Source organism: Arachis ipaensis, chromosome B10 (genome assembly GCF_059453495.1).
Source record: "Arachis ipaensis isolate K30076 ecotype BB chromosome B10, ASM5945349v1, whole genome shotgun sequence".
Classification (NCBI taxonomy): domain Eukaryota; kingdom Viridiplantae; phylum Streptophyta; class Magnoliopsida; order Fabales; family Fabaceae; genus Arachis; species Arachis ipaensis.
The window spans coordinates 64937407-65009495 of NC_142435.1; the positions used below are offsets into that span (position 1 = coordinate 64937407).

The window sequence follows — 72089 nt, forward strand, 5'->3', positions numbered from 1 at the left end:
TTACAGAACCACCAGAAACACCTACCCCAAGGCCATTACCGCCTAACACAAGCTTCAAGTGGGTACAATGCTTAACCTTTAACTTTACTTATTCACTTGAATATGGTTTACTTGAAACAGATGGCCAGCTTAGAGCTCTCTGTGGCTTTAAGAGTAAGAGGGAAATGGCTCGCACTCAGAGCTGGTGCACAAGGTTCAATAATGCTCCACGCTTCAACTCGAAGTGCACGGATTGGTATCATGCTCAATTGAATGGATCTCGGAAAATGTTTGGTCACTATGGTGAGAATCTAATTTCTAAACCGCCCGGATGGAAAAATATAGATCAAGACAGAGGCGGATTTAAACGTAAGGCTTGGGATCATGGATTCTATTCTGACATTCGCCACCCCGGGAGCTTGACAATCTGTTTGAAGCTGCTCAGAAGCTTTACATGCCTAGTTTGGGACCCCGGAGGCTATTGGCATTCCAAGCATTGGTGGAGATTTTTGGATGAATTTAAGCATAAGCCGCCATAACAGGAAGCTCCTCCAATGTCCAACTTAAGGACTTTAACTAAAAGTGCTAGGTGGGAGACAACCCACCATGGTATGATCGTTTCTTTTTAATTTTTATTTAGTTTTATTTGTTTTCAAGTTTTATTTTATTTTATTATATTGAACCTAGAATTTTGCATCTCACTCATATTAATCATTGCATTCTGCACTTTCATGCATATGTATATAAAAAAAAAATGGTGCGCGACGCGACCGCATCACTCATGCGATCGCGTCATATTGCGAAAAACACTACCCACGCAATCGCGTCACCCATGCGGCCGCGTGATATGGAAATCGGCGTAAGGATCCAACGTCCAAAAAGTTGGGCTGGAATCGTGCGGCCACTGTGCGTCTAGCACAAAATGGCCCACGTGATCGCATGCCCCATGCGATCGCATCACATGCACACAACCAATCCGCCGCAACCACGTGAGCGACGCGATCGCGTCGCATGGATTGCAGAAATCCCAAAAGGAGACAGAGAGTTGCGCTGAAACAACGCTGGAATCGTGCATTTAGCACAATTTCCAGCGACGCGTTCGCATGCCCCATGCGATCGCGTCATCCCCTCTCTTACCCCTCCATGCGATCGTGTGACCCACGCGATCGCGTCAACCCCATTTTCACCACAACCACGCGATCGCGTGCCCCATGCGATCGCGTGGATTCAAAATTATAACCCCCCCATTCATGCGAACGCTACCAGTCGCGCAGCCCCCCCAAACCCTCTCCTTCCTCTCTTCCTCTCCCACCACCAACCACCGCCAGCCACCGTTCGACCGCCGACCACCCAGACCCCGCTGACCACCCAGAACCAAACCCCGCCGACCACCCAGACCCCCCCTCTTTTTCCCTTCTCTTCCTTCTTCCTCCACCCACAACCACCCTTCCGACCCCCAAAACCCCCATTACCCCCCTTTCCCCCTACCTACCTCTGAACCGCATCACTGCTGCCGTGCCACCACCAGCCACCGCGCCGGACGCCACTGCCCCATCATCCCCATCCACCTCTCTACCCCAACCTCCTTCATTCGCCTCCCAGGTTCCGCAAAACGTCACCCTTTTATTCATTCGTAGTTAGTTCTTAATTTTTTTCTGTTTATGTTCATATTTAGGCTAGTTAGATATGCATGTTGTAGTGGATTTTAGGTTGTTAGGTAGCCTAGGCTGTGGTTAGTGGATTTAGGTCTGTTTATTTGCGCTGTTCATGTTTATTGCTTTATGTTTTCGCAATCCTGCTGCTGTTGTAATGTTAGTTCATATGCTGTACTCTCTTATATATTGCTGCTCTTTACATTGATTTTTCATGATTATATTCCTTATATGTAACTGCAAGCTTTAATTTTAATTCATATGAACTATTTGATTGCTGTTTATTTTTCGGGACAATCCAATTTTAGCCGGAATGCTGCCCAAATTTCTGTAAAATGTTTTCATTCATGTTTTGGTTTTGGTATTTTGAACTCCGTTTTCCTCTGCTTTATCCAAACCATTTCATGAATGCTAGGGCATGCTTTCTATCCTTTTTGATTTCTTGGTTCATAAACTGCATTTGTGATGTTTTGATTCTAATTTTTTCTTTCTCTATATCTATTTGAATCAGCATCAACCTGTTTTCCTTATGTGGTTATGAGTTACCTATAGTTTCTAACTGTGAATACTTGTTACTTGGAATATTTTCATTATGCCATTTACTTTAACCCACTTTCTACTAACTCACTAATGTTAACTTTCTAAACTCTTTTTTTCACTTCTAACCAAACTAACCTTTTAAAATCTTTCTCCTGGTTTTTCACTTTCTTTTAACCTTCTAACCATGGCATAATGTTAATTTTTCTATTTAACATGAGTTCAATTATATTTTGGATTGTAAATTCTTCTTTTTGAACTTTTAACTCCTACACAATCTTTAATGCACATTTACTTAACTCATTTTCCTTATCCTATTGCTCCTTTGCCACTTTGTGTTTTCTTTGATTATTTGCCTATTTGCTTTCCTATTTTTATATATCCTGGTTTTTCACTTTTCAGGATGTCTACCAGTCAGAGGAAAGGAAAAGGCAAGGCTACTACTGGCAAACGTAAAAGGGGAGAATCATCCATGTCCATCATTGATCTCAAGCATGATTCCTCCTGGCGGGAGAAAAATTTTACCCAGCAGGAGAAGGCCGACCAGCTGCTCCCTGCTAATGATCCAGTAAAATTTGCAAACCGATACTGTGAGATGAAGTATCCGGTGTTTGCAACCTCCAGAAACCTATACCTGGAGAGGACTCTCAAGATCCCAGGAGAACTCTAGCAGTACACCACTGATCAAATCAAGCAAAGAGGCTGGTTATTTCTGGAGAGAAATCTGACAGAGGTCAATGCATCTTGGGTAAGGGAATTTTACTGCAATTACATCACTACCCTAGATGAAGTGAACCTCAGAGGAAAGCAGATTCTGGTCACTGAAGAGGCCATAGAAGACATTTAGAAGCTTTTGCCTAAATCTGATCAGCCAGACGGTTATCAGAAAGCTGAGGAGGATATGCGCTATATGCGATTTGACTGGGATGCAGTCAAGGCGAGGATCGCCCTTGACCCGACAGTTCCTTGGATCATGGGTCAGAACACTACCTTGCCCAAGGGAATCAAGCGGGCATACTTGAATGATGAGGCTCAACTTTGGCATCAGATACTTAGCAACTTGTACTCACGAGACTGAGATACCAGCCGCTATGATCACCCTCCTTTGGTGTGTGATGGAGGGTAAGGACCTGTACTTGCCACGCTTTATCCGGCACTATATGGCCAAGGTCCACGTCCGAGGCACTCTCCCCTTTCCTTATTTGGTTACCCAGCTGGGCCGTCGAGCTAACGTGCCTTGGGAGGATGCTGATGAGAGGCCACCTGCTGTAGAATGCAAGAAGAATATCCTGCATAGCAGGAACTTTCTGGCCTTGGGTTACAGACCTCCAGCCCTCCCTGGTAACACTGCCACACCATCTGCCGGCCCCTCTTCCTCTACAGCTACACCTTCCACCACCACTGCACCTCCACCTACCCCAGAGCCCATCTATCATCTAGTGCACCTCCTGTTTCGACGGCTTGACCAGATGGAGCGTCGCAACAAGCGACGCTGTGAGCACCTGAAGCTGATGATACGCTCTGGCGACATCCCCTCCGAGCCTGACACACCATCCGAGGCATCCGAGGAGGAGGCGGATGATCCCGAGGCTGAGACCCATCCCCAGGAAGAGACAAAGCAGGCAGGCACAGAGCAGGCTGCACCACAGGCAGAGGTTCCACATCAGATTCAGGCTGCAGATCCTGAGATCCCTATCCAGACAGCACCTCCTCTATAGCAGCCAGATCCTCAGCCCACCACCACAGAGACTTCAGCTACCATTCCTTCCAGTGATGACACCCCTTCACACCTTGCTTGATTGAGCATCAGGGACGATGCTTCATTTTATGTGTGGGGAGGTCACCATCTCTGGCGTATTATCTTGGTGAACCACTACAGACTCTTTTTCTTTTATTTTGGATATTTTTCTGTATTTTTCTCTCTATTTTTATTTTTATTTTTTGAGTATTTATACATTGCTACTTTTATGTATTTTTACTCTATTCCTGCATTTTGCATTTTTAGTTCATATTTTAGTTATTTAGTTTAGTTTGCAATTCTAACTTATTAGTGGATTAATTAGTATAGTTTACCCTTTTTAGCATAAGATAGCTTAGTTTAAATTGGAAAATATAAAAAGGAAGTAAGCTAGGACCTTGAACATAACAAAATCAAATCCATAAACCTTGTATATGTAGCATTACATCATGCAGTTAAACTAACAACATTTCATCAAGGAGAAACATTAAAACCTTAAAGGCCACCCTAAATAATTTTTTTATGAGAATAATGGGAATTTTTAACTAAACCTGCATAACATATATGAATGATATATGATGTTTGAGTTAGAGAACACACAGCCTGTGAGTCTTGAGCTTAATTGTATGGTTGCATTCAAACCATAATTTCATCCCTGTGTGTTTCGCTTCTTTTTATTCTGATGTTCTTTACTTTGTTTTAATCTATATGTCTAGTTGTAGAATATAGATACATACCAAGAAAGTGATTGAGGCCATTATTTGATTTTAACCCACTTGTCCCAAAAATAGCCTACCTTTTACATCACCTTTGTTAGCCCCTTTGAGCCTTTAAATCCCCCTTTTTTTAATAACCACATTACTAGCCTTAAGCAGAAAAATAAAATAAAAATCCCAAGTTGAATCCTTGGTTAGCTTAAGATAGAAATTGTTTATTGTTTAAGTGTGAGGAAACCTATTGGGAACATAGAAAGAAAGGGTAGGAAGTTGAAAGAAATAAAATTAATCAAAATGAAATTTTTGGAAAACATGCTCATGTGAGATTAAAATAATTAATTTACCATGTGCATTAAAAAAAATATAATAAAATAATTTATTATAATATTTTAGTTTCCAGCATTTGAATAAAGGGGATACAAAAGAATTCCCCAAAATGCAAAATAAAAACAATGCACATGGGATAAAAATAAAGATCAAGACATGAGCATGTAACATCAAAAGTGAAAAAAAATGGGAAAAGAGGTGAAGAAGCTCTAATTTAGAAAGTATGTATGTTAGGTGAAATCTTAGACTAATCAAGGATTCACTTAATTAGCTCACTTAGCCTTATACATATACCCTTACCTTTACCTTGGCCCCATTACAACCTTACTTAAGACCTCATGATTTTTGGTATGACTATATTCTATAATTGTTGATTGGTTAGATGAAGAACAAAGTTATAGAAAGTAAGAATAAAAAGAAGAATAGAGTGATTAACCCAATAAACACTGAGTGACTAGAGAGTAAACACAAAATCCAGTGAAGGTTCAATAACTCATCAACATATATCTATGCTTAATTTACTAATTGTTTTGCAAGTTTGTAAAATATTTTTCTTTCCCATCTCATTTGCAAAGATGCTTTATTATTTAAGGGTTGGCTATGTATATATATGATTCCTTGAGAATGTGAATTAATTTAACTACATGTAAGCTTTATATATGAGTGAATAAATTAGAATTGCATGACTCATTTAGGTAGTTGCATTTAGAATAGGTTGCATTGCATAACATTCCACCACTTTAATCTTACCTTACTCTTTACCTTGGATTTAGCATGAGGACATGCTATTGTTTAAGTGTGGGGAGGTTGATAAACCCATATTTTATGATATATTTTGTGCTTAATTTGAGTGATTTATTCAATCTTTCACCCACTTATTCATATTAATTGCATGGTTTTACTTCTCCTTCCTTATTATGTGACGTATGTGAAAAACATGTTTCCTATGCTTTAAAATTAATTATTTTAATTACCTTTATTTCCATTCGATGTCGTGATTAGTGTGTTGAGTAGTTTCAGATCTTCTAAGGCAGGAATGACTCAAAGGATGGAAAGAAAACATACAAAAATGGAAGGAAAGTACAAAACGGAGTCCTTGAAGAAACTGGCATCCACGTAATCGCATGGACGACGCGATCGCATGCCAAGCGCGAAGAAGCGGCGACGTGGCCGCATGACTGACGCGACCGTGCACCTTAAGCATAACACATATGACGCGGCCGCATGACTGACGCGACCACGTGACAAGAAAAGCTCCGAATGACGCGGCCGTGTGACCCACGCGGACGCGTGACAGAGGTCACACACCAGAAATTGCAGAAAATGCTCATAGCAAATTCTGAAGCCTTTTTGGCCCAAATCCAAGTCCAGAAGGCATAGGCCAGAGGTTATGAAGTGAGGGAATGCATCCATTCAAGGGGCTCTCGCCAATTTTTACTTCCCATGAATTAGAATTAGTTTTGAGGGGGGCTCTCTCCTCTCTCTTTAGAATTAGGATTTAGACTTAGGATTTTTATTCGCTTTCAGGATTAACTCTTTTGATCAGGTTCAATATTCCTTTTATTTACTTTATGAATCCTTTTGATGACAGGTCATCTTAGCCTAGTTTCACTAGCCTTTTTCTTTGATTTTATTAGGTTTTATGCACTTTCTTGCATTCTAAGTAAGTAATTTGGATTAAAAAAGCATGACTTCTTTGAATCAAACAACCACCATTTATTTGATGCTAAATCATGAGGTTGAAGCCAAATTTAATTGATTTTTAATGATTTATAAGCCTTGTGAATTTGGTGATACTTTGATTGGTTGTTTTGATTACTTGTAGGTGAAGAAAGAAGAAAAGAAGAAAAGCGTGGCATAAGGGACGTTCCAAAGGAAGCAAAAAGCGTGCCCAATGGAAGCAAAAGCGTGGCAACATTTAGGAAGAAAGAAGGCTAAGTTAAGAAAGTAAACTGAGCTTCACAAGGACAACTGGGAGAAAGTAAGGCACCAAACTAAGTTCAAATAGTTAACTGAGCACTAAAGAAAGCAAGGAAATGGCATGAAGCTCAGTTCACTAAGTGAGCTTTATCGGGGACCTCTCATAATTAATTCAAGATGAAATTCCAAGGGATGAAGCCAACAAGATTCGAACCAAGGACCAAGGGGAGGCAAGGAACGCTCCTTGCAAGGAAAATGAGAAGAAAATAGCCAAAATGCCTCCTCCATGGTTCGAACTTGGAACCACTCACTAACAAGCTTGCAAGGAAAATAACACAAGATGCATTGGCCAAGGTTTGAACCTGGGAACTCTTGGAACCAAGGAGGAGCGCCACCTTTAATACAAAGAAAATGAGCCAAGATGGCTCTCCCAAGGTTCGAACCAAGAAGCTCCATGAAAGGGGAAGGAGGAGCGCCCACTCATCCAAGGAAATTAGCTTCAAGATTTCCTCCACCAAGTGTCGAACCTGGAACCTTGAGGACAAGAGCAAGGTGCCACCAAGGAAAGCTCAGTTGGTTTTTCCAACTGAGCACTACCTCCCCAATCTTCCCCCACACTTTGACACGGCCAAGCAACATTTTGGCGCAACAAAGGGTGTAATGATGCGCACCTTGACACGCCAAGGAGCAACAAGAAGCGCGCACTTGACACGGCCTAGAGCTCAGTTTAAAAATCCAACTGAGCTCTATTGTCACGCATTCAACCCAGGCTCGACGCACCACACTTGACACGGGCAGCAACATTTGGACGCTCAGTTTGGTTTTCCTACTGAGCTTGCCCCTGGGAGGTGCAATACTGGGCTAAAAATTGAATTAAAAATCCAACTTAATTCATTTCTTCACCAAATCAAAAGCCCATCCAAATTCCAAAATTCAAGAATAGAAAGTGTATAAATAGGAGCTAGTTTGATGTAATTAGGACCTCTAGACTTTACTTTTAATTTTCCTTTTAACTTTCATTTTCATTTTGAGTTTTCACTTTTGAATTTAGATCTTAGAGAATTGGGAAGGAGAATTGATCTTTCTTCTTCCTTGTTCTTTCTTGAGCACTCTTTACTTTTCTTGCTTTGGATCTTGGGTGAAGAATTGAAGAACTTCTGTTTCAATCTCACCTTGAGATCTTTTTTTAATCTTCTGCATAATTGAATTTCAGTTTCTATTTACTGCTTCAGTCTTCTACTCTTCTGCAATTTATTTCTGCAATTTAATTTCCTTTATTTCTTTTGCAATTGTTCTTGTTGGATCAAGGAAGGATTTGAGTTCTAGACTTGTTATCTAGTCTCTTCCACTCCTGAGATCTTCAACCACTTTTAAATTGCTGCATATTAAGCATTGCTCATTTTCTGTTTTTAAATTTTCTCAAGCATTTCTACTTTTCTGTTTAGATCTACTTCAATTCAATTACTCCTCTACTCTTCTGTTTATTGTAATTTACCTTTGCTTGTTTAAATTCTGCAATCCCAATTCCCAATTCCTTTTACAATTCAAGTAATTTACATTTCTTGCACTTTAAGATTTAGTCATTTACATTTCTTACAATCTAAGTTTCTACAATTTACATTACTTGTTCTTTAAGATTCAGCACATTTACTTTCTTTGCTCTTTCATTTACTGCAATTTCCCCTCTCCCTTTACATTTCAAGCAATTTAGTTTCTGTCAAATACAAACCACTCAACCAATACTTGATTCGCTTGACTAAATCAACCACTAAATTAAAATTGCTCAATCCTTCAATCCCTGTGGGATCGACCTCACTCATGTGAGTTATTATTACTTGATGCGACCCGGTACACTTGCCGGTGAGTTTTGTGTTGGATCGTTTTTCAAACATCAAGTTTTTGGTGCCATTGCCGGGGATTGAATTAGATTGACAATGATTAAGTGAAGTAGAGATCTAGATCAAGCACTTTTTATTTTCTGTTTCTTTAATTTTTGACTAACACACTAACTGTTTGAATTTTTGCTTAAGCCAACTAACATTTCACTTCAGCAATGGATTGAAGTGTTGTTACCTTTCTGGTGTTGTGTGATTCTTATGCTTTGGTTGTATGTCAGGTACAAGGAGAGTTATACCCACTTTTTGTGAACAAGAAGAAAGAACCCTCAGAAGATTAAGAAGAGCTGAAAGAGGAAAAAACATTGTTAGAGAAGAGGAGTCAGAAGAAGAGTTCCATGATATGGAGGAACACTTAACAAATCCACCAAATCCACCAGAAGGAGTAGCCAATAACAACAATAATCCACCACAAAGAAGAGTTTTGGCTTCCTACAAATGTGCAGATCCTAGACATTGTGGGAGTAGCATTCTCACCCCAAATGTTAATGCAAATAACTTCAAACTAAAGCCACAACTTATCACCTTGGTTCAAAACAATTGTTCTTATGGAGGAGGACCACTTGAAGACCCTAACCAACACTTATCCACCTTCTTGAGGATTTGTGACACTGTCAAAACCAATGGTGTACACCCTGACAGTTACAAGTTACTGCTATTTCCATTTTATCTCAGAGACAAAGCCACTCAATGGTTGGAATCCTTCCCAAGAGACAGTATCAACAATTGGGATGATCTAGTAACCAAGTTCCTTGCCAAGTTTTACCCACCTCAAAGAGTTATTAGATTGAAGACTGAAGTGCAAACATGCACACAAATGGATGCTGAACCCTTGTATGAGGCATGGAAACGATACAAAGCTCTAATCAGGAAGTGTCCACCAGGAATGTTCAGGGAGTGGGACAGATTGCAGAATTTCTATGAAGGCTTGACACTGAAATCTCAAGAGGCTTTGGATTATTCAGCAGGAGGCTCTTTACAACTAATGAAAACGGCAGAGGAAGCCCAAAATATCATTGATATGGTGGCCAACAATCAATATTTCTTTGCTCACCAAAGGCAACGCCAACCATCACAAAGGAAAGGAGTGATGGAGTTGGAAGGAGTGGACTCAATCCTAGCTTAAAACAAAATGATGCAGCAGCAAATTCAACAACAATTTGAGCAAATGGCCAAGAGGATTGATAGCCTCCAAGTTGCAGCAGTTAACACTAGCCAACCATCATCCATATGGGGGCAAAATGAAGAAACTCAAGAGGAGCAACAATAAGAACAAGTCCAGTACATGAAAAACCAAAATTCTGGGCCAAATGAAGTCTATGGTGATACTTACAACCCTTCATGGAATAACCATCCCAACCTCAGATGGGGAGACAACCACAATCAAACTCAACAGCCATGGCAGAGAAACTCAAACCAAAATAATTGGAAGAACACAAACCAAAACAACCAACAGAACAATAGCCAAGCCACATACAGAAAATCACAAAACACCTACCCCAATTCTAACCATCATCCGTCCAATAATCAAGCCTCAAATTAAAATACTTACCCTCAACCCTCAACACCCCACAATCAACCAATCTCACAAGACTCTCAGAGGATTAACAACTTGGAGCTCTTAATGGAAAAGATGATGAAGCACCAAGAGATGACATTAAGGAACCAGGAAGCCTCCATGAAAAATATGGAAAGGAAAATTGGACAACTCTCCAAGCGAATTACCGTTGAAAGGCCATCAAGCTCACTACCAAGTGACACCATTCCTAATCCAAAAGAGAAGTGCAAGGCAATACAACTAAGGAGTGGAAAAATCCTGGTGAAAAATGAAGAAGCAACCAAGAAGCCAAAGAAAAGTGATAAGAAACAAGCTGAAGAAGAGGCAACCAATGACAAGGGGGAGACGGCAAGCAAGCAGACCTCAGAAGAGCTCAAAGAAAGGGAAGATCAGCCACAAAAATCAAGAAAAGAGAAGGAAGCAATGAAAGAGCCAACCAAGAAACAAAGGCAGGGAGTGAACTTCACACCACCTTTGTCATATCCTCAAAGGTTCAACAAAGAGACTAAGGACCAACACTTCCTAAAATTTCTTGAAATCTTCAAGAAGTTGGAGATCAATATTCCCTTAGCTGAAGCACTTGAGCAAATGCCCCTGTATGCAAAGTTCTTAAAAGAACTCATCAACAAGAAGAGGAGTTGGCAAGTTAATGAAACTGTACTGCTTACTGAGGAATGCAGAGCACTAATCCAGAAGGGACTTCCTCCTAAACTCGAAGACCCTGGGAGTTTCTTTCTACCCTGCGCCATTGGCAGTATGACCATCAACAAGGCGATGTGTGACTTAGGAGCTAGTATCAATCTAATGCCTGCCTCTCTAGTGAAAAAGCTAAGCATAAAAGAGGTGAAACCAGTACAAATATCTCTAGAATTGGTGGACAAGTCAGTGATATGCCCCAGGGGTATGATTGAGAACCTTCTAGTTAAGGTAGACAGATTCATCTTCCCTGCAGATTTTGTGATCTTAGATTCAGATCAAGATGAGAGCGACTCCATTATACTGGGAAGACCGTTCTTGGCCACTGCTAGGGCCATCATAGACATAGAGCAAGGAGAATTAACCCTCAGGATGCATGATGAAAGTGTCACTCTGAGTGTACTGCCAGAAATACAGATCAATAATGGAAAAAAGGATGGTACAGAAACGGACAAAGAGAACCTGCAGTGGAAGGAGGGAATCAACAAGACAAACAACAACTGCCCTCCCAAGCAAGAGATAGATGATACAGCAGGTCAAAAAGAGAAAGAGACTGTGCAAACTAATGAAGATGCTCAAGAGGACATTGTAGTATTAGCAACTAAGAAAAGAAATCTCAAGAGGAAGCCTGTTGTCAAAGAAGAAGGGTCAACAAAAGGAGGGAAGAAAGATAAAAACAGAGTCAAAAAGGGTTGGAAGAACAAAAAAATTCCAACAGAAAGGCTTTCCAAAGGTGACAAAGTGCAATTGGTCTATCAACAACTGGGAGCAAGCCAACAGACTGATGATTACTATACTGTGAGCAAAATACTCTCACTAGAACATGCTGAAATAGAGCACCAAGGAACAAAGAAGAAGCTCACGATCAGAGGGGACAAGTTGAGGCACTACAGTCATCAACCACCATAAAAGAGGGGGTCAATGTCAAGCTAATGACAATAAAAGAGCGCTTCATGGGAGACAACCCATGATTTATGATTCCTGCTTGCTTTTGAATTCAATAAAGTGTGATCACTTTTGCATGATTTTGAATTTTTCTTGACATCCTTGACAGATGCATACACTGCTTTGAAATACATGCCAGACTTCTAAGTTTGGTGTGCTTGACAGCACACAAAAGTTAACATTTCAAGCATTCTTAGATCATATGCTTAGTCATTTTGGTGAAATATATGACCAAACATTAAGTTTGGTGTCTGCATGTGTACGAATTCTGAGAAAAAAATCAACTTTTTTTCAGAAAATCAAAATCATGCAAAGATGGATCGTGCATTGTTTTGTTTTAGAAATTTATGCTAAGAGAAAAATTGGCACTTATGGTGAAAGTATCAATTGTGACAAGTGTTTATTCTAATCACTAAGCAAGAAACAAGTTTGGTGTTCACCAAAACCTTGGTTTAGGGACACAATTGATCTTTCACAACTAAGGACCATAATATAACATGAAAGCATTCACCACTTGACCACCATACTTCAAATAAGTTCTGAAACATTTCATTTTGATTTAATTAGAAAAGAAGGTTTGAGGAAAAGACAAGAGGAAGGAACGGTTATGACAAGTCAAGAGAAGGATCACATGTGCCTAGAGAGGTGTGCCAATCTTGGAAAGCAAAATCTGCATGCATGCACCATTGGACACCGAAGAAGCATGCAGCCAATAGGAAGAGAATCCTCATCAAGCTTCAACAATACATGCAGACCATTCATTTCATGAGTTTCTATAGTATTCAACTCAATCCTCACCCTTCATCATCATAACCGAATTCACTCCTCTCCTGTGATATTGTTGGGAAACTTGGAAACCTTGTCCATAAATAGCCTCCAACACATCATAAAGAACATTTTCATACAGGCCACTCTCACTCAAAGCACACAATTTCTTTCTTCTCTTCACAATAAAACCGGACATCACTCCAAATACAACCCTACTTATCTCTTCTTTACACACATATTCAATGGCTCCTTCAAGTTCAAGAAGAAGACCAGGAAAAGAACCAATAGTGACAGAACCTCCGTCCTATGACACAAAGAGGTTCAAATCCCAATTTCATGAAGCAAGATACAATAGACTCATGAAAACAAAGATTGTCATCCCTGAAATGGGGTTCGAACTGAGGGAGGGAGAATATCCCATTATGCGACAAATCACCAAGGAAAGAAGATGGGATCTTCTATGCCGTCGTCTCACTGATATTAGTGCTGTGATGATAAGGGAGTTTTACGCCAATGCAGTTAAGGAGAATGAAAACAACCCATCGTACAAAAGTTATGTCAGAGGTGTTGAAGTGGACTTTAGTCCACCATCAATCACAAGAGCTCTAAAGCTGAGAACCATAACTTATGATGAGCTTAGCTATGAAGACAGACTGCGTGGTGATAATGACCCTGATGAAATATTGGAGGGGTTATGTATTGAAGGAAGAGACTGGGAAAGAGACTCATAGGGAACCCCGAGTTGTCTGAAGAGACTTGATCTCAGACCTGAGGCAAAGGGGTGGTATGAGGTGGTAAGGGGATCAATACTCCCCACTGCGAATACCTCATCAGTCATAATCAAGAGAGCTCTCCTGACATATTGCATCCTACATGGTGGGGAAATCGACCTTGCTCAACTCATAGCAGATAGTATCCAGGAGATGGCCGAAGACACAAACAAATCGGGTAGGCTTGGGCACACAAGCACGATCCTGAGATTGTGTAACAAAGCTGGAGTGCTCTTCGAGGATGAAGATACAGAGAAGGTGAAAGGAACCAGAGGAATTACAAAGAGTGAAATGGAAGGCCTTAATGAAGAGGAGGAGGAAGATCAAGAAGAAGAAAGAACTCACAGAAGAAGAAGGTCACACAGGAGGGACGAACAAGCTCAGGGTATCATAGATATGAGTCAATTGTAGGAAGTTCTTGATGAAATATCACAACAGAATGTGAGAGCACAAGAGCAGTATTCAAGGCAACAGGAACTCTATCTGCAACAACAAGAGCAATATCTAGAGCACCGGGAACAATATTCGAAGGACAGGGAGCAAAATGAAGCTTGGCAACACAGAATGGAGGAAAGATTGGAGAGCTGGCAGCAACAATCAATGGCCCAACAACAAGAATTCCAAGCCAATATTCTTGAAGGGCAGAAGGAACAAACAGCAAATCTTAAGGAATCATATGACAAAATGTTCCTAACTCAAGCCAAGTATGGGGAATATACTCACAACCTGTACCAGTGGAAGAATATTCATCACACCATTGGAGAGGTTAGACATGTACAACAATCAGATTGTAATGAGGATGTACAAGGAAGGTTGGAGTATTTAACCCACTACATGCCAGTACTAAATCCACAAATCAAATCATTTGATCAATGCCAAGAACTTAGAGACCGCCAGGCAGCAAAGTCTCAGCTTAATACCTAGGTAGCATTCCAAAGATTAGAGGCAGTTGGGCTCTCAGGTCTCACAGATCCTGTTTGGGAAAGAAGATGTCCTCGTGAAGAAGCTCAAGATTATACACAGACGAGGAAGAAGAGGAAGGGAGAATCCAGCAAATCCAAAAGAATGGAAATGCTTGACAAATAAAGGTGGTGAAGCTCCTTTTCTTACTTTTACTTAAATAAGGAAGATGCATGTTTGAAACATGACATGCCTCCAATTGCTTCATGTTTTACTATTTCTTTTGTTTACATTAGTAGTTAGTTAAGAATAAAATATCTGCATAATAAGTGTCATCACTCATAAGCTTGAACACTTTGTCTTGTCTCCCTTGCTGTTTGAATAAAAGAAAGATGTTTGATTTAGAAAAGTAATTGTTCAATGTTTCAAAGTTAGAATGAAAGTTAGTGGTGGTGTGTGTTTGATTCAACTATTAGCTCATGGAATAAATGTTGCAGAATGACTTGTTTCTTGAAGCTTAAGCTAGTTTGCTGCTATGATCCTTCAATTAATGAAAGCCCCTTGAAAATAAACCAAAACAGAAAGAAAAAGAAAGAAGAAAAGCTAAAAGTTGGCAAAGGAACAAACAATAAGGCTAGACATCAATAGCTTGGACCCTAGGACATATGCCTGTGGTGTTTATGTACTAGGATATGCTTGGACAAGTAGGTTCTAAGGAGTATTTTAAAACTTGGCAACTTAGATCAACTGATTTGGGATTGCCAACTGAAAGTCCACAATAAAGAGCAACCTAGCTACAAAATATTTAGTGATCCAAAGAGATGCTGGGCATCAATGATCCTAGGAAGAAAAAGGTGAGCCATGTGTCTGTGGTGAAAAAAATGTTAAGTGAAAATAAGCCAAAGGCCACTGCAACATTTGCCACCAAGCCTTTAATAAGTAATAAGCTCTGAAATGCAAAAGAAAGAAGAAAAAGCTAACAAGGGAAATAAGCAAAAAGGTAAGGAATTATAGCAGCAACCTTGGTGAACCCTTAAGAAAATATAGTTTGTTTTGACAGCAAGTAATAAATGAGTTACTTTTGATCTGCATAAAATCCCATAACCCAAATTTAACTATTTGCCTAATAAGGACATGCATACTTATCTATTTTATTCTATCTTCTCTTATGTTTAAGTGCTTGCTTGGGGACAAACAAGTTTTAAGTTTGGTGTTGTGATGACAAGTCATCTTAGCCTAGTTTCACTAGCCTTTTTCTTTGATTTTATTAGGTTTTATGCACTTTCTTGCATTCTAAGTAAGTAATTTGGATTAAAAATGCACGACTTCTTTGAATCAAACAACCACCATTTATTTGATGCTAAATCATGAGGTTGAAGAAAATTTTAATTGATTTTTAATGATTTATAAGCCTTGTGAATTTGGTGATACTTTGATTGGTTGTTTTGATTACTTGTAGTTGAAGAAAGAAGAAAAGAAGAAAAGCGTGGCATAAGGGACGTTCCAAAGGAAGCAAAAAGCGTGCCCAAGGGAAGCAAAAGCGTGGCAATATTTAGGAAGAAAGAAGGCTAAGTTAAGAAAGTAAACTGAGCTTCACAAGGACAACTGGGAGAAAGTAAGGCACCAAACTAAGTTCAAATAGTTAACTGAGCACTAAAGAAAGCAAGGAAATGGCATGAAGCTCAGTTCACTAAGTGAGCTTTATCGGGGACCTCTCAAAATTAATTCAAGATGAAATTCCAAGGGATGAAGCCAACAAGATTCGAACCAAGGACCAAGGGGAGGCAAGGAACGCTCCTTGCAAGGAAAATGAGAAGAAAATAGCCAAAATGCCTCCTCCATGGTTCGAACTTGGAACCACTCACTACCAAGCTTGCAAGGAAAATAACACAAGATGCATTGGCCAAGGTTTGAACCTGGGAACTCTTGGAACATAAGGAGGAGCGCCACCTTTAATACAAAGAAAATGAGCCAAGATGGCTCTCCCAAGGTTCGAACCAAGAAGCTCCATGAAAGGGGAAGGAGGAGCGCCCACTCATCCAAGGAAATTAGCTTCAAGATTTCCTCCACCAAGTGTCGAACCTGGAACCTTGAGGACAAGAGCAAGGCGCCACCAAGGAAAGCTCAGTTGGTTTTTCCCACTGAGCACTACCTCCCCAATCTTTCCCCACACTTTGACACGGCCAAGCAACATTTTGGCGCAACAAAGGGTGTAATGATGCGCACCTTGACACGCCAAGGAGCAACAAGAAGCGCGCACTTGACACGGCCTAGAGCTCAGTTTAAAAATCCAACTAAGCTCTAGTGTCACGCATTCAACCAAGGCTGGACGCACCACACTTGACACGAGCAGCAACATTTGGGCGCTCAGTTTGGTTTTCCAACTGAGCTTGCCCCTGGGAGGTGCAATACTGGGCTGAAAATTGAATTAAAAATCCAACTTAATTCATTTCTTCACCAAATCAAAAGCCCATCTAAATTCCAAAATTCAAGAATAGAAAGTGTATAAATATGAGCTAGTTTGATGTAATTAGGACCTCTAGACTTTACTTTTAATTTTCCTTTTAACTTTCATTTTCATTTTGAGTTTTCACTTTTGAATTTAGATCTTAGAGAATTGGGAAGGAGAATTGATCTCTCTTCTTCCTTGTTCTTGCTTCAGCACTCTTTACTTTTCTTGCTTTGGATCTTGGGTGAAGAATTGAAGAACCTCTGTTTCAATCTCACCTTGAGATCTTGTTTTAATCTTCTGCATAATTGAATTTCAGTTTCTATTTACTACTTCAGTCTTCTACTCTTCTGCAATTTATTTTTGCAATTTAATTTCCTTTATTTCTTTTGCAATTGTTCTTGTTGGATCAAGGAAGGATTTGAGATCTAGACTTGTTATCTAGTCTCTTTCACTCCTGAGATCTTCAACCACTTTTAAATTGCTGCAAATTAAGCATTGCTCATTTTCTATTTTTAAATTTTCTCAAGCATTTCTACTTTTCTGTTTAGATCTACTTTAATTCAATTACTCCTCTACTCTTCTGTTTATTGCAATTTACCTTTGCTTGTTTAAATTCTGCAATCCCAATTCCCAATTCCTTTTACAATTCAAGTAATTTACATTTCTTGCACTTTAAGATTTAGTCATTTACATTTCTTGCAATCTAAGTTTCTGCAATTTACATTACTTGTCCTTTAAGATTCAGCACATTTACTTTCTTTGCTCTTTCATTTACTGCAATTTCCCCTCTCCCTTTACATTTCAAGAAATTTAGTTTCTGTCAAATACAAACCTCTCAACCAATACTTGATTCGCTTGACTAAATCAACCACTAAATTAAAATTTCTCAATCCTTCAATCCCTGTGGGATCGACCTCACTCATGTGAGTTATTATTACTTGATGCGACCCGGTACACTTGCCGGTGAGTTTTGTGTTGGATCATTTTCCACACATGACCTTTCATGTTACGGATTACTCTTTTATTAATGTTATTTGAGGTATTTCAGTTTAATATTGATTTCTTTTATTTATGCTATTATTGTTTTTACTCTGAAGACATTTTATTCGAGTAGATTTACTTTTCCTTTTGATTTTGGTTAAGAAATCAGTAACTCTGGAGTTATCAAACTCAAACATGATTGATAATTGTTATCTTTGTTAATTGAATTGAACTTCAATAATCCCAATCTTTTCTTAGGAAACAAATAGGATCCGAAGATCAACCCAATTAATCTCTTGACCTTCCTTTATATTAGTAAAGGCTAACGAAGTGGAATTAATATTCAATTATTATCATCATTGATAAGGATAGCCAGGATAGGACCTCTAATTTCTCATACCTTGCCAAAAGTTTATTTTACAGTTATTTATTTATTTTTAATTACCATTTAAATTATTTGTCATATTCGTTCCTCATTCTTGAAACCCCAAATCTACAATCTCCATAACAAATAATAAGAACATACTTCCCTGCAGTTCCTTGAGAAGATGACCCGAGGTTTGAATACTTCGGTTATCAATTTATTTAAGGGGCTTGTTACTTGTGACAACCAAAACGTTTGTATGAAAGGACTTTTGAAGGTTTAGAGACTATACTTGCAACGAGGATTTATCCGCAAATTTCTAGACCACGCAAAAGTTTCTCTCGTCAAAATGGCGCCGTTGCCGGGGAACTGCTAACGTGTGCCTTATTATTGGTTATTGTAAATATTTTTCTTTTACTTGTTTATTTATTTTTGTTTTCCCTTTTAAATTTTATTTGCTACTATGAACTCTCACCCCTCTTGCTTTGAGTTTGGTTCTAACTTTGTTGAAGGAAATAGAAGTTACAGCAGGAATATGCATCAAGGTCAGACTAATCAAGGATGGATGGAGCCAAGAGGATCTAATCAACCCTTTAGGCAACAATACCCTCCAAGATATCACGGACAACGACCATTCTACAATGCATACCCAGCTGAAAGATATGATGGACAACCTTGTGACTACCAACAAGCCCACCCCGTGCCTATAGACCAACCTCTCAACATAACCTCGAACCACCACACTCACAAGCTTCTCTTCACCATTCGCCACCGTATGATCCTTTCCTACCCCAGTTCCAATCCAATCACCCCCAAGCACCACCACTTCCCTATGTTTCATGTCCAAATCCATCACCCCGAGAATCATAGGTTCGCCTCAACGCAACAGTAAATAAACTTCAAACAACCATTCGACAACTGGAGCAAGCAGTAATTCAATTAGCTTCTAGACGCGCGAACATTCAAGGACCAACCACAGCCCTATGTGGACAATCTAATGAAGAGCGTAGCATGAAGGAGACACTAGAAACTCCAGTGGACAAGATAGAGCATGAATTCGTACTAGAACAAGTAGAAGAAGTTGTCATTGTACAAGAAGAATAGTTGGTTGAAGATCTAGGAGACGCTGAACCTCCATGGGAATCCAGAGTTGAGGAGAACTCCGTCAAGGACGTTACAGTTGATGCTAAGGAGGATATTGCACAATCCCCAAGGCAAGTCGTTTATGAAGAACTAGACGGAATAACCCAGGACACAAATTCCCTTAATGATGATAGTCACAAGTCTAGCTCTCTTAGTAATGAACTTGCATCCGCAAGTGAATTCTCTGAGATCGAAGAATCTTCCCCAAGTGAATACGAAGATGACGAGGAGGTAGATTTCTCTCAACCTCCAATCTATGACTCAAGTGATGAGGAAGACATAGAAGACTTTGACTAGGACTCAGATGCATTTGAAGAACCTTACAAGGAAGTGGAGGAATTCACAGAAGAGCACAAGGGAGAAGAACTTACAGAACCACTAGAAACACCTACCCCAAGGCCATTACCGCCTAATACAAGCTTCAAGTGGGTACAATCCTTAACCTTTAACTTTACTTATTCACTTGAATATGGTTTACTTGAAACAGATGGCCAGCTTAGAGCTCTCTGCGGCTTTAAGAGTAAGAGGGAATGGCTCGCACTCAGAGCTGGTGCACAAGGTTCAATAATGCTCCACGCTTCAACTCGAAGTGCACAGATTGGTATCATGCTCAATTGAATGGATCTCGGAAAACGTTTGGTCACTATGGTGAGAATCTACTTTCTAACCCGCCCGGATGAAAAAATATAGATCAAGACAGAGGCGGATTTAAACGCAAGGCTTGGGATCATGGATTCTATTCTGACATTCATCACCCCGGGAGCTTGACAATCTGTTTGAAGCTGCTCAGAAGCTTTACATGCCTAGTTTGGGACCCCGGAGGCTATTGGTATTCCAAGCATTGGTGGAGATTTTTGGATAAATTTAAGCATAAGCCGCCATAACAGGAAGCTCCTCCAATGTCCAACTTAAGGACTTTAACTAAAAGTGCTAGGTGGGAGACAACCCACCATGGTATGATCGTTTCTTTTTAATTTTTATTTACTTTTATTTGTTTTCAAGTTTTATTTTATTTTATTATATTGAACCTAGAATTTTGCATCTCACTCATATTAATCATTGCATTCTGCACTTTTCATGCATATGTATAAAAAAAATGGGTGCGCGACGGGACTGCATCAGTCATGCGATCGCGTCATATTGCGAAAAACACTACCCATGCGATCGCGTCACCCACGCGGCCGCGTGATATGGAAATCGGCATAAGGATCCAACGTCCAGAAAGTTGGGCTGGAATCGTGCGGCCACTGTGCGTCTAGCACAAAATGGCCCACGCGATCGCATGCCCCATGCGATCGTGTCACATGCACACAACCAATCCCACGCGACCGCGTGAGTGACGCGATCGCGTCGTATGGATTGCACAAATCCCAGAAGGAGACAGAGAGTTGCACTGAAACGACGCTGGAATCGTGCATTTAGCACAATTTCCAACAACGCGTTCGCATGCCCCATGCGATCGCGTCATCCCCTCTCTTACCCCTCCATGCGATCGCGCGACCCACGCGATCGCGTCAACCCCATCGCATGACATGTGCAATCTGCAAGATTCGCTGGGGGCGATTTTGGACCCTATTTTGACCCAGTTTTCGGCTCAGAACAGCAGACTAGAGCCAGAGAACATGCAGAAACCAAAGAGAACATTCATTCTACACAAGTTTTAATTTTAGATCTAGTTTTTACTCCTCCTCTAGGTTTTCTCTCTAGACATTCATAGTTCTTAGGATTTAATTTGCGATTGCTCTTTGCATTGGAACACTGAGAAGAGTTATTATCTCATCAAGACTTCGTCATTCTAGTTCGTTTTCTTTACTTGGTTTACTCTTCCATGTTCTCTGCTTTATTTAATTTTACCATTGGAATATTCTTAGGATTATTTAATACAAGGATCACTTTTATTTTTAATTGACTATTTTAATTTTTATTTACAATGTCTTTCTTTAATTCCTTTTCATATGCTATGAATTTTACCTTTACAATGAGTGAGTAGTTCCCTAACTTGATGGGGAGTTGATTGAAAGGAACCCTTGAGTTTGAAGGTTCCAGAGAAAGATTGTTGGTTTGCTCTCTAATTCCTGACACCAATCCTCCCCAAAGTAGATTGGGACTTGTGGATAGAACAGCATTCCAACTTGTTTTACCTTCCCTTACTTATTAAAGGATAACTAAACGAAATAACTCTCAATTGTCAATTAATCTTAGAGTATTCCATCAAGAATAGGGCTTCCATGTAATCAACTCCCAATCAAGGCTTTTATTTACATTATTCAATTTCATCAATTTAATTTCCTGTTTACTCAACTCAAACTTTTTCGAAAACATCTGATTAATAAAATAGCTCCCTTTCCTACAACTCGTTGGGAGACGACCTGGGATTCATACTCCTAGTATTTTAAATTTCAATTTTCTGTGACACCTTTCTAAATTGAGCGGTGGATTTCTGGCGAGTTAAGAACTATACTTGCAACGTATATATTCTAATAATTTTTAATTTACCAATTTCTACCCGCATCAGGGGTTCATCCTCCCAAGTCTCAGTACCAAATAACTTGGCATTCAGCTTCATGATTGCTCCTAGATACTTAGCAACTTGCTCTTCAATGGTGTCTTCATCCTCTTCAGAGGAAGAATAGTCATCAGAGCTCATGAATGGCAGAAGGAGGTTCAATGGAATCTCTATGGTCCCTGTATGAGCCTCAGATTCCTGTGGTTCCTCAAAGGGAAACTCCTTTTTGTCCAGAGGACATCCCATGAGGCTTTTCTCACTGGGAATCATGTCCTCCTCACTCTCTCAAGGTTCGGCCATGTTGGTCATGGTTATGGCCTTGCACTCTCTCTTGCGATTTTCTTCTGTATTGCTTGGGAGAGTATTGGGAGGAGTTTCAGTAATCTTCTTACTCAGCTGACCCACCTGTGCCTCCAAATTTCTAATGGAGGACCTTGTTTCATTCATAAAACTTAGTGTGGTCTTGGATAGATCAGAGACTATGGTTGCCAGGCCAGAATGGCTCTGTTCAGAATTCTCTGTCTGTTGCTGAGAAGATGATGGAAAAGGTTTGCTATTGCTAAACCTATTTCTTCCACATTATTATTGAAGCCTTGTTGAGGCTTCTGTTGGTCCTTCCATGAGAGATTTGGATGATTTCTCCATGAAGGATTATAGGTGTTTCCATAGAGTTCTCCCATGTAATTCACCTTTGCCATTGCAGGATTCTCAGGATCATAAGCTTCTTCTTCAGAAGATGCTTCTTTAGTACTGTTGGATGCAGCTTGCAATCCATTCAGACTCTGAGAAATCATATTGACTTGCTGAGTCAATATTTTGTTCTGAGCCAATATGGAATTCAGAGTTTCAATTTCAAGAACTCCTTTCTTCTGAGGCGTCCCATTGTTCACAGGATTCCTCTCAGAGGTGTACATGAACTGGTTATTTGCAACCATTTCAATGAGTTCCTGAGCTTCTGTAGGGGTTTTTAGATGAAGAGATCCTCCTGCAGAATGGTCCAATGACATTTTTGACAACTCAGACAAACCATCATAGAAGATACATATGATGCTCCATTTTGGAAGCATGTCAGTAGGGCACCTTTTGATCAATTTCTTATATCTTTCCCAAGCTTCATAGAGGGACTCTCCTTCCTTCTGTCTGAAGGTTTGGATTTCCACTCTAAGCTTGCTCATCTTTTGAGGTGGAAAGAATTTGGCCAAAAAAGCACTGACCAGCTTATCCCAAGAGTTCAGGCTTTCCTTAGGTTGTGAATCCAACCATGTTCTAGCTCTGTCTCTTACAGCAAAAGGGAAAAGCATAAGCCTGTAGACCTCGTGATCAACTCCATTGGTCTTGACAGTGTCACAGATTTGCAAGAATTCAGCTAAAAACTGATGCGGATCTTCCATTGGAAGTCCATGAAACTTGCAATTCTGCTGCATTAGAGAAACTAATTGAGGCTTAAGCTCAAAGTTGTTTGCTCCAATTGTAGGAATTGAGATGCTTCTTCCATAGAAGTTAGAAGAGGGTGCAATAAAGTCACCAAGCATCTTCCTTGCTTCTCCACCATTGTTATTAGGTTCGGCCATGTCTCCTTCTTTTTCGAAAATTTCTGTCAGATCCTCTCCAGAGGGTTGTGTCTTAGCTTCCCTTAGCTTCCTCTTCAGAGTCCTTTCAGGTTCAGGGTCAGCTTCAACAAGAATGTTCTTATCCTTATTCCTGCTCATATGAAAAAGAAGAGAACAGAAAAAAAGAGGAATTCTCTATGTCACAGTATAGAGATTCCTTTATGTGAGTAGAAGAAGAGAAGAATAGAAAAAGGAGAAGAGAAGAACTCGAACATAGAGGAGAAGAGGTGGTTCGAATTATGAGTAAAAGAGAAGTGTTAGTAGATAAATAAATAAATAGAAAGAAATGAGAGGGGGAAGAATTCGAAAATTAAATAAAATAAAATAAAAATATTTTTGTTTTTATTTTAAACATTAATTATAATTCGAAATTTAAAAGAAGAGATAAAATAAAATTTGAAAACTGAATGAAGTAATTAAAGAAAAAGAGATTTTTGAAAATATTGTTAGTGATTTTTGAAAATTGGAGAGAGAAAAGTAGTTAGATAGTTTTGAAAAAGATAAGAATTTTAAAATCAAACAAAAAGTCAAGTGGTTAATTGAAAAAGATTTTGAAATTAAGTTTTGAAAAAGATATGATTGAAATTTATTTTGGAAAAGATTTGAAAAAGAAATTCAAAAAGATTTGATTTTGAAAATTGAAGTTGATTACTTGACTAACAAGAAACTAAAAGATATTATTCTAAAATTTAAATATTGAACCTTTCTTAATAGGCAAGTAACAAACTTTTAAATTTTTTTTGAATCAATCACATTAATTATTAGTAAAGATTTTGAAATTATGAAATGAAATTAAGAAAAAGATTTTGAAAATCATTTTTAAAATTTTCGAAAATCATAAAAAAAATGAAGAAGATTTGATTTTTGAAAAAGATAGAATTTTTAAATTGAAAATTTGATTTGACTCATAAGAAACAATTAGATTTTAAAAATTTTTGAAAAAGTCAACTCAAATATTCGAATTTTATGAGAAGAATAAGGGAAAGATATTTTTTAAATTTTTTTAATTTTTAATAAGGAGAGAGAAAAAAGGAAAGATATCATTTTTATGTTTTTCTCTTTTTCTATTAAACAACAAAAATAAACACACATAAAAATTTAAGATCAAAATAAAAATGCATGCAAGAACACCTTGAATGTCAAGATGAACACCAAGAACACTTTGAATGTCAAGATGAACATCAAGAACATGTTTTTTGAAAATTTTTAAGAAAAGAAGAACATGCAAGACACCAAACTTAAAAATTTTTATTCTCTAGACACTAATAATTCAAGAATGCATATGAAAAACAAGAAAAGACACAAAACAAGAAAATACAAAGATCAAACAAGGAAATTCATCAAGAACAGCTTGAAGGTCATGAAGAACAAGAAAGAAACTCAATGCATGTGTTCTTCAAAAATTTTAAGAAATAAAAAGGATGCAATTGACACCAAACATAAAAATTGACACTAGACTCAAACAAGAAAGATAAAATATTTTTGGTTTTTATGATTTTATTAAATTTTTTTTTTTGGATTTTTCAAAAATTATTTGGAAAAAGAAAAATAAGGATTTCAAAATTTTTAATGAGAATTCCAGGAATCATGCAATGTTAGTCTAAAGCTCCAGTCCATGAATTAGACATGGCTTACTAGCCAGCCAAGCTTTCAGTGAAAGCTCTGGTCCAAAACACTAGACATGGCCAATGGCCAGCCAAGCTTCAGCATACAAATCAGGCATACAACAGCTAATCAGATGGGAGTCCAAGGGCTCTTGTGATGATAAGTTGAAACCTCGGTCCAAAACTATTAGACATGGCTTCACAGCCAGCCAGATTTCAACAAATCATCATGAAATTCTAGAATTCATTCTTAAAATTCTGAAGAACATAGAATAATTTAAATTTTTTTTGAAAATTTTTTTGAAAATAAAAGTAATAAAAACAAAAAGCTTAAAATTAATATAAAATTACCTAATCTGAGCAACAAGATGAACCGTCAGTTGTCTAAACTTGAACAATCCCCGGCAGCGGCGCCAAAAACCTGGTGCACGAAATCGTGATTGTTCATTCCCCATCAACGGCACCAAAAACTTGGTACGCACATTCATAATCTCAATTCTTTTTCACAACTCCGCACAACTAACCAGCAAGTGCACTAGGTCGTCCAAGTAATAAACCTTTCGTGAGTAAGGGTTGATCCCACGGAGATTGTCAGCTTGAAGCAAACTATGGTCATCTTGTAAATCTCAGTCAGGCAGATTCAAATGGTTATGGGATTTTGATAATTAAAATATAAATAAAATATAAAATAAGATAAAAATACTTATGTAATTCATTGGTGAGAATTTCAGATAAGCGTATGGAGATGCTTTGCTCCTTCTGAATCTCTGTTTTCCTACTGTCTTCATTCAATCATTCATACTCCTTTCCATGGTAAGCTGTATGTTGGGCATCACCGTTGTCACCGCACGACTAATCATCTGTCGGTTCTCAATCATGTTGGAATAGGATCCATTGATCCTTTTGCGTCTGTCACTACACCCAACACTCGTGAGTTTGAAGCTCGTCACAGTCATCCCTTCCCAGATCCTACTCGGAATACCACAAACAAGGTTTAGACTTTTTGGATCTCAGGAATGGCCGCCAATAATTCTAGCTTATACCACGAAGACTCCGATCTTTCGGAATGGAGGCTAAGAGATACACGCTCGATCTAAGGTAGAACGGAAGTGGTTGTCAGGCACGCGTTCATAGGTTGAGAATAATGATGAGTGTCACGGATCATCATATTCATCATGTTGAAGTGCAAGCGAATATCTCAGAATAAGAATAAGCTTGAATTGAATAGAAAAACAATAGTACTTTGCATTAATTCATGAGGAGCAACAGAGCTCCATACCTTAATCTATGAGGTGTAGAAACTCCACTGTTGAAAATACATAAGTAAAAGTGGTCCAGGCATGGCCGAATGGCCAGCCCCCTAAACATGATCAATGATCAAAAATGATACAAAGATAGTCTCAAAAATGATCAAAAGATTATGAAATAAATCACTAAAAGTAGTTTTTATACTAAACTAGTAGCTAGGGTTACAGAAAATAAGTAATTGATGCAGAAATCCACTTCCAGGCCCACTTGGTGTGTGCTTGGGCTGAGCATTGAGCTTTCATGTGTAGAGACTCTTTTTGGAGTTAAACGCCGGGTTGTAGCCTGTTTCTGGCGTTTAACTCTGGTTTGCAACCTGTTTCTGGCGTTTAACTTCAGAATAGGGCAGGAAGTTGGCGTTTGAATGCCAGTTTGCGTCGTCAAAACTCGAGTAAAGTATGGACTATTATATATTTCTGGAAATCCCTGGATGCCTACTTTTCAACACAATTGAGAGCACACCAATTGGGCTTCTGTAGCTCCAGAAAATCCATTTCGAGTGCAGGGAGGTCAGAATCCAACAACATCTGCAGTCCTTTTTCAGCCTCTAAATCAGATTTTTGCTCAAGTCCCTCAATTTCAGCCAGAAAATACCTGAAATCACAGAAAAATACACAAACTCATAGTAAAGTCTAGAAATGTGATTTTTATTTAAAAACTAATAAAAATATACTAAAAACTAACTAAATCATACTAAAAACTACTTAAAAACAATGCCAAAAAGCGTATAAATTATCCGCTCATCATCTACTTCCTCTTCTTCATGTGGAGCTTCAACAACCACTTCTTCCTCATGAATGTCTTCCATGACCCTTGGAGGTATCTCCTCTAATGTAGTCCCCGACCATAAAGTGATGGCGTTGAGACCGCTCTTGGGGTTTGGTTAGGGATAGGATGGAAGGTTAGAAGAGCTTGGGGGTTGGTTGGTGTTGTTGTTGGAGGGGGGCATGGTCATCTTTGAAAGCATGTTGGTTAGATTGGCCAATTGAGCGCCCAAGGCATCAAATTGTGCCTTATTGCTCTTGTCCCGTTTCTCCATAGCGGCTCTAAGCTCATCAACTTGATTGGTGGAAGATGAAGAGGTTTGGTTGGATTGTTGTCTATGGTGTGGTGCTTGGTATTTGGTGTAGTTGTTTTGGTTGGCTTGGTGGTTGGCGTTGTTATGGTGGTATTGAGATGAAGATTGGTTGTTGTTGTAATGAGAAGAAGAGTTGTTCCATCTCTGGTTTTGATTGCTCCCTTGTGCATTATCCTTCCACCCTTGATGTTGATTACCACCATGATGGTAGTTATTTTGGCCTTGAGAAGGATAAGGTGGACGGTTGTTATAATTCACATTGGCCACTACAAGGGCATGTTCCTCTTGAATTTGATGGCATTGATCAGTGTAATGTGTGGTGCTAGAGCACAAACCACAAATTCTAGGAGAGCCTTCAAGTTGAGCAACTTGGGGTGGGGCTTGGATGGCTTGGATAGAGTAGTATTCCTTTTGATCCTTTTGTATTTGCGTGAGGATAGTGGCCATGTCTCCAAGCGCCTTGGTCAAGCTTGCTTCGGAAAGGGACGGTTCTACCACACCCTTGAGAGGATTACTTCTCACCCTTACATGTTGTGTAGCCTCGGCAACATCATTTATCAACTTCCAAGCTTCTCCCTCCGTCTTATTTTTTGAAAGGGAACCACCACTAGAAGCGGTGAGCAATCTTCTATCTTCCACACAAAGACCTCCGGTGAAGTAACTAATGAGCAAGTGAGTGTTCAATCCATGGTGTGGACAAGATTCCAATAACCTCTTGAACCGAGTCCAATACTCATACAAACTCTCTTGGTCTCTTTGCATTATACCCGAGATCTCCTTCCGGACATAATCGGTCTTCTCCGGTGGGAAGAACTTATCTAGAAACTCTCTTCTCATGAAATCCCAATTGGTCACAATCTCATCCGGTAGCGAATAAAACCATGTCTTTGCTTTCCCTTCAAGAGAGAAAGGAAAGGCAAAAACCATAATAGCCAACTCATCGGCTCCATGCCTTCGAGCCGTAGAACAAGCAACTTGAAAATCTCTTAGATGTCAGATGGGGTCTTGACACGGCAACCCATGATATTTAGGAAGTAGATGTATCAAGCTACTCTTCAACTCAAAGTTTGGATCAAGGTTAGGATACCTTGCTTGCAAAAGTTGAAATATGATATCCGGAGCTCCTTGCTCATGCAAAGTGATCCGTCGTGGCTCTGCCATGTATGGTTCACCTGTGGGATGCAAAGATGTATTAATAGTGCCAATAGAAGAATAGGAAGTAGCGGACTCCAAGTCACTCTCGGTACCGTCTAGTGATTCGGTATGTTCCTCAAGAGAGGCCGAAGTACTAGCCGTATAGTCCAACCGTCGTCTAGCTTGCCGAGTGTGTAACAAAGTTCTTTCAATCTTAGGGTCAAACTCGGCTAAACTAGAATTCGGTTAAGACCGAGTCATAAAACTTGGGAGTCATAGCACACATACAAAAAAAATCTAAACTATAGCTAAGTATTGAAAGAAGGTAAACTATCTACAATACTCACATATTCACATAACCAATATCAAGGCATATGTTGCAACTACTCCCCGGCAACGGCGCCAAAAATTTGATGCTTCGAGGGTTATGTCGGTATAGAATTTCTTAATAAAATCCCGTTGTAAGTATAGCAAAGTATTCAAACCGAAGTATTCAAACCTCGAGTCAAATTTAGAAGGAATTTGGTTGTCACAAGTTCAACCCAATAAAAGTAACCGAAGTATTCAAACCTCGGGTCGTCTCACAAGGAATGGGCAAACATGTGCATCAACATTGGTTAGAATTCCGGGGTTGCAAGTCATGAGCAAGAAATTAAACTAGGAATCTTAATAAACAAGTAATCTTAAAGTGCAAGAAACTAATCCAAATAACTAAAGCAAGATGCGAGCAATTTTAAACTAATAAGATAACATTCAATATAATTCTATTCTAAAACTAAACAATTAACTATAACAAAGACAAAGCAATTAGGAATTTTGGGTTTTCAAATATGAATAATAAAAGTAACTCTTGGCTAGACATGGGAATTGGGGTCACTATCCTTGTCTAATAACCATATCTTGACAATTATGAGGAACCAAACTCATTAAGTCTACTTCTATACTTGAAGTATGTTAAATGGTTTAGTCACCATCAACCCATAAGGTCCAACCTAACTACTTATTGACTTAGTAGTAGGCTAGTGTCAATGGCTATCAAATTAACCACTAAGGGTTCCCAAATCATCAAATCCTTTAGACCCAATGACTCAAGTTTACCCAATTCCCTTAGCCTAGGCCAAGAGTAAAGAGAACTACTCCATAATCAAAGGAAACAATTCATCAAACACATGCTAAGCATTAACAAAAGACATATTCAAATTGTAATTAAATTGAAACTAACAAGTGCCCACTAACAATTATCAACATACAATCATTCAAATAACACAATTAATCATGAAATTCATCAATGTAACATTAGCAAGGTAAGATTCACAAGATTCATAAAATGGGTATGAAATGACAATTGACAAGAATCATAAAACTAACACAAGATCTAAACAAAATTATACTAGGAAATTCAAATTAAGCAATTAAAACTAGTAATTAGCAAGATCCAATTCAGAATTCAACAAGAAAATATCAAATTGAAGCTAGATCTAGAGAGGAACAAGGGTTTCTCTCTCTAAAAGAACAAGAACCCAAAAACTAGCAAAAAATTGTGTCTACGTGTAAAAATGATTGATCCCCCCTTTCCCCTAGCATCCTTGGGACTTTTCCATCCAGAACCAGCTTGAATTTGGGCCTCTTAAGCCTTAGAAATCGCCAGGCATGATTTCCTTTAATGAGGTCACGTGTAGCTTGTCACGCGTACGCGCCATGCGTGCGTGCGTGCTGATTGCTTTTGTAATCTACGCGTGCGCGCCTGTGTGGTTTTTCCTAATCTGTGCGGATGCGTCCATCCTTGCGCGCCGCTCCCAGCCATCCACATCCACGCGTGCGCGCGAGGTGCGCGTGCGCACCCATGTTGAATTTTCCAAAATCCAAATCTTCATGTTCCTTCCTCTTGTGCATGCTTTCTTTCTCTCTTCTAGGCCATTCTTGCCCTATTAATTATGAAATCACTCAACAAACACGTCACAGCATCGAATGATAATAGAAGAGAATCAAAATATGACAATTTTAAGGCAAAAGAAGCATATTTTTCATCATGAAGCAATATTAGGAAGAGAACACAAAACCATGCAATTCTTATGAATAAGTGTGAGAAATATTGACAAAACCCCCAAATTCTACACAATATAAACCACAAAATTAGGGTTTATCAAATCTGCAATCCTTTCTCTATCTCTGACTCAGATATTTCCAAAGTTCTTCAATTTCAGCCAAAATTTACCTGAAATCATCGTAAAACGCAACAACTCAAAGTAGAATCCAAAAATGTGAATTTTGCACTAAAACCTATGAAAATATAATAAAACTTAAGCAAAATATAATAAAAACTATATAAAAATGATGCCAAAAAGTATATAAAATATCCACTCATCACAGCTGCTACAGAGTTGGATATTCTGGCGGTTCCCTCGTTGAGGCCCTCTGGGTTTGAGGATTTTTAATTTCCGTTGGCATCTAGGTATTCTTTATTTGTTTGAAGTTTGTAAAATGTTATATGTCGCGTGATACATTCAGTTTATAATCAATTACTATCATTCAGGTGGGCTACGTACTTACCTCCTAACAACAGAAAGGAGCAAAGAGTTATAAACTATCGCCTTGCGTTAGATCGATTGACCGCTCAAGATGTAAGTATCATGTATATTGGTTTTATCAGTTGCGCTTCATCTTTGCTACCTATATGTACATTTTGTTATGACATTGGAGGATGTTGAATTTTCATATTGTATGGGAGCCTTACTCCGTCCTCGATGTACTTGCTGTCGTTCATCTTGAGATTCTTACGGAGGAGCATTGTTGGTTATGGCGAGCGGTGACTAGCTTGATATACTTTCCCATCATTGAGTGGCATCAGGTTGATAGGGTGGTCCCACAGCTTGGTGGTGTGTAGTATGTTCCCAAGAGGGCATTGAACATAGACTGGCTACACGCTAAGGATGGGAGGAGCGTCTATAGGTAGTTCCCCCATTACTATCAGGCATGGCACTTTCACTGGGGGAACAGGGTTGACTCCATCCTTGCTATCGACAGAGTGCCTGATCCAGGCCACTGAGTTCTTAGATTGGTGGCACCGCGAGGCGCACAGGATTCTTTCCCCGGGACCCGTATTTGCGGATACCCAGCACGTGGAGATACCGGCCGAGGCATTTTAGAGAAGGTCGTCACAAGCACTATAACATCCTACCACATAAAATATATACGTATAATAGTCGAAATAATGTAGTATGCTAGGAGCCATGAAGAATAGGTAATGAAAAATCGCAAAATTAAAAGCACAACGCTAAAGAATAAGGATTACTTGCATACGAAGAAAGCTAAGGTTCATAACATATATACAAATAACAAGAGTAGAGGGTCAAGAGTACAAAATAACAAGCTCCTGACTCAGCCTATGAAGGTAAGGTTGGCCGGAGAATATTTATATACATATATACTTAACCCAAAACCCAAAATACATATATAATAAATCCTGGTTCTCCGTACACCTCTAAGAGGTACAAAAGTAAAACAAATTATGAGGAAAGTTCTATACATATAATCATATATAAGTTATACCCCAAAAGATCCAGTTCGCTGCAGAGCTCCAAACGCCTAGCGAGGTGCCTCTCGACCTGCATATGAAAACACAGAATATTCGTATGGAATGAGAACTGGGGGTTCTCAGCATGGAAAAGGTGTCACGTACATAAGATATAAGGCCCTGGTAATGCCAGAGGCAAATCCTAGAACACCAACACTCAGATTATAAAACTTAAAGAGCTAAAACAGAAACCATAAATGGGTGGTTCTCTAAGGTTCTAAATTAACCAATTCCGAACTAAAACCCTCAATCTCTCCGTCTTTCCTCTGTTCCTCCAACTCCGATGAAATTGCACAGATAGATAAGCAGACAATGGCAAACACAGGTAGTATTCAAGTAATACAGATAGCAAGTATAACAATTAGCATATCATAATCAATTAGACATTCCCAATTAGTGTACAAGCAAGCAATTCAAACAATACGCACATGATGTATGCCTGTCCTATGGCTGATGAGTGTCATCTGTCGGTTATAAAGCCAACTAGACAAGTCCAGCTACTAAATCCTAGACTGTCTGCTGTCGCGCATCCTCAAGAGTCTATGCATAGCTTTTTCTCATATAATATTTTCTCATTGGAGGGTATCCTTCCTGGAAATTTATACGTGCCCAGTCACCCTTACGACATAGGGTCAACAGAGTATCGAGTCTCAATACGGAACACGTGGTGGCAAGCCACGGTATTTTACCCAGGAAAACTCGTATCTCAGATAATTGAGTGCCTAAGTCAATAAGCATTCATAATCATTTATAATCATTGTATAATCATTCTTTACAACCATGGCATCACATATACTTCTGTTTTCTGCATTTTTCATATTTAAATCATCATTTTTCAACCTTACTCCACCCTCAAGTTACCACTTCTTCCTAGCTTCTTCTTACTACAAGACATACTATTAAGCTCTAGGGCTAAGAAAATGAAAATAGAGGATTAGAGTTTTGAAATTAATCTTTAAAACACAAAATCCATGTTTGCTGAAACAGGGGCCACACGTATGCGTGGGAGTGCAATTTGCTCTTTACGCGTACGCATTACCACGTTCGCATATGAAACCCTAGGCTCGCATACGCAAGGGTCTCTTTTTTCCCATGATGCGTACACATTACCTCATCTGCGTACACATGCATGCCAAACAGAAATGCCCATTCGTGTATGGAGGGGTCCGCGTACGCATACATTACAGATTAGTCAAAAATGGCTAAGTCTGCAAAATTTTAATTTTACATATCGAACTTCCGACACGCATAACTTTCTTGTTTAAAAACATTTTTCGTCCATTCTTTGAATGACCTAAACTTCACGAACTCAATTTTCATATGAAAAGAGTTTGAAACAATTTGGAGGTCCGAAAGTCGAGGTATGGCTCGCCGAAGTTGGACCAAAAATCCATTTTACACAAAAACCTTAAACCTCAATTTTCATTAAAATCCAAACTTAAATCCAACCTCCTATACATATATTCAGCACAGCAACATATCATAGCATATCAACACAGCACTAAAATACCCACATCATACCACAATCAATCATACTTCAATATTGTACAATTTCACACCTAAATTTCTCACTTTAATAAACAAGATTATCAATAATCTATCTTACTTTTATAATTCAATATCATCAACTAGTAAATCATTGTTCAATCACCATTTAGCATCCTATTTCCACCATAACAATGATCTCAAACACATGCTCAATTCATACCATCAATCATTATCACAAGTACTAAACATACAATATACTTCATCATTCCGACCTATCCTGTGGTCCTCTAGCCTAAGTTTTCACAAGACATTATATATTAAATATGAAAAACCTAAAACATACTGATGAGCGGATATTTTATATGTTTTTTGGCATCATTTTCATATAGTTTAGTAGTTTTTATAGGTTTTAGTATTAAATTCACATTTTTGGATTCTACTATGAGTTTTTGTGTTTTTGAACAATTTCAGGTATTTTCTAGCTGAAATTGAGGAGCTGGACCAGAAGTCTGATTCAAAGACTGAGAAAGCACTGTAGATGCTGTCTGGATCTGACCTACCTTTATTTGGAAGGACTTCTGGAGCTAGAGAATTCCAAATGGAGTGCTCTTAATGGCTCCGGAAATCTGACTTCCAGAGCTTTCCAGCAATATATAATAGTTCATACTTTGCTTCGGATCAGAAGGCTTAAAACTGGCATCCAACGCCAGCTACCTGCCCTCTTCCACGCGTCCAGCACCCAAAGAGCAGAGACCAATGTACAAACGCCTAAAGATGACCCCCTAGCTGGCATTCCACGCCCAAGAGACCTCATAGCACGTGGATCTCATCAACGCTCAGCCCAAACACTCACTAAGTGGGCCCTAGAAGTAGATTTTAGCACTAAATAGACTGTTTTACCCTTACTAGACATCTGTTTAGTATTTAAGGGATTTTACTTATGTAATTCAGACCTTTAATCATCATATTCACATACCATACACGTTTTGCTTTCGTATTTTATTTTTAGTATGAGTTTCTAAACCTCCTAGGTTGAGGGGAGGAGCCCTACTGAGTCTTATGAATTAATAAAAGTACTACTATTTTTCTTCGATCCGTGTTTGATTAATTCTAAGATGTATATTCGTAATTCATCATGGTGAATAGGATGATCTGAAAAATTAGCTTTGTTCATCACATTAAGACGAACGTGCCTGATGAACACCCGCATCTACTTGGGTTCAGAGTGCGTCTTTCACCGGACAATAACGAACCAACAGCTTGAATTTGCGTCTCTCAGACGGCTAATCCACTACTTCATTGGGGACTTCTCCAGACATCAGCTCAGCCGATTTCCAGGGAGATTAGGGTCTCTGTGGTAGAGGCTAGAACCCAAAGATGCAGCATTCTCTGATTCGGAAGATCCAACCTTGTCTGTGGCATTTTGAGTATGATCATTAAGGAGGATGGATTGTACGAGCTTCACCCTCAATCAGAATGGATCCGCACTAAACCTGGGGTTCAGATCTGGAGAAGTATTGGCAGCTGCTCAAACCAGTGTCAATCACATACAGCCTGCCATTAAAAAAATCACTCACAAGCAAAGAGAGCAGTAATACCGGAGTTAATTCAGAAAGACAAAGCAACTCCAATCCTTAACCCTATTCCTATCAGTATTTTCTACCCCTTTTGCTTTCATAGTTTCATGATCATCGAACTTCAACAACCTTCTGATCTGCCTAACTAAGACCTGCAAGATAACCATAGATTGCTTCAAACCACAATCCTTGTGGGATCGACCCTGACTCGCTCAGGTATTACCTGGTCGGCCCAGTGCACTTGCTGGTACTGCTGTACAAAGGTGTGGGGATTCGTGCGCACCACATACCTTGGCCGATTTCCTCGTAGAACCAAGGAAACCTACTTAGGCAAGAAGCAAGCCTTTAACACCAAAAATTCAGCTACCAGCACCAAATCCTAAGCTTTCAATTAAGCTTCCAATATATCCATGCTTCATATCATATATATACATATAACTAACATATTTATCACATATACATATACAAAATTCAATACCCAAAACAATTAATCAACGAATTAGCTAGGATTTTAGGATTCTCACCTTCCTCAAGAACCATTGAAGCAAGATTAAACATTTTCCTCAAACTAATCAGATCCTATAACACAAAAAAGGACCAAAATCTCAACATCTACCATATCAAATTTTCAAAAAATTGGGGAAGGAGGAACTGAAATCAAAATTAAGACTTCCTTACCAAATTAGTCACTGAGCTTTGTAGGGCTCGATGCCGCAGACGTGTGGCCGCAAACGGTGTGGCGATCGGAGCTCGGTGCGAGAAGATATGGTGATATGGATTGAATTCAAGGGTTTTGAAACCCTTCCTCACCTTCCCTTGTGTTCTTCAGCGTGGAAAAACTTTGAAATATGAAGAATGAGCTGAGCTCATTTTGTTTTATGAATTGGTTGGGCCCACGGCCAGGTTTGGGCCCGATTCGATCGGTTTGACCGGATCTTGGGCCAAATTCTTTGAAATTAGTATCAAAATTCCTATTTTAATTAGATCTATCTTATTAAACTATAAAATTCACATTCCTAATTTTTTATTAAAAATTAATTTATTGATTAATTATTCGCTAATTTTATGGGGTTTACATCCTACCCACCTAATTTAGAATTTTGCCCTCAAAATTCAGATTTAGTTACCTGAAAAGAGGTGTGGATAGTCCTTCCGCATATCCAATTCGAGCTCCCAAGTATGTTCTTTGATACTAGCCCGACTCCAAACTACTTTCACCAATGATACTTCCTTTCCGTGCAATCGTTTGATACTGGTGTCGTCAATCCTAATCGGGGTTACTGGAAGTGTGAGATATTCTCTTACTTGAACCGATTCTGGTTCCAGAACAAGACTTGCATCAGGAGTATACTTTTGAAGCTACAACACGTGAAACATGTCATGCAGGTTCAAAAGATACGATGATAAGGAAATCCTATAGGCTACTGGCCCAATCCCGTTCAGAATTTCAAATGGTCCGATATAAAGGGTATTCAGTTTCTTTGTTTTGATTGCTCTACCCACTCTGTTAGTTGGTGTAACCTTAAGAAGCACATGCTCTCCTTCTTCAAATTCTAAACGCTTCCGCCTTTGATCAGCATAGCTCTTCTGACGGCTCTGAGCGACAAGCATTCCACTTCGGATCTTCTTTATCTGCTCAGTGGTTTCAGCTATTATTTCAGGCCCTAATAAGCTTTTCTCTCCAACCTCATACTAGCATAGCAGAGATTGAAACTTCCTCCCATACAGAGCCTCATACGGAGCCATTCCAATGCTCGCATGGTTGCAAACTCCACTAGCGGCATATATCGATCCCAGCTCGTCGGCTGGTCCAGAACACAAGCCCTCATCATATCCTCTAGGGTTTAAATTGTTCTCTCTAACTGACCATCTGTCTGAGGGTGATACGCAGTGCTTACGCTTAACTGAGTCTCAAACGCTCGTTGGAAAGCTCCCCAGAACCTTAGGGTGAAACGAGAATCTTTGTCAGATATAATAGTGGAAGGCACGCCAAGTAACCTTACAATCTCCTTAATGTACAAACGTGCTAGCTCCTCCAATGTACAACTCATCCGAATGGGGAAAAGTGTGCTGACTTTGTCAGTCGATCAACAATCACCCAAATAGCGTCATACCTAGCTCGAGTTCTAGGTAATACTCTCTGATGGTCTCTGATGCCCAATTTTAACTTTCTGACAAGTTAGGCCCTTAGATACATGCAAGGCCATGCTGTTCTTCATTCCTAGCCACCAGAACATAGCTTTCAGATCTTGGTACATCTTAGTACTTCCCAGATGGATAGAAAACTCGCTTTTGTGTGCTTCCTCTAAGATATCCTGCCGTAAGTTTCCAAGATCCGACACACAGATCCTACCCTTGATTCTCCAGATCCCGTCATCGTCCCAAGATACTCTCTACCGCTTCCCTTGCTCAATTCTTAGCAACACTTTCTGCAATTCCTTTTCGTCTTGCTAAGCTTTTTCGATCTTAGACTTGAAATCACTTGAAATTTGTAGTTGACTCAAACATAGAGTACCGGAATCCTCTCTAACCCCCAATTTTAGACCTTTGAATGCCTTTACCAATTCCTCCTCCCGTATCATCATCCAAGCAGCACATAGGGACTTTTGGCTTAAAGAATCCGCCATAACATTTGCCTTTACAAGGTGGTAATTCAACTTGAAGTCATAGTCCTTCAGAAGCTGCATCCACCTCCTCTGCCGCATATTCAGTTCTTTCTGCTCAAAGAGGTACTTCAAGCTTTTGTGATCTGAGAAAACTTAAAATTTGATGCCATAGAGGTAATGCCTCCAAACCTTTAGAGCAAACACCATGGCAGCAAGCTCTAAGTCATGAGTTGGATAATTCATCTTGTGTGGCCTCAACTGCCGGGAGGCGTATGCCACGATATTACGATGTTGCATTAGCACACACCCCAGACCCTTCAAAGATGCATCACAATACACCTCAAACAGTCCACTCGGCTCAGGCAACACCAATACAGGTGCAGTGGTCAATTTCTATTTCAATGCTTGAAAACTCTCCTCGCACTCAAAAGTCCAGACAAACGGCGCATCCTTCCTAGTTAGCTTGTTCAAAGGCAAACCATGTCGTGAGAACCCTTTGATGAATCATCGATAATAACCTGCCAAACCAAGAAAACTCCTAATCTCCGTCACAGAAGTTGATCGCTGATTTGAGGATTTATACCGGTTCAAAATTTAACAAATAATTTCATTGTGAGCATAGCCCAAACTGACAATCGATCCTCACATCAGAGTTTAATTTTTGGTTGTCACAAGTCCAACCCAATAAAAGTAACAAAGAATATTAGTCCCGGGTCATCTTCTCAAGGAATTGCAGTGAGGTATGCGCATTATTGGTTATGGTATCCAAGGGGGTGGGTTGGTTGATAAAAGAGCAAGAAAGTAAATGGCAAGAAAATAAAGCAAACAAACAAATAATAAAAAGAGGCATTCATGGCAAGGGTTGAGAATATAGGCTTTCTATCCTAGTCACTAATCATAAGACAATAATTAATAAGACTTTATCCTATTTAGTCAACACCAACAGGAGAAGGTATAATATCATCTCCAACACTCGAAGAAAGTCAAATAAGACTAGTTAATCTCAATCCAAAAGTCCTAATCAACTTATTAATTGAATTAGCAAAAGATTAGCATCAATAGAAACAATATTAACAAACAACTCTAGATCACCAACATAAGTTGGGTATTCATGACTCAAGGTCACCTAATTTCTCTTTCCAAGCCAAGAATGCTCAAAAACTACTCTAACATCTAACCAAGCATTTTGTCAAATACTTGGAAGGCATAAAAGGAAAGCATCATAAATTGCAAGAAATAATAAAATCTACTACTACTACCCAATACAAGAAATTCACAATAAAAGCTGAATTAAACAATAAAGGAACATAAAACATGAATTGCATTAAAAGGAAATCCAAATCCAACAACAGTGTTCATCAAGTAAAAAGAGGCACAAAAGAGAAATTAACAATGTAAACTAAGAGATCTAAGATGTAGGAAGAAGAAATTACAAGGAAAACTAAAGGAAAACAAGAATTAAAACCTAGATCTAAGAGATATTAACCAAATCCTAACCTAATTGTAGAGAGAAGAGAGAGCTTCTCTCTCTAGAAAACTAACGATGACATGATCCTAAGCTACACTAATTTCTCCCCCTTGTTTCCTCTTGAATTCTACATCAAATAGCTTCAGAAATGAGTTGGACTTGGGCCTGGAAAGCTCAAAAATCGCCCTCAGCGAATTCACTTTAAGTGAGTCACGTGCCGCTCGTCACGCGTGGCCATGGACGACGCGTGCGCATCGCTGGCGAATTTCCTCCTCCCGCGTACACGTGGATGACGCGTGCGCATGGTCTTCCATTCTCCAAATGCTCATTTCTTCATGAATTCTCTACTTTGCATGCTTTTCTCTTCTCTTCCTCCATCCAATACTTGCCTTATGAATCTGAAATCACTCAACAAACATATCAAGGCATTGAATGGAATTAACGTGAATTAAATTTAGCTATTTTAAGGCCTAAAAAGTATGTTTTCACTCTTAAGTGCAAATTTAGGGAGAATTACAAAACCATGCTATTTCATTGAATAAATGTGAGATAAGTTGATAAAATCCCCCTAAATTAAGCACAAGATAAACCACAAAAGTGGGGTTTATCAAACCTTCCCACACTTAATCCAAGCATGTCCTCATGCTAAACTCAAGAAAGAAACAAAGGGTATCGACATTTATTCAATGCAAACTATCTATATGCAATCTACCTACATGCACCTATCTAAATGAATGCAACCACTTAGTCAGAATAAATCAATTTCTAAGAATACATATATAAGCATAAGGGCTAAAGGCAATCATGATCAAATCAACTCCATAATTGAATTGAGTTATTGAAAGGAATTTACAAACATGCAAGAAAAGAAATAATAATAGGAGGAAACATAGAATTGAGCAATCAAACCCTCACCGGATGTGTATCCACTCTAATCGCTCAAGTGTATAGGGTTGATTCACTTAATTCTCCTCTAATCATGCTTTCTAAGATTTGTTTTGCATCTAACAATCAACAATTCTCTATTCTTTTTCGAAAACCACCTTTAAAATTGTCAAATCTTTTTAATTAGTTAGCTGTCTTAAATTTTCTTTTATTTTTCTTTCTTCTTTTCAAAATTAACCATTAAATAAAATAAAAACAAAAAATAATTTAATTTCCTTTTCTTTTAATTTCAAAAATTTGAATTCCATCTCTCTCCCTCTGCCTCCATTCTTCTTGTCTTCTCAAGACATCTTACTGGAAGTGCTCTAGACTCTGATATAGAGACATACACCTTCCCATTTCCTTGTTTCTTGACTGAGTGTAAAGGAACAGGAAGAGTTCACCATGAACCCGATTAGGGATGAACAGTTCAGAAGAACTTTGGAGTCTTATACAGCTCCCACTCTTGACTTCTATGGAAGCAGCATTAGCATACCTCCTATTGGAGTAGCTAACTTTAAGCTCAACCTATAGTTAACCATTCTAGTGCAGCAAAACTGCCAGTTTCATAGACTTCCACAAGAAGAGCCCATGGAATTCCTTGTAGAATTCCTGCAATTAGCTGACATAGTACACTCTGAGGGGGTAGAGTAGGATGTCTACAGACTGATGCTCTTTCCATTTGCTGTGAAAGGCCAAGCAAAGAGGTGGTTGGATAATCAAGCCAAATCAAGCTTGAAAACATGGAGTCAGCTGGTGGATAAGTTGTTGAATTAATACTTTCCACCAAAGAAGCTAACCCAGTTAAGACTGGACATTCAAGGCTTCAAACAAGAAGATAATGAATCCCTTTATGATGCTTGGGGAGGTACAGAATGATGCTACGAAAATGTCCTACTGACATGTTTACAGAATGGGTAAAGTTAGACATCTTCTATTATGGATTCACAGCTTTGGCTAAGATGTCTTTAGACCATTCTGCTGGTAGTTCAATCCACATGAGAAAGACAATTGAGGAAGGTCACGAGCTCATTGAGACAGTTGCCAGCAATCAGCATCTGTACTCATCTAATGAGACTCCAATGAAAGGAGAGGTTACGATAGTAACCACTGAGTCAGACCCTCCTGAGCAAAGTGAGTCATTAACCCAGCTACTGCACTCCCTTGCACAATAAATGTTGAAATTTCAAGAGATGCTGCAAGAAGTACGAGCCTTTAATAGAACTATGGAGGCACAGTTGAGTCAAATTAGACAGTACTCATCCAAACAGATAAGAGAAGAGTGTCTGGCCCTCATTAGTACCAAGGAGGCTGAGCCTAAAATGGTACCGAATGTTGAGGAACTAAATGAAGAAGAGACTCAAGAAGAGGCTAGAAGCACATTGTTGCACGACCCTCTTATGGGAAGAAAGCCTGAAGTACCACACCCTTAGATGCCCCAAAAGGAGACCAAGGATGAGCACTGCTCACAATCCTTGGAAGGCTATGAGAAGCTGCAATTCAATATTCCTTTTACTGAGTTTTTGGTGCAATGGTCTCTATCTACTGGAAGAAACCTCTCTGATGAGGTTACAGAAGGATTACATGGTTATCAAGGTCTTTCAACCTCCACTACCCCTTGACAAAGGAGGTACTTCCATGCAGAGTACAATACTGGAGCCTCCTCCCTTAGTGAAAACTCATACAATTTCTCCAGACATCAAACTTAAGTTTGGTGTTGGGTAGTCACCACCCACCAAAGAGGAAGGTCCTAAGAGAAAGATGCATAGGGGATGGAGAAACAATACAACCCTTACCCTAATAAGCAAGGAGAATCAAGCTCATCACACTAAAAGAAAGCTTGTTAGGAGGAATTCAAATCTGTGGGCGCTAATATCCTCCTCTTCTCCCATGGAGTTATTTCTGTTAACCAACTAGAAGGAAGTCAGTAATCAAATGTCAAGCTAATGACATTAAAGAAGCACTTGTTGGGAGGTAACCCAACTATGAGTAGAGTATTTCTGTTCTTATTTCTTTTGCTTATTTTCTTTTGAGTTTATTTTAGTTTATTTTTAGAGTTTTATCTTGCTTTTTAATATTTGTGATCATGTGCAGTAGTTAGAACAGAAACAGAAACAATCAGAGCTGGAAATAGAACACCCTGGAGCAGAGACCTTGTTGGTATTGAACGCCAGACAAGGGGGCCAGAGTGGGTGTTCAATGATGCACCACTATTTTGGTGGTGAATTCTTTGCTGAATTTAGGGGATTTTATTACCATTTTCTCACATTTATTCACTAAAATAGCATGGTTTTATGTATTTCTCCTAAATTGTGCTTAAGTGTAAAAACATGCTTTTTAGGCCCTTAAAGTGCTAATTTTGATTCACCTTTGATTCCACTAGATGCCTTGATGTGTTTGCTAGTGATTTCAGGATTGAAAATGATAGGAATGGATCAAAGGAGTGAAGAGAAAAGCATGAAAAGTGGAGAAATCAAGGAAAAGCTAGGATTTGGGATGCACCCATCGACGCGCACGCGCAACAGACGCGCACGCGTGAAATTGAAGTTGCAAGGCAACGCGTGCGCGTACATGACGCATACGCATGGATAGCAAAATGGCCAAGCAATGCGTACGCGTGACCCACGCATACGCGTCGATGCTCGCACGTGACTTCTTTAGTGAAATCATGCCTAGCGATTTCAGAGGGCTTCCAGGCCCAATTCTGAGTGGAATTTTGGCGGGAAAGGATTAAAAGAACCAAGGCTTGAAGGGAATGAATATCTTTGACATCTTGAAACATATGGAGAGAACATATACACTTTGTTTAGTTTAGAGGTAATTTCTAGAGAGAGAAGCTCTCTCTTCTCTCTAGAATTAGGATTAGGATTAGGTTTAATTCTTTTCTAGATCTAGGTTTAATTTCTTACTTTCATCTTGTTTCCATTTCAATTTCTTGTTGTTACACCTTTGCTCTCTTAGTTTTCTTACCAATTTTCCTTTGTTGTGCCTTTTATGTTGATGCACTATTGTTGGATTTGAATTTCATCTTAACGCAATTCATGTTTCATCTTCCATTGTTGTTCAATTGAGTTGTTGTTAATTTCCTTGCAATTAGTAGTTGTAGATTTACTTTTCTTGCAATTTTATCTTGCTTTGCTTTTATGCCTTCCAAGTGTTCGATAAAATGTTTGGTTGGAATATAGAGTAGATTTTCTCCTCTTGGCTTTAGTTGAGTAATTGGAGACTCTTGAGTTATCAAACTCTTTTGTTGATTGATAATTGAAAGTTGCTAGTTGATTTGAATTCCACTAACTCTAGTCTTTCTTTAGGAGTTGACTAGGACTTGAGGATTCATGTTGATTTCTCCACTTGACTTACCTTCATAGTTAGAGGTTCACTAAGTGGGAGCAATGGACAATTGATGTCACAATTGAGGAAAATAATGAGGATAGGACTTCTAGTTCTCATTTCTTGCCAAGAGCTTTCTTAGCTATTAGTTTACTTCTTTAGCAATTTATCTTTCATGTCTCTTATCCAAAACCCCAAAGATATACAATCCATAACCAATAACAAGAACACTTTCCTGCAATTCCTTTGAGAGATGACCCGAGGTTTGAATACTTCGGTTATTATTTTTAGGGATTTCTTACTTGTGACAACCAAATTTTTGTATGAAAGGATTATTCGTTGGTTTAGAAACTATACTAGCGACGAGGTTACATTTATTAAATTCTAAACCGTCAAAATTTCATTCATCATTCAACACCCATGAGGAGCGGCAAAGCTGGCATTGGACGCCAGCCAGGGAGCATATTGCTGGCGTTGAACGCCAGCCAGGAGGCATAGCCTGGGCATTCAACGCCCCAACAGAATTGCCAGCTATATCGATGTGTGTGCGTACGCACACAGGTCGTGCTCACGCACACAACGCAAAAAGAGGGGGGATGCGGACGCACAGGGAGTGCAAACACACCCAGCAGAAAGGGCTTAAGCTGGTGTGTGCACGCACAGGGAGGTGCGGGCGCACAGAACGCAAAAAATTAGGGTTGTGTGCGTACACACAGGTGTGTGCGCACGCACATGCTCTGTTTTTCTCAAAAAATTTTAATGCTATAAGGCACCAAACATGACACCCAAAATAGCATTTCCAACACCAAAACTTTATTCTACCCTAAAACTACAAGATTAACACAAAAATTCTACCAAACTAAGCTGATTAAAACAAGCAAAAATTCAACAAACACAATCTAAAAGAGAGGGAGAGTTAGAAAGATGTTACCAAACACTTATTTATTGTCTTTAAGTTAGACACTTGGGAAAGCCCTTGCTTTAGTGGCTTGTGCATGACTTCCCCACCAATTGCTTGAATCTCCAATGTCCTCCGGGATCCCAATCCTAAGCATTAACAAAGACAACCAAAAAGCAAGCTATTTGCATACTAACAGATTTACAATAGCCAATAACATCGCCATTGCAACTCCCCGGCAACGGCACCAAAAGTTTGATAAGATGACCAAGAGCAAGGATTTGGATTTTCACACTAAAAATAGAATTTGTCCGTTGCAAGTATAGTCCAAAGCCAACAATTGATCATCAATCAAATTTAGTTTCTAAAGATTGTCACAATACAAATCAACTTATTAAAAATGAGAGTATTTAGACTCCCGGGTCATTCTCCCTAGTAGTTGCAATGAAATGTCAAGATTATTGGCTATGGGAGGAGATGGGGGTTGGATAATTGTAAGATAGCATCTAATGTAAATGGAAAGAAAGTAAATGATCATGCAAGAAATTAAAGGAAAGCAAGTAAAGGCAATGAAAATGGAAATTAAGAGCTCTTGGTGAGCTCTTGGTGAGAATTGGGGAATTAAGGATTCCTATCCTAGTTATGTACCACAAACATGGTAATTGTGTGGAATTAATCCCAATTAGTCAATCCTACTTGAGAATTAGTCAAAAGGGCATAATTGACTCCAATCCCTATGTCCTAAGTCAACACTAGTGGGTCACTTAGAGTCAAGGAAAACCGAACCAATTAACAATCCTCACACAATGCAGAATGGATATCCACAACTCAATTCCATCCAAACACCCAATTTTTTAACCAAATGTGTGAAAACTAAACATGCAAGAATTAAAAGTCAAAGCAATAAAAGTCAAAACAATTAAACTTCAAATGCAAGAAACCTCTTGGCAAGAAATTGAGAGCTAAGGTTACCTATCCTAGCCATTGACCACAAACACATGATGATTATGAAGAGTTAATCCTACTTAGTCAACCTTACATCGAAGATAAGTCAAATAGGCATAGTTGATTCCAATCCATAAGTCCTAAGTCAACACTATTGGGTCACTTAGAGTCAGTGGAAACCAAATTAACGAACTACTCTAATATATCAAACAAAAATGGACATCAATGACTCAAGGGGCACCAATGTAATCAATTCCAAGCTAAGAGTGCAGAAAAACTAGGCAAAAACTAAGCCAGGCATTTCATCAAACACTTGGTGTGCATGAAAATAAAACAATATTAAATTGCAATAGAATAAATTCTAAAGCTACCAAAGCAAGAAAATCATAACAACTAAAGAAAGCAATAAATGAACATAAAACATAAATTGCATTAAATGAAAATTAAAATTAACAAAGAGTGTTCATAACATAAAAATGAAAAGATATAGGAAATAACAAGAGAAATAAAGAAGATAAAGACAAGAAGGCATGAAAACATAAATGAAACTACACTAAAACAAGAATTAAAGACTGAAATTAAAGGAAATTAAACTAAACCTAACCTAATTCTAGAGAGAGGGGGGGAGCTTCTCTCTAGAAACTAAGAGAAGAACATAAGAAATGCTAAACCTAATTGCCCCCCTTGCTTCCACTTGAATTCGGGTTGAAATAGCTTCAGAAATGAGTTGGATTAGGTTTTGGAGGCCCAGAATTCGCCCCCAGCAATTTGCATTAATGAGTTTACGTGACTCGGGTCATGCGTACGCGTGGGTCACACGTACGCGTTGCCTGGCAAAATTCACTTCCACGCGTCGCTTGTGAGCACGCATGGATCGCTGAATCTTCTAAACTCCATTTCTTCATGGTTTCTTCCTTTTTGCATGCTCTTTTTTCAACCCATACTTGCCTTGGAAACCTGAAATCACTTAGCAAACACATCAAGGCATCAAATGGAATTAAAGAGAATAAAATTTAGCAATTAAATTGCCTAAAAAGCATGTTTTCACTTTCAAGCACAATTTAAGAAGAAATCATGAAACTATGCTATTGCAATGGATAAGTGTAAGGAAAGTTGATGAAATCCACCCAAATAAAGCAAATAAATATCATAAAGTGTGGATTTATCACATCCCCATACTTAAACAATAGCATGTCCTCATGCTATACTCAAGAAGGAAGCAAGGGGTATTACATTTATTCAAAGCAAGTAAACTACCTGCATGCAATCTATCTACATGAATGCAACTATTTAGTCAAAATAACTCAAATTCCAAGAATACATATATGAACATAAGGGATAAAGCAATATAAATCAAGACAAATCCATATTAGATTAGAGTTATTAAAAAGCATTTACAAACTTGCAAGAAAGGAGATAATCAAAGGTGGAAACATGTAATTGAGCAATTGAACCCTCACCGGATGTGTATCTGCTCTAATCACTCAAGTGTATAGGGTCAATACACTCAATTCTCCGCTAATCATGCTTTTTAAAGTTTGTTCTTCATCTAACCAATCTACAAAAATTTAATATACATATGCAAATATCACGAGGTCTTTTCAAGGTTGTAATGGGGCTAAAGGTAAAGGTAAGGATACATATATGGCTAAGTGAGCTTGCATTTGAATCTTTGATTAACCTAAGTTCTCAACTAACACATACACAACCTATACAATTTTAATATCAAACTTAGCTACCCAAAATCTCACTTTTACATGTACACACACTCATGCATCAAATCCAATTCATCACATATGCATTTATTATTATTAAATTTCACATTGGGGTAATTTTGTCCCCTCTTCATTATTTTTATTTTTTATTTTTTTAAGAACATAATATATACACCAACTCATCAATGCATATGGTTTCTATAATGTTACATGAGCATTTACCCAAATTTCCAATATTTTTCAATAAGAATAAAACACCTATTCATAAACCAAAGTTCCCACATTTTCCCCACACTTTAAACATCACACACACTCACTAACTTAAGCTACTCGAAGATTTAAATAAAGGACATTTCATTGTTTTTCGCTTAACGTTAATGATGTGGCAAAATAAAGAACAAAGAAGGGTTAAAAAGGCTTAAAGTGGTAAACAAAGGTAAATAGAATGGTAGGCCTTTTGGGTTAAGTGAGCTATAATGAAGTGATAGCCTCAATCACATAATTGCATAAATATACACTAAACAATGGATATATAAAATTAAACAAACCAAAGATTACAATTATAGAGAAGAGAAACACACAAGAATGAAATAAGTGGTCAAATGATGTAAGCACACAATGAGGCTCAAAAACTCACGAGTTGTATGTTCTTTTAACTCAAAAGCATGTTCCACAATGTATGAATCATGCAAGTTCCAATTAAAAGTTCTAACTCAAATCAATTAAGATATGAATTCCCTATCAGAATGTTTTTCTTGGAAAATTTTCATTATATTACTAAGTTTATTATATATGCTAAGAAATGTAATAAACTAAGAAACATGCAATTAAAGCTCTAAAATATGTACAAACTAGGAAAAATGCAGCCAAGAATTCAAAAAGAATATGCAAGTGTTAGGATTAGAGTATGTCACCCAATATTGCCGATCGGAGATGACCTCCCCACACTTAAGGATTTGCACCGTCTGCGGTGCAACTAAAGGTGAGCAATAGGGGGTATGGTGACTTCGGATTAACACCTTCAGCTGGTAGATCAATCGGTTGTTGCACGCTCTTTTTCCTGCTTCCCTTGTTGATTACGATGACTCATCCATGAAAAATAGAAAACAGGATGGAAAGACAAGTAAATGCAAAAACAAAGACGCATGGGTTGTTGGAATGAGGTGGTATTCACTAGAACGAGTGAGTGAATAGGTTTGTGACATGAAGAAAATAAGTATGTGTATTCTAAGTTGTGCACGATTTAGAACACACACACACTAGCATGGATAACTAGGTCACAAGTATACAAAATAACATGCAATTCGCTCATCCTATTGTGCTTGAAATACTTTAAAAGAAAACTTGTAGATTAAGACAAACAAACAAGCAATAAAGAGGCATGAAAGTATTCAAGCAAGAATCAAGGAATTGTGAATTGGATAATGAAGCAACACCTAATTGACATGAAGTGGAAAACATGACAAGCATAGTCCACAAAGCTTACAAAGCTCAAAAAGTGTCATTAGGCAAGTTTGATCCAATTTCACAGTTCACAATGTTAATGCATCAAATAGGTGACTTAAATAAAAATCAATCATAGCAAACATCACCTAACAAAAAATGCATCAACTACAATTAAATTGCGTATTAACAAATAATGAAATCAAATCACGTGGCCAAAACATGCAATTTAGAAATGCAAGAAGATTCATGAAGGCAATATTATGAGTACTTGATATGCACAAAATTAATCATGAAGAACACAATACCAAGCAACAATTTATAACCTCAATGAGGATATCCAACAATAAATAGCAATGACAATCTCAATAATTCAGCAGCAATTTCTCAACACAATCAACAAATCAACTCAATCATCCAACACTTAGCATCAAAATAGAAAATTAAACTAACTAAGCTAAATAACTAACTAACTAACTACATAACTAACTAACTAACTAAAGATGAGTGTCGTCGATGGTGAAGTATAGTAGTGAGTGGTTGTTGAAGGAGGGAAAGAAAAGAGGAAAAGAGAAAAGAAGAGAAGCACTAGAGAGAAGAGAAGAAAATAAGTATAGGGGGTGAAAACAGGGGCGTGCGTGCGCACAAAGCGCTGTGTCTGCGCATGAGGGGCCACACATACGCGTAAGGGACGCGTGCGCGTAGTGCGGCGAAGAATGGGGATCGACGCGTAGGCGTATGGATGCGTGCGTGTAAAAGACAGAAAATGCCAGGTGACGCATACGCGGGAGGGACGCGTACGCGTGGATGGAAAAATGAAAAAGGGTTGTGGGTTCGCACTATGCGTGCAAACGCCGCGAACAGAGCCCTTGTTTTGAGGTGTGCGTGGGCACAGACATGTGCCCACGCACAGAAAGGCTAAAAAATTGTTTTCTTTATTTTTTTTTATGGAACGTCAAAATTGCCAACTATCTTGACGTGTGTGCGTACGCACACAGGTCGTGCGTGCGCACACAACGCAAAAAGAGGAGGGATGCGGACGCACAGGGAGTGCAAACACTCCCAGAAGAAAGGGCTTAAGCTGGTGTGCGCACGCACAGGGAGGTGCGGGCACACAGAATGCAAAAAATTGGGGTTGTGTGCGTACACACAGGTGTGTGCGCATGCACATGCTCTGTTTTTCTCAAAAACTTTTCGTGCTCATAGCACCAAACATGACACCCAAAATAGCATTTCCAACCCCAAAACTTTATTCTACCCTAAAACTACAAGATCAACACAAAAATTCTACCAAACTAAGCTGATTAAAACAAGCAAAAATTCAACAAACACAATCTAAAAGAGAGGGAGAGTTATAAAGATGTTACCAAACACTTTTATTTATTGTCTTTAAGTTAGACACTTGGGAGAGCCTTTGCTTTGGTGGCTTGTGCATGACTTCCCCACCAATTGCTTGAATCTCCAATGTCCTCCGGGATCCCAATCCTAAGCATTAACAAAGACAACCAAAAAGCAAGCTATTTACATACTAACATATTTACAATAGCCAATAACATCGCCATTGCAACTCCTCGGCAACGGTGCCAAAAATTTGATAAGATGACCAAGAGCATGGGTTTGGATTTTCACTCTAAAAATAGAATTTTTCCGTTGCAAGTATAGTCCAAACCCAACAATTAATCATCAATCAAATTTAATTTCTAAAGATTGTCACAATACAAATCAACTTATTAAAACCGAGAGTATTTAGACTCCCAGGTCATTCTCCCTAGGAGTTGCAATGAAATGCCAAGATTATTGGCTATGGGAGGAGATGGGGGTTGGATGATTGCAAGAGAGCAAGTAATGTAAATGGCAAGAAAGTAAATGATCATGCAAGAAATTAAAGGAAAGCAAGTAAAGGAAATGAAAATGGAAATTAAGAGCTCTTGGTGAGCTCTTAGTGAGAATTGGAGAATTAAGGATTCCTATCCTAGTTATGGACCACAAACATGGCAATTGTGGAATTAATCCCAATTAGTCAATCCTACTTGAGAATTAGTCAAAAGGGCATAATTGACTCCAATCCCTAAGTCCTAAGTCAACACTAGTGGGTCACTTAGAGTCAAGGAAAACCGAACCAATTAACAATCCTCACACAATGCAGAATGGACATCCATAACTCAATTCCATCCAAACACCCAATTTATCAACCAAGAGTGTGAAAACTAAACATGCAAGAATTAAAAGTCAAAGAAATAAAAGTCAAAACAATTAAACTTCAAATGCAAGAAACCTCTTGGTAAGTCATTGAGAGCTAAGGTTACCTATCCTAGCCATTGACCACAAACACATGATGATTATGAAGAGTTAATCCTACTTAGTCAAACTTACATCGAAGATAAGTCAAAATAGGCATAGTTGATTCCAATCCATAAGTCCTAAGTCAACACTATTGGGTCACTTAGAGTTAATGGAAACCAAATCAACTAACTACTCTAATATATCAAACAAGAATGGACATCAATGACTTAAGGAGCACCAAAGTCATCAATTCCAAGCTAAGAGTGAACAAAAACTAGGCAAAAACTAAGCCAAGCATTTTATCAAACACTTGGTGTGCATGAAAATAAAACAATATTAAATTGCAATAGAATAAATTCTAAAGCTACCAAAGCAAGAAAATCATAACAACAACTAAAGAAAGTAATAAATGAACATAATACATAAATAGCATTAAATGAAAATTAAAATTAACAAAGAGTGTTCATAACATAAAAATGACAAGATAAAGGAAATAACAAGAGAAATAAAGAAGATAAGGACAAGAAGGCATGGAAACATAAATGAAACTAAACTAAAACAAAGAATTAAAGACTAAAATTAAAGGAAATTAAACTAAACCTAACCTAATTCTAGAGAGAGGGGGGAGCTTCTCCCTCTAGAAGCTAAGAGAAGAACATAAGAAAAGCTAAACCTAATTGCCCCCCCTTGCTTCCACTTGAATTAGGGTTGAAATAGCTTCAGAAATGAGTTGGATTGGGTTTTGGAGGCCCAGAATTCACCCCCAGCGATTTGCATTAATGAGCTCACGTAACTCGGGTCACGCGTACGCGTCGCCTGGCTCGCACTTGTGCGCGCGCACGCATTGCTTGTGCGCACGCACGGATCGCTGAATCTTCCAAACTCCATTTCTTCATAGTTTCTTCACTTTTGCATGCTCTTTTTCACTTTCAAGCACAATTTAGGAAGAAATCATGAAACTATGCTATTTCAATGGATAAGTGCAAGAAAAGTTGATGAAATCCACCCAAATAAAGCAAATAAATATCATAAAGCGTGGATTCATCAGGGGCATAAAAGAAATATCTTAGCCCAAACAGTTCTATTGAGTTGCTTCCCTAACTATATGCTTGTGGTGTGAAGGTGTCAAGTGAAAAGCATGAGACTGAGCAGTTAAAGTCGTGGTCCAAAGCAAAGAGTGTGCTTAAGAACTCTGGACACCACTGGCTGGGGATTTCATCAAAGCTGAATCACAATCCTAAGGGGTTCACCCAGTTAAAGTATCTGTGGAATTTATGTATCCGGTGGTAATACTGGAAAACAAAGTGCTTAGGGTCACGGCCAAGACTCTAAAGAAGCTATGTTCAAGAAAAAAAATAACTGAACTAGGAAAGTCAATAATATTAATTGGAGTCTGAATTCCTAAAGATGCCAATCATTCTGAGCTTTAATGGAAAGTGAGATGCCAAAATTATTTAGAAGCAAAAAGCTACTAGTCCCGTTCATCTAATGCAAATTGAGCGTCATTGAGAACACTAAAATTTATTGCATCCTCCTATTTCTTTTTAACCTACTTTTTTGTTGTTGTTTGGGGACAAGAAACAGTTTAAGTTTGGTGTTCTGATGAGCGGATATTTTATACGCTTTTTTGCATCAATTTCATATAGTTTTCATTATGTTTTGTTTAAGTTTTATTATGTTTTCATAGGTTTTAGTGCAAAATTCACATTTTTGGATTCCACTTTGAGTTTGTGTGTTTTATGGTGATTTCAGGTATTTTCTGGCTGAAATTGAGGAGCTTTAGCAAAAGTCTTATTCAGAGACAGAGAAAGGACTGCAGATGCTGTTAGGATCTGACCTCCGTGCACTCGAAGGAGATTTTCTGGAGCTACAGAAGTCCAAATGGTGCGCTCTCAATGACTATGGAAAGATAACATTCAGGGATTTTACAGAAATATATAATAGTCTATAATTTGCTTTGGAAATGAATAACCAAAACTGGAGTTCAACGCCAGCCACCAGCCCTATTCCTGGCGTCCATCGCCCACAAGGGAGCAGCTAGCATCCAACACCTAGGATGGAGTCCCTAACTAGTGTTCAATGCCCCTAAGGGACCCAAGCTCGTGAAGACACTCAAAGCTCAGCCCAAACACTCACCAAGTAGGCCCCCGAAGTGGATTTTCACACTACAAGACTAGTTTATCTTATTTCTGTAATTCCTAGTTAGCAGATTAGGATATATAGGAGAAGATCAACTATGTTTAGGATCTCTTCGGGACTCTTGCCCACTTTATGTTTTCCATTGTATTTTCAAACAGCATGAGTCACTAACCTCCTAAGGTTAAGGTTAGGAGCTCTGCTGAGTTTCATGGTAATATTATTATTTTCATTCAATATGTCTGATTCTATTCTCTTATACAACCTTGTTCTTCAGCTTATGAATTGAGGGTGACCCATAACAATCACCCTTGTTCTACATGGGTTCCGTGCGATTCCTGACCCGGATAGTGTTGAACTAAAGCTAGAGATTGCATTGCAGATTCCAATAGAGCATCTGAGTAACTTTGGATATGTGACATATAATCTTGTTGACTATTGGTGTGTAAAGTTTCTGTGGCGTTAGGGCTAGAGTAAGAGAAGCGGCACTTTCTGATCCAAAAGATCTGCCTTGTCTGTGGCACCTTGAGTAGGATCATGAAGGGGAGTGGACTGCTTAGAGCTTCATCTTCTGCTACAGTGAGAAACCTAGAGGTGGCTTGATGAGAGGACATGAGTCATCTCAACATGGTGGATTGCTGCTGTAGAGGAGGTTAACTTGATGAGAGAACATGAGTTAATCACTTACGGCTGCCATTGAAGGAATCAGAAGGTTATTGAAGAAGACAGTAAGAAAATTTAATCCGGAAAGACAAAGCATCTCCAAAGCCTCAACCATTCTATCACCATTGAATTCTTATCTATCCAGTAACATTTTATTTATCTATTTTATATGCTTTTCGTGACGAACTATATTTTCTATCTGCCTAACTAAGATCTGCAAGGTATTCACGGCTTGCTCAAACCAACAATCTACATGGGATCGATCCTGACTCACCTCAGGTATTACTTGGAAGACCTGGTATACTTGCCAGTCTATCTGTGGAAATTCTGCGGAGCCAGTTTTGTGCACCACCCTATCAAGAGGTGAACATGGAAGATGCTTTTCAAGAGGTGGAGGTATCCAAAAAATAGTACAAGGGAGTGAACCTTACATTGTCAAAGTGTGGAGAGGCCTCTCTTCCTAAGTCACCATCATCCTGTACACCATTCAAGTGGGTAAAATTCATATCCCTTAGCTTTCTTATTCCACTTGAATAGGGGTTGCTTGAAACGGATGGCTGATAGAGGAAAAATGTCGGTAAAGATTTCACAAAAATTATCGTGTTACAAGTATAGTCTAAACCAACAATTAAACCTCAATCAAAATTTAATTTGTTTGTCACTAAAGCAAACCCAATAAAATTAACCGAAGTATTTAAACTTCGGGTCATCTCTCAAGGAATTGCAGGGAAGTGTTTTTACTATTGGTTATGGAAAAGTATCTTTTTGGGTTTTGAGTTTAATAAGCAAGGAATGTAAATAACAAGTAAATTAACTAAAAACTAAGAAAATTTCTAGCAAGGATTGATAATTGGAATTCCTATCCCCATTATCATAGTCACTTGTGATGGTAATTGCCTTTTGCTCTCACTTAGTTAACCTCTAACAATTGAAGGTAAGTCAAGTGAGTAATTCAACTTGAGTTCACAAGTCCTAATCAAAGATTAGAGTTAGTGAAGCTTAAGTCAAGTAGCAACTTTCAATCACCAATCAACAAATGAATTTTGATAATTCAAAAGTCTCCAATTAATCAATCCAAGTTAAAAATACCAAAAATCTAATTTAAAATCCTACCAAGCATTTTATCAAACACTTAGAAGGCATAACATAAAAACATATAAAATTAATAAGAGATAATAAAATCTAAACAACCAATTGCAACGAATGAATAACAACAAATGAAGAAAAAAGCCATAAACATGAAATACCTCAAATTGCATTAAAAAGGAATTTGAATCAAACATGAAGAGTTCATAAAGTAAATTGGAGAATAAATAAATCAACAAGAGAGGATAGATAAACTAAAAGACTAGAACAAATAAGAGTAGAAGAAAGCTAAATTAAAGTAAAGTAGAATTCTGAAATTGAAAAGAACTAAACCTAAGAACCTAAAACCGAGATAGAGGAGAGAGCCTCTCTCCCTAGAAAACTACATCTAAAACCTAAAGTTGCGTGAACGAATGTTGAATCATTGATTTTTCCCTTTCCAGCTCCACTCTGCAGCCTCTAATAAGTATTTTTGGGTGTGAAACTGGGTCTAAAGCAGCCCAGAAATTACCCCCAGCATTTTCTATAAATTACAGCACGTGACGCTCGTCACGCATACGCGTCATCCACGCGTACGCATCATCCACGCATACGCGTCACTTGCCTGATGCGCTGATCACGCGTACGCGTCATCCATGCGTGTGCGTCGCTGCCAACTTCTCCAAACATCAATTTCTTGTGTTCCTTCCACTTTTGCATGCTTCCTTTCCATCCTCTAAGCCATTCTTGCCCTGGAAATCCTGAAAACACTTAACACACATATCACAGTACGAATGGTAATAAGAGAGGATTAAGATTAGCAAATTTAAGGCCAAAGAAGCATGTCTCCAATCATAGCACAAAATTAGGAAGGAAAATGTAAAATATGCAATTTATATGTATAAGTGTGAGAATAATGGATAAAATTCACTCAATTCAGCATAAAATGTACCACGAAATAGTGGTGCATCAATGGCCAACTTAGAGCTCTTTGTGCATCAATGGCCATAGTTCACTATCATTGAGTTATCAAAGTCCAAATGCAATGGTTAGTTAGTACTCAATTGAGAGGATCTAGGAGAGTGTGGTACTTGATGCTAGGGCATTTTGGCCAGTTTCACTGACCTTTTCTTTATGGTTTTAGGGTAGTTTCATGCACTTTCTTAGGAAATAAGCAAGTTTTGGGTAAAATTTCACTTACATCTTGATTCAAGCTAACATTGTGATTTTTATATGAATTTATGAGAATTATGCATGAATTGAATGACAAATTGGATGATGCATGTCTCATAACTTGGACTAGAACTTTGATGCACTTTATTGCTTGATTTCAGGACAAAGGAAGCAAGGAAGAACCACGTTAGTGATGAGATATTTTGGTGAAAAATAAATTTCTCCCAAAACACACAATTCTAACCGGCAAGTGCACCGGGTCGCATCAAGTAATAAAATCTCACGGGAGTGAGGTCAATCCCACAGGGATTGATGGATCAAGCAATTTTAGTGGGTGATTAGTTTAGTCAAGCTGATATTTAGTGAATTGTGTGAAATGTAGCCAACAGAAAGTAAATTGCAATGAATCTTAAAGATGCAGAAAGTAAAATTGCAAGTTAAAGAACAAGAAAGTAAAATAGCTGAAACTTAAATTGCAAGAAAAGTAAATTGCATGAAAAGTAAAGGGGCTGGGGTGTTGGAAATTAAAAAGAGCAATAGATCACGCAACTGGAAATTTAAATTGCAGGAAGAATAAAGGAAATTGGATGCTGGGAATCAAAACAGAATTGAAATTTTGAAGTGCAGTGAATTAAAAGCAGCAAGAAAAACAAAGAGAAATCTCAGAGGGAGAATGAAACAGAACACCTTCAATTCTCCACCCAAGATTCAAAACAAAGAAAATTAAAGAGAGAGCTCTCAAATTCTAGTGCTCCCTAGTGGAGCCAGCCTCTCCACAACTATGAAAATGATGCCTTATATAGGCTTTACAAAATGGAAATGAAATTAAAAACAAATTACAATTAAATGAAACTCCTATTTTATCTCTTTCTTGTGCCTTTGAGTGATGATCATTTGGGCCCTTGCTCTTGATGGAATTGGGTTGATAAAGGCCTTGGTTGATTGCTCTTGGAGTTTGAAGAGGAACCGAATTGAACCGGGTTGAGTTTGCAAAAGTTGGTGCAAAAGTTAGAGCAAAAGTTAGGGGTCTAACTTTTGGTCTAACTTTTCATATCAGCCCACAAAATTTGCTGCTATCCACGTTGGGGCAAAAGTTAGGGGTCTAACTTTTGCTCCAACGTTGGCCTCCCTTATGCACATTTATGGCGCCAACTTTGTCCTCTTGTCATATTGCCAATTTTATGCCCAATATAGACTATCATATATGGTTGAAAAGCTCTGAATGTCAGCTTTCTAACCCACTTGGAATCACTTCAATTGGACATCTACAACTCAAGTTATGATCATTTGAAGAGGGCATGGTCGCTGGCTTTGGTGTGCAGCGTTTGAGGTAACGTTTGCCTCAAACGTTGGCGAAAACGCCAGTTCTGGAGGCTCAAACGTATTGTCCACCCCATACTATTATACATTGTTGGAAAGCCCTGGATGTCTACTTTCCAATGCCGTTGGGAGCACATCAATTTGAGCTCTACAGCTCGAGTTATACTCCATCGAAGGTGCAGAGGTCAAGTGGCCTCACTGCAGGTTGCCACCATGTTCATTTATGCACATTGCGGGGCAGTTTTCTCCCTCAATTTTAGTGTCCACCATGCAGTGCCATATATGCTTGGAAAGCTCTTGATTCCTACTTTCCAATGCTTCTTGAATCACCTCATTTGGAGCTCTGTAGCTCAAGTTATTCTTGTTGGAAGTATACCCCTTCAAGCTGTTGTGGTGTGTGGCGCCAACGTTAGCCTCAAAGTTAGGGGGCTAACGTTGGTGCAAACTTTTGCTCCTCCCCTTGTGAATTTCATGTGCCAACGTTAGCCACCAAGTTAGGGGGCTAACGTTGGCGCAAACTTTTGCTCCTCCCCTTGTGAATTTCATGTGCCAACGTTAGCCACCAAGTTAGGGGGCTAACGTTGGCGCAAACTTTTGGTGCCCAGGGAGGTTCTCTTCATGCCAACGTTAGCCTCAAAGTTAGGGGGCTAACGTTGGCGCAAACTTTTGGTGCCCAGGGGTGGATTTCATGTGCCAACGTTAGCCTCCAAGTTAGGGGTCTAACGTTGGGGCTAACTTTTCAACCAAAAGTTTGTGCAAAAGTTTGATGCTAACTTTAGGTCCAACTTTTTGCTTCCTGGTTCATTTTCATTTATTCCATTGTCTTCTCTTTACTCCTAGCTATTCCTTCTTGCTTCAACTCTTCTCCAAGCTTTCTTCACCTATCATTAATCAACCAAACACATCAAAGCTATGCTCATAATCATGAGATATTCATTCTTTCATAATATGTGACAATTTTAGCATAAAACCTCATGAAATAGCATGAATTCATACATGGTTGATTAAATCAAAGGAAACATAAAAATCTACCCAATTGGCTTGCTTATGGATCAAGAAAGTGCATAAAACCTATTGAAACCAAAGGAAAAAGGCATAGAAAAACATGACATGGTAACATGTCATCACAACACCAAACTTAAACCTTGCTTGTCCCCAAGCAAGAAAAGAATCATGCAATAAAGATTGACAATCCAAGGCAAGAAGAATAGCAACTCAATGTTCATGGTAAGCTAGTTTTCTAGGCATGCTACAATCACAAAAGAAATGTAAATGATTGATGCTTCCATCTAGCTCAATTTATGAAATCTTTTTCTTATATTTCTTCCTTGAAACAAGCTTTTGATTCTCTTATTAGCTTCTCCTTTTGGGTGCTTTGCCCCTTGAGTTGATAACAAAGCTACGACTTCTAAATGCTTTGTTTTCAAGTATTACCACTTGATACATAAGCACCACAAGCATTTAATTAGAGGACTTCATTAAGCTCATTTTTCTTTTCTTTTCTTGACTCTCTAATCATTGATGCTCAGAGCCTTGAGCTTTGAGGGAGTGCTTTTGCACTTTGAGCCTAGCCTTGACTTCTAAGTGTTTTGTTTTCAAGCATTTGGCTTGATACATAAACACCACAAGTACTTAGCAAATAAATTGCCATTGGTACTCAGAGCCTTCAGCTTTCTCACTCTTTCCCTTTTTCTTTTCTTGCTTTATTTTTGCATTTGCTTCTTCAAGGTTTTCATGATTTTCAAAAGATTTCACAAAATGTCCTAGATGAAAACTTCAATTAAATAAAATCTAATGCAATTAAGCAACAATCAAACATACTAGCTTACCAATACTTTTATGCACATGCTAAAGTCTTCTTTAATGCCTTGTTTGTTTATGATCATGATACTTTGTTGCTTTTGAATTCACAAAACTCAAGTTGGTAATCATAATGACATAGCACCATGTTGCAATTTAGAAATCAAACTATGCCTTTTCATACACACATGCATACAGAGAAGGTAAAGACAATCATGCAGTTTATAGTGCTTGAAACAAATGAGAGGAAAAGGAACTTTACAACCTTGTAGTTCATCTTCTCTATTGTTGTCAATTTCCTCCCATTCTCCTCCTTCCCATACCAAACTCAGAATGCTTGCTCATCCTCAAGCAACTATTAGAACCGTGGCTATGGGGCTAAGATGGATCATGAATGTCTTACACAAGGAATGTTAGTAGTACATGTGTTTCAAGCAAGCAAAATTAAAGATAATAATCAAGGCATAAGAGACAGAGACATTATGATTGCATAGATAAGAAGGTGTGCACAATACATTGCGTAAAAGATAAGTGGCACACCAAACTTAGTGTGACACTTTCACTTGGAATTAATGCAAGTATCTTGTAAGAATTGGAACCAAATTTTGTTGCCTAGCAACACCAAACTTAGAATGCAACCATATGTCAATTTATTTGAACTAAAACTAAATAAAAGAAACTGTTATATGTTAAATACAATCACCAAATGATGAGTCTGTTATGAATAAGGATGTCTTGGTGATGTATTAACAAAAACAGTTACTGAAGGAAAGCATTAAAAATAAGTAAATAAATGAAACAAAGAGAAAACAAAAATTATCCAACTAAAAAGAAAAAATAACACTGTAAAAGGCAATATGATTATGCAGACAAGTGATGTTGCTGGATTCATTGCATAGCAAATTAAGTGGCACACCAAACTTAGAATCTTAGCATGACACTTCATGTAGAATTGATGCAATCATCCAAACGGGATTGAAAATAATTTGTTGCAAGGCAACACCAAACTTAGAATGTGATCATATGCCATTTTATTGAAATTTAACAAAGCAAGGAGAAGAAGTGTACCTACTGTCTACCTGTTCTTTACTTTCTTCCTTTTCTTCCAATTTGTTAAGAGAAATGACTTTAAAGGAGGAGAAGTTTCAGCTAGTGCCCCCTGTCTTGGTCTCTCCTCAGCAAGCTTCCTTGTGAAATTGGCTTGATTGATCTTGCTTGCTGGATCAGGGGGAGGATTGTTTGCAGTTGACCTTCTCAGGAATGTTGTCCTTGGTGTCTTGGTCACAATCCTCTTCTTGGTTCTTTTGTCAATTGCCTTCACTTCTTTGATTCCAAGTTTTGGTGGTTGTGTGATTGTTGGAGTTTTGTATTCATCCAGAGCCTTTTGTATTGGTGGTTCCATGAACTCCTCCTTTATGTACTTCTCTGCCTCACTTGAGTTTGGAATGACTTCTTCACTTTCTTGCTCCTCCACTTCCTCTTTATCCTTCACATCCATCAATTGGTCTTCATTTTCCTTGCTTAGTAGTTCTAAGCGTTTATCTGTGTCCTCCAATTGCTTATCTGTCTCCTGAGAAAGGATTTCTAGTTCCCTCCGGGATTGTTGATATTCCTCCGCCATTCTGTTGAACCTAGACTCAAATTCTGAAAACCATGAGTGGTTCATGGAAGTTTGTGTGGGTGGTGAGTTTTGAAAGGGGCTTTCGGTTGAAGTATGGTCAAGTGATGATATCTCTGGATGAGTATCATATGGAGCACCAGAATTCCCTTCCCAGCCACCATTAGAATCATGACTTGCATTATTTTGTGGTGGAGAGAAATATCCCATATGATTTTCTTTCTCATCTTGTGGTTCTGAAGCATAGCTCCATGAATTGGAGTGCCCAGAATTTGAAGTTTCTTGGTGATATCCCCAGCCATCATTAGAGATTGGTGATGGTGGGTGATATCCCATAGAATTTGTTTGATCATAAGATGAGTTGAACTCCATTTGAGTTTTGTAAAACACACAACCAAGGAAAATTGAAATTACTCATATCAGAGATGAGAATTTCTTAGTGAGGCAAAAACTCAAACACCTTGGTTTCACTTTAAAACAGAAAACAAAAATAAAGAAAATGCTTGATCTAGACTTCTCACCCACATAATCATTGTTGATCTAAATCAATCCCCGGCAACGGCGCCAAAAACTTGATGAGATATTTTGGTGAAAAATAAATTTCTCCCAAAACACACAATTCTAACCGGCAAGTGCACCGGGTCGCATCAAGTAATAAAATCTCACGGGAGTGAGGTCGATCCCACAGGGATTGATGGATCAAGCAATTTTAGTGGGTGATTAGTTTAGTCAAGCTGACATTTAGTGAATTGTGTGAAATGTAGCCAACAGAAAGTAAATTGCAATGAATCTTAAAGATGCAGAAAGTAAAATTGCAAGTAAGTTAAAGAACAAGAAAGTAAAATAGCTGAAACTTAAATTGCAAGAAAAGTAAATTGCATGAAAAGTAAAGGGGCTGGGGTGTTGGAAATTAAAAAGAGCAATAGATCACGCAACTGGAAATTTAAATTGCAGGAAGAATAAAGGAAATTGGATGCTGGGAATCAAAACAGAATTGAAATTTTGAAGTGCAGTGAATTAAAAGCAGCAAGAAAAACAAAGAGAAATCTCAGAGGGAGAATGAAATAGAACACCTTCAATTCTCCACCCAAGATTCAAAACAAAGAAAATTAAAGAGAGAGCTCTCAAATTCTAGTGCTCCCTAGTGGAGCCAGCCTCTCCACAACTATGAAAATGATGCCTTATATAGGCTTTACAAAATGGAAATGAAATTAAAAACAAATTACAATTAAATGAAACTCCTATTTTATCTCTTTCTTGTGCCTTTGAGTGATGATCATTTGGGCCCTTGCTCTTGATGGAATTGGGTTGATAAAGGCCTTGGTTGATTGCTCTTGGAGTTTGAAGAGGAACCGAATTGAACCGGGTTGAGTTTGCAAAAGTTGGTGCAAAAGTTAGAGCAAAAGTTAGGGGTCTAACTTTTGGTCTAACTTTTCATATCAGCCCACAAAATTTGCTGCTATCCACGTTGGGGCAAAAGTTAGGGGTCTAACTTTTGCTCCAACGTTGGCCTCCCTTATGCACATTTATGGCGCCAACTTTGTCCTCTTGTCATGTTGCCAATTTTATGCCCAATATAGACTATCATATATGGTTGGAAAGCTCTGAATGTCAGCTTTCTAACCCACTTAGAATCACTTCAATTGGACATCTACAACTCAAGTTATGATCATTTGAAGAGGGCATGGTCGCTGGCTTTGGTGTGCAGCGTTTGAGGTAACGTTTGCCTCAAACGTTGGCGATAACGCCAGTTCTGGAGGCTCAAACGTATTGTCCACCCCATACTATTATATATTGTTGGAAAGCCCTGGATGTCTACTTTCCAATGCCGTTGGGAGCACATCAATTTGAGCTCTACAGCTCGAGTTATACTCCATCGAAGGTGCAGAGGTCAAGTGGCCTCACTGCAGGTTGCCACCATGTTCATTTATGCACATTGCGGGGCAGTTTTCTCCCTCAATTTTAGTGTCCACCATTCAGTGCCATATATGCTTGGAAAGCTCTTGATTCCTACTTTCCAATGCTTCTTGAATCACCTCATTTGAAGCTCTGTAGCTCAAGTTATTCTTGTTGGAAGTATACCCCTTCAAGCTGTTGTGGTGTGTGGCGCCAACGTTAGCCTCAAAGTTAGGGGGCTAACGTTGGTGCAAACTTTTGCTCCTCCCCTTGTGAATTTCATGTGCCAACGTTAGCCACCAAGTTAGGGGGCTAACGTTGGCGCAAACTTTTGCTCCTCCCCTTGTGAATTTCATGTGCCAACGTTAGCCACCAAGTTAGGGGGCTAACGTTGGCGCAAACTTTTGGTGCCCAGGGAGGTTCTCTTCATGCCAATGTTAGCCTCAAAGTTAGGGGGCTAACGTTGGCGTAAACTTTTGGTGCCCAGGGGTGGATTTCATGTGCCAACGTTAGCCTCCAAGTTAGGGGTCTAACGTTGGGGCTAACTTTTCAACCAAAAGTTTGTGCAAAAGTTTGATGCTAACTTTAGGTCCAACTTTTTGCTTCCTGGTTCATTTTCATTTATTCCATTGTCTTCTCTTTACTCCTAGCTATTCCTTCTTGCTTCAACTCTTCTCCAAGCTTTCTTCACCTATCATTAATCAACCAAACACATCAAAGCTATGCTCATAATCATGAGATATTCATTCTTTCATAATATGTGACAATTTTAGCATAAAACCTCATGAAATAGCATGAATTCATACATGGTTGATTAAATCAAAGGAAACATGAAAATCTACCCAATTGGCTTGCTTATGGATCAAGAAAGTGCATAAAACCTATTGAAACCAAAGGAAAAAGGCATAGAAAAACATGACATGGTAACTTGTCATCAGTTAGCAGCCACGTTAGTCTAACTAACGTGACCTCTAACGTGGAAGGGGAGCTATCTTGCAACGTTAATGAGAAAAGTAATCGCCAATAACGTCCTCGAAGCCATCATAGCCCACATTAATTGCCACGTTAACTACATTAACGTGGTAATTAACGTGGAAGAAGAAAATAAAGCCAACGTTAGTGACACTCACCTTTGTCACTAACATTGGACCAAGCTCATATTGGCCACGTTAAGAGCCATGTTAACTCAGTTAACGTGGACTCTAACGTGGGGAAACAAAAGAATGACCAACGTTAGTGACACTCACCTTTGTCACTAACGTTGAGCTAAGCCACTTTGACCCACGTTATTTGCCACGTTAACTCAGTTAACGTGGACTCTAACGTGGAGGGAGCAAAGAATCACCAACGTTAGTGACACTCACCTTTGTCACTAACGTTGGGATGAGCCACTATGAGCCACGTTAACTCCCACGTTAACTACATTAACATGGAAGATAACGTGAGTAAAAGGGATGATTAGCCAACGTTAGTGACACTCACCTTTGTCACTAACGTTGGAGATGACTAGCATTACCACGTTAGAAGCCACGTTAACCTAGTTAACGTGAACTCTAACGTGGGAAGTAGGGGCATTTTGGAATGTTAGTGACAAAGGTAAGTGTCACTAACATTCTCGAAGATGTGGCAAGCCTACGTTAAAGGTCACGTTGGCCACACTAACGTGAACTCTAACGTAGGGAGAAAGGAGGATTCTCAACGTTATTGGAAAAAGTAAGTCCCAATAACTCTAACCACCTTCCTGAGGATATGTGATACTGTGAAGTCTAATGGTGTTCATCCTGACACTTATAGACTACTTCTGTTCCCTTTCTCACTCAAGGACAAAGCATCTAAATAGCTGGAATCCTTTCCAAAGGAGAGTTTAGCAACCTGGAAAGATGTGGTGAACAAGTGCTTGGTAAGATTTGTTCATACCCTGGGTCGAGCTGTCCGAACCGGGATGTTCAGTAATAAAGCGACCGACCTCCTTAGGTCAAGCGGACCGACTTCTTTACAAAGAACCCGGCCAAATCGACAGGAAAGCCCAAAAAGGGCCCAATTCAAGGAATACGACCCAAATCCAAAGGTCGTTCAGGCCTACAGAGAAGGGCGGTTCCGTTGAAGATGCGCTGACCTCAACCCAAAAGATAAAGATAAGATAAGATAACTAACTTATCTTATCCAAAGGTCACATCTCACCATTATAAATACACTGGAGCACCCAGGTATAACTCATACTCTGATTCTACATAAAAACCTGCCTAATACTCGTGCTAACTTAAGCATCGGAGTTTCTTGCAGGTACCTCCCACCCTCCGGTGGCCAAGGATCAGCAGTGTAGCAAATCCAACAAGTCGGACACAACAGCTCCGGCCACCACCAGCCAGCCGGACACGTCATCTCCGACCAGTACCAAAGATCTCATCCGAGATCGACCTCCAGTTTCAGGTAACCCTCGGAACATTGGCGCCGTTGCCGGGGAACCTGAAAGTCATCCCAAAACCATGGCGGACGGCCATGACAATGACCACGACTCGGATCTGGAGAACAGAACACCGCACAAGAACACGGACACTACGCTAAAGGATACTCCAGAATCCAACGGGGACAAAAACTCACCAAATCCGGAGCCATGGAAGCACTTCAAGATCGCTTAAAGCAACTTGAGAAAGAAACCCAACAACAACGGGAGATCGGAAAGGATCTACAAAGAGAGGTACAGCGACGTCGAGAACTAGAAGAAAAACTACAGCAATTAGAGGCAGACCTCAAATCAAAAGCTCCTCGGACCACTCCTGAGGAAAATTCACGCAAAGAACAGGATCCATTCACCAGGGAAATCATGAAGACTAAAATCCCAAAAGATTTCAAGCTCCTAGATATGGTTTTGTATGATGGCACTACAAATCCCAACCATCATCTCAGCAATTTCAGAAGCAGAATGTACCTTACCGATGCCTCAGATGCCGTTCGCTGCAAAGCTTTTCCAACAACTCTCACGAAAACGGCGATCAGATGGTTCGACAACTTCCCTCCGAAGTCCATCTCAAACTTCGACGACCTGGCCAAAAAGTTCCTGGCCAGATTCTCCATCCAGAAAGATAAGGCCAAGCACGCACCCAGCTTACTATGGATCAAGCAAGGAGATTGGGAGAGCCTCCGCAACTACATGGAAAGATTCAACAAAACATGCATGGACATACAAAGTTTACCAACAGAGGCCGCCATCATGGGACTTATCAATGGCTTACGAGAGGGACCTTTTAGCCAATCTATATCAAAAAAGTATCCTACCTCCTTAGACGAAGTCCAGGAGCGAGCAGAAAAATACATCAACATGGAAGAGAACGCTCGGCTGGGAGAAATCTCAAAATCTGGGGCCTCCTACCGAGACAAAGACAAGGACTCCAAAAGGAAATAAGATCGACAGGGTGAGAAAATCAAAAAATACCACAACTACACTCCTCTCAAAGCATCCCTGGTCGACGTGTACAAAGAAGTCTGCCATACAGAAAAAATTCCCCCAGCACGGCCACTCAAAGGCAAAAGGGGAGGAGGAAACCGGAAGGAGTATTGTGAATACCATCGAATTCGAGGGCACTCTACCAACGAGTGCTTCGACTTGAAAAATATCATAGAAAAATTGGTAAGAGAAGGAAAATTAGATCGATTTCTGGCCACCCGGGATGATGACCAAAGAAAAAAACAGAGAGACGAAGATGATGGACGAGCTGAACGGTCACCTCGGACACCAGAAAGACACGTCCACATGATACACGGCGGATTCGCAGGAGGTGGGATCTCCAAATCGTCCGGAAAGAGATATCTCAAAGAAGTATATCATGTTGAGGGAAAGGAGGAAGCACCCGACATCCCGGCGATAACATTTACCAAAGAGGACGCATCTGGCATCATCTCGGGAGACGACGATCCCATGGTCATCACTATTATATTGGCAAACGCCAATCTACACCACACACTAGTAGACCAAGGGAGTTCTGCCGGCATCTTATTCAAAACAGCCTTCGACAAGCTCGGTTTAGACGAAAAGGAACTTAGAGCATACCCGAACAATCTGTTTGGACTAGGAGACACTCCGATACAACCGCTGGGATACGTATCGCTACACACTACTTTTGGAAAAGGGAACCAATCTAGGACCCTCAAAATAGACTACATTGTGGTCGATGTAAGTTTAGCCTACAATGCTCTCATAGGTCGGACAACACTCAATCAACTCGGCGCAATAGTCTCAACTCCGCATCTATGCATGAAGTTCCCAACTACAGAGGGGATAGCCACGATAAAAGCAGATCAAAAGATGGCACGTCGCTGTTATAACGAGAGCTTAAACCTCAAAGGAAGAGGAGAAGAGTTTTATACAATTGAGCTTGGCGGAGCTCAGCGTCGAGAAGAACTTCGTCTGTACCCAGAAGGTGAGGTAGAGAAGGTTCAGATTGGAGACACCTCGGACAAAACGACTAATATCGGCACGGTCCTAAGAGGAGACTCAAAAGAATTACTGATACAATTCTTACGAGATAATGTCGACCTCTTCGCATGGAAAGCCGCAGACATGCTAGGCATAGACCCTAAGCTAATGTGCCACAAGTTGGCGGTCTATCCAGGATCTCGGCCGGTGTAGCAGAAGCGAAGAAAACTCGGACCAGAATGATCCCAAGCTGCGGAAGAACAAGTACAAACGTTACTGGAGGCAGGATTCATAAGAGAAGTCAAGTACCCACTATGGCTAGCCAACGTCGTCTTGGTGAAAAAATCAAACGGAAAGTGGCGCATGTGTACCGATAACACCGATCTCAACAAAGCCTGCCCAAAAGATCCATACCCACTCCCAAGTATTGACGCTCTGGTAGATGCTTCCTCCGGATATAGATACCTCTCGTTTATGGACGCCTATTCGGGATACAACCAAATCCCTATGTATCGACCAGATCAAGAAAAGACCTCGTTCTTAACACCAAAGGCAAACTACTGCTACATCGTGATGCCTTTCGGTCTCAAGAACGCGGGAGCTACTTATCAAAGGCTAATGAATAAAGTCTTCTCAGATTACATCGGAAAAATCATGGAAGCCTATGTGGACGACATGTTGATAAAAACACAAAGCGAAGATACATTATTGTCCGACCTGGCTCAAGTGTTTGACACTATAAGGAAGCATAACATGCGACTCAACCCTGCAAAATGCACCTTCGCAATTGAAGCAGGAAAATTCTTGGGTTTCATGCTCACACAAAGGGGAATTAAAGCAAATCCAAACAAATGTCAAGTTATACTCAACATGAAAAGCCCAACCTGTGTCAAAGAAGTACAACAACTCAACGGGAGATTGGCTGCCCTATCCCGATTCTTAGCAGGAGCTGCGATAAGATCTCTCCCCTTCTATGCTACTTTAAGAAAGGGAAAATAGTTCGAATAGACGACAGAATGTGAGCAAGCTTTCCGAGACTTCAAGGAGTTCTTAGGACGGCCACCTATCCTATCTCGACCACGAGAAGGAGAACCACTCATATTATATCTCGCAGTAGGAAGCCGGGCGATAGCCTCAGCACTAGTCGGAGAAGACGAAAATGGGCAACAACCCGTCTACTTCATTAGCAAAGCACTACAGGGATCCGAGCTGAACTACCAGAAAATAGAAAAATTTGCCTATACTCTCATCCTAACATCTCGACGACTCCGCCCGTACTTCCAGGCTCACACCATTAAGGTTAGAACTAACCAGCCCATAAAAGAAATATTACAGAAAACAGATTTAGCAGGCAGGATTCTACAATGGGCAGTCGAGTTGTCAGAATTCGACCTCCAATATGAAGCTCGGACGGCCATCAAATCACAGTATCTGGCCGACTTCATCGCAGAATTCACAGATACCCTGGAAACTCCCACGGAATGGAATCTCTACGTGGACGGTTCCTCAAATAAAACTGGAAGCGGCGCAGGCGTGATAATAGAAAGCAACCAAGGAACCCAAGTTGAGCTCTCCCTCAAGTTCAGGTTCCCGGCCTCCAATAACCAAGCGGAATATGAAGCATTATTAGCTGGTTTGAAGTTGGCTAAAGAGGTCGGAGCTCAAAAACTCAACATTTACAGTGATTCACAAGTTGTCACATCACAAATAACAGGGAGCTACCAAGCCAAAGACCCCACCATGAAAAAATATTTGGATAAAACCAAGGAACTACTCGGACAAATCAGGGAATATAAGATCTGCCATATACCCCACGAACAAAATGCCCGAGCTGATGCACTCTCAAAACTAGCCAGCACCAAACCAGGGGGCAACAATAGAAGCCTCATCCAGGAAATGTTGCAAAACCCATCAATCTCGGAAGAGGAAATAGTCCTGGCCATAACAAGTCAGGACCAAGGATGGATGACCCCATAATCAACTACCTCAAAGAAGGAACACTCCCCGCAGAAGAAAAGGAGGCAAAGAAGTTAAAAAGGGAGGCACAGTACTACACTATCATAAACAACATCCTGTACAAAAGAGGAATCTCAATACCTTTACTAAAATGCGTGCCGACCTCCAACACAGGGAAAGTGCTAGAAGAAATACACGACGGCATTTGTGGCAATCATCTCGGAGCACGAGCTCTCGCCAAAAAAGTACTCCGGGCGGGATTTTATTGGCCAACTCTACAGAAAGAAGCCACAGAATTTGTAAAGACATGTCCACCATGTCAAAAACATGCCAACTTTCACATTGCCCCGCCAGAAGAGCTCATCAGCGTGACTTCGCCTTGGCCGTTTGCAAAATGGGGACTCGATCTTCTCGGCCCCTTCCCACAGGGATCAGGACAAGTTAAATTCCTCATAGTGGGAGTAGATTACTTTACAAAGTGGATCGAGGCAGAGCCCCTAGCCAATGCCACCGCTCAAAGAAGCTGGAAATTCTTATATCGAAACATTGTCACAAGGTTCGGGGTTCCATATTCAATAACCACAGACAATAGCACCCAATTCACAGATGCAGGCTTCAGAAAACTAGTAGTCGACTTGAATATAAAGTACCAATACACCTCCGTCGAACATCCACAAGCCAATGGGCAAGCCGAAGCTGCTAACAAAGTCATATTGGCCGGATTAAAACGGATATTACAAGATGCAAAGGGAGCCTGGGCAGAAGAGCTCCCACAGGTCCTGTGGGCATATCGAACAACGCCACATTCCACCACGAAGGAATCCCCCTTCCAATTAGCATACGGAACAGAGGCGATGATTCCAATAGAGATTGAGGAAGGGTCACCCAGAATAGTTCATTACAATGAGGAAACAAACTTCCAACTTCAGAGAGAAAAGCTCGACTTGTTACCCGAAATCCAAGAAAGAGCTCGGATCAGGGAAGAAGCTCTAAAACGCCGAATGGCTTCCAGATATAATCAAAAGGTAGTGCCGAGAAGTTTCATAGAAAATGATCTCATCCTAATCTGAAATGATATCGGAATAACTCGACCAGGAGAGGGAAAGCTGGTAGCAAATTGGAAAGGACCCTACCGAGTTGTAGAAGTACTTGGAAAGGGCTACTACAGACTGTCTGAACTCGATGGACGAGAGCTTCCCAGGTCATGGCACGCCTGCAACCTCAGAAGGTACTACAATTAGAAAAGATAAAAGATCTCATCATTGGATGCACTCTTTTTCCTGAAAAGGTTTTTTAACGAGGCACCAAGTTGAGACTCAGACAATCCCATATGTATATATTTGCACTTTTCCTTTAAATAAAATATATTTTAGATACTCTACAAAGATTTCAAGACGCATTAATCTGAAGCATTCATCGTCTGATTATAAAGCAACAGATCAGCAGAAAGTGAAAAACAATTTCACTGCACGATCACGATAAAGACAATCGTCCGATAAAGGTGAAAACGCGATTCACCCAAAGGACGATCTAGAGATGACAACTAATTTCTATAAATTGGCAAAGATGAACATAGAATAATGTAAGAAGTTATCGAAAGTGATCTAAAAAAGAACCTGACGAGGTCTTACGGATTGCTAAAATAATAACTTAAAGACTGGCCGACGTTGAGAAGTCGGACCAAGTCAACCCAAGTTATAAGTAAACCCTGGAAAGAGGTCTGGCCAACCCTATTAAAGAGGATTACTTTAACTTAGAAGGGCTCGACATGACAGAGTCAGCCCAAAATGAGAAGTTATCAAAGTAGTTCCTGAAAGAGATCTGACAAGGATCCAAGAAAGAGGACTACAAATAACTTAAAGGAGACCGATATAACCAAGCCGGACTCCTACTACTGGAAAGTTATCAAAGTAGTCCCTGAAAGAGATCTGACAAGGATCCAAGAAAGAGGACTACAAATAACTTAAAGGAGACCGATATAACCAAGTCGGACTCCTACTACTAAAAAGTTATAAAAGTAATCCCTGAAAGAGATCTGACAAAGATCCCAGAAAGAGGATTACAAAAATAACTTAAAGGAGACCGATATAATAAAGTCGGACTCCTACTACTAAAAAGTTATAAAAGTAATCCCTGAAAGAGATCTGACAAAGATCCAAGAAAGAGGATTACAAAAATAACTTAAAGGAGACCGATATAATGAAGTCGGACTCCTACTACTAAAAAGTTATAAAAGTAATCCCTGAAAGAGATCTGACAAAGATCCAAGAAAGAGGATTACAAAAATAACTTAAAGGAGACCGATATAATGAAGTCGGACTCCTACTACTAAAAAGTTATAAAAGTAATCCCTGAAAGAGATCTAACAAAGATCCAAGAAAGAGGATTACAAAAATAACTTAAAGGAGACCGATATAATGAAGTCGGACTCCTACTACTAAAAAAGTTATGAAAGTAATCCCGGGAAGATATCCGACAAAGATCCAGGAAAGGGATTACAAAAATAACTTAGAAAAGGACTGCGAAAACCACTCGGAGGACTAACTTGAAGAAATCGGTTACAAATCGTCAGAAATACAAGCCGGAGTGAGAACGAACCAAAAATCAAGTTAGACCTACCTAGTCACAACCACAAAGGATTCAAGATACAAAGTACAAAGCAATCCAAAAAAGGTTAAGCCGCAAGGCTCCAATATTCACAGAAAAAAAGATACCAAGTCAAGCACAAAAAGCGTAAGGTTATAAAAGCCTCGGAGGCCACCAAAACCTATCTCAAAAAAGCTAAAGCATGCTAACATTTGTTTTTCGTAAGAAACAAAAGTTACTAGGCAAGCAACGGGAAAGTGTCAGCAATTAACAAAACATAAAGAGTTTAAAAAAGCCCACAAGCCGAGCCAACTACATATCCAGAATAAAGTTAAAGCTAAGGGTCAGAAGATTTTTTAGCAGCATCAGGCCGAGGAGACGGAGGCCGAGTCTGGAGAGGAATGGCTTCTACAGTACCGTCATCCCGGTTCAAGATCTGGCAGTCAGGATCAGAAGCGGAAGGACCAACCTCGTCAAGAACAGCAGAAGTCGACACCTTGGTAGAGGCTACAGGGGAAGGATCGACATCATCCTCATCCTCGTCATCAGGGACAACCTTGCCATCCCTGACAACATTGTCCAAGCTAAAGAGGGTCAGGTCGGCCTCGGGAGCAATAACCCGAACTTGTTCCT

At 39.3% G+C, this 72089-nt stretch overlaps 1 non-coding gene across 1 annotated transcript; it reads left to right on the forward strand.

Annotated features, from left to right (window-relative positions):
• Positions 1–22908: 22908 nt before the first annotated feature.
• LOC148580322 (small nucleolar RNA R71) lies at positions 22909–23016 on the forward strand. Its single transcript, XR_015895624.1, has one exon. It is a non-coding gene; the product is annotated as a small nucleolar RNA R71 (small nucleolar RNA).
• Positions 23017–72089: the final 49073 nt, after the last annotated feature.